Raw genomic sequence first — 52,430 nt, 5'->3', positions numbered from 1 at the left:
AGGTTAATCCCTATAAAAAATAACTCATATAATATTTAATTTTTAACATTTTACAAAAAACTACATAAATAGCTACTAATTACTAAAACAGCTAATTTTACCGAATATACCATCCATCTTTTTTATTTTTTTAGTATAGAATATGCAGATAGAAATGGAAAGATTGGTAACAGTTTATGTTTAGTTTTTTATTAGAACTTATTCATGAAATCATTCTTTAGAAAACATTCATAATTAGCAACTTAGTTCCAATTAGTGTAAATTAGCAACTTCTTCAAGTAACTGATGCATCAGTATATCTAAAATCTTGACAGGTTAGATTTATCCAAAGATAGTCATATTTAGCTAAAAATTACAGCAAAGGAGTTTCATTCTACGACAAAACTCCACTCTTTGGTATTAATTCAGAGGGCAAAATATATATCGCTACTACTGGCAGGAATTTGTCTTCTAGTTCTAGTTACATGGTAAGAATATAAGTAATCAATCTAAGTGGAGAATGTTAAATTAGCTTCTATCTCAAAAAAAAAAAAAAAAAAAAGACAAATAATGTAGAAGCTAAACTATTATACAGCTCAAAAAGAATGGGAATCGCTCAATGGATTACCAAAAAAAGTGGAAATTCAGCAACTGGAGGAATCTCCAGAATCACCAAAACCAGGCATGGCGGCTGTCAACAGCTTTGACAGATGTCGATACCAGGGGCATTCGCCCAAACTCCGCAACAAATCTGTTAACACATTGTGTTCTTTTTTCGTTATGACCTCCCAAGCTACTAATTCCAGTCGAACCAATCTCAAATATCCTACCTATAATGGCAACATCAGAGAAATAATGTCAAATATATGTAAGTCTGAAATGATAGGAGAAAAATTTATTCATTAAGATCATGATATGCTCCATACAAACATAATCTGGTAACTTTGCTACAACCAGAGAAATTTATCCAAGTTTTTCAGGAGGAATTAACTGAAATTGCAGTACTCCTAGGATACTAGTACTATTACTGACCTAAATCTAGGACTCTTAATCCTGATGCAATCTAGGTCTCTTACTCCTGTTGGCATCAGGTCCCATGAAAAAGTTCTTGTCCATAGAAACATTATGGTATGTAATAGAAATTTAATCGAGGATATGATGAATCACAGCAGTCCATCTCACACCTAGTACGTATTTAACAAGAAACATATTTGTACCGACAAATAACCAAGATGGTGGTGTTTTCATGTTCTTGAGGCGAAGGTTACAGGAAGAGAGAGAACAACTATCGTAAAATTCTGAAGATTTAATACATGAATAGCTATGGAAGAGTTTCAATCTTTTCTATAGCGAGTTCCCTAGACAAGGCACCTGTACACCATATGCGCTGTCATCCACATTTTTTGCAAATCAAATGACACATTTAGAATTTAATCTAATAGTAATAGTACTAAAAAAAAATAAATAAATAAAACTTATGTTACACTATTCAATAGCTCACCGGCCTATATTCCATTCTGTTTTTATTTTCTTTATTTTTTTCTTTTAGATGTCTGAATAGCCAATTTAAAAAAACAAAAAAAATGAATGAAGGGATCAGGCTCAAGTTCTATATTCTGAAACATACACTCAAAACATGCACAAAGAGACAGGGCAGGGTGGTGCATTTAAGAAGAAAATGATAAGGTTCAAATAATACTCCAAAAAATCAATTGCTCGTGCCAAGATTTTTTTCCTAAACTATTTATTTATTACATAATGTTAAAGGTTTTTCTCCACGCGCCACAACCCAGCCACGGTCACTCTGTGCCCAGCCCCATTGCCATAAATATTCATTAGTCCCTCTTTTATAAACCTATAGGGCTCTGCCAGACCAATAAACCATTTTCTGGTGATAAAATTTTAAATATTTTAAGGAATAGTGATATATCCATCTGTTCACAATCCTATATTCATGTACGATAAATATGACATTGAATGAATGTGGATAAACTCTCCCCAACTATTGAAGTCGTTCTCTTCTATTGTTTCACGAAACTTTCTATGCTTAAACAATGAATCAATTATCCAGGATTTAATGAAGCAAATCAGACATTGATCCTATTTCCGGAGAACATTTCAAGACGCATAACATTTATACAGGCAGTTCTTGGTCATTTAATACTTATGCCTGTCAACCTCCAGCCAAAGGTCCTGAATCTCAAGAGAGAAGAGAAAAGGTAGAATGCGTTCCACAGACAGCATGAAAGCAATAGTCTAAATGATTTCCCAAAATAGGTCACTTAGATAAGGACTTTGCACCAGTAAATCATGTATTGCCACCCCAAGTTTTCAAATCAAAAGGCAAACAAACTTTATCCACCTTATACTAGACCCCGGGCTCCACAATTTGTCTTAGTCAGGTTTTGCTCATTGCCTAACATCTCATTCTGTTATCCTTACTCTCATTATCAAATGACCTTGTTATTCCTCTTACTACTACATTTAAACAGTTAGCTTATTCTACACATAAGCAAACAAATAAATAGTGTTTTCCAGAAGAGATCTGTAAAATAGCTAAAAAGTGCTACAAGGATGAGGATCAAGTTGACCATGACAATGTGAGGCATAGTTACCAATGTACTGAGTATGAACGTAACCTCACAAGATATGATAACCAAACGATTGGAGCAACCACCACAGGGTGGCCCTCAAGGACTTGAAACCTAAGCACTTAAGTACGCGCAAGTTTTTTCTTCTTAACTTTTGCTGCATATATTTTATTATATCATATAGCATCAGAATTTCCACCTTTGTATTCAATTACCAATTAGATTGTTAATGGTCAGGCAGATAGCGCAACATTAAACACCACTAAAATAAAATAATTAAATAAAAAGTTATTAAGACAGTGAGATTTTGGGAACATCCACCTTTAACCCAGATAGGTGGAGCACCAGTTGCATTTGCAACGAGAAAGGACATTGCAATATCTTCACAGTTCCTGGTGAATCCATTCCAAGATAAAAGAATGGTTAAGCGTAAAAACAATACAACAGAAAACAGCAAGAAAGGACAAGAAAAAATAGTATAAAAAGAAGAACCTGTTCTTTCTTGTGTATTCTCTGATTGATGTTGGCATCTCATTCGTGTATAAGCTTAGATACTTTTTGTGGAAAAAAGCTGCCTTTGAGAGTATCATACTGTATGTACCTGTCCACCAAACAGACCACCATCCACCATATATGTAGTAGTCCTTTTTCCCTTGCTGCATAAAATGTACAAATTGAAAATATTTAGTCAAACTCAAATATGCTCCATGAAGGTAAATGTTTGGTTCCTAAAAATAAATGATGGCAGATAGGAAACACCTAATGCCATTGGCATATTCACATTCCAAGCAGCATTGCATAATTTCCTTAAAACACCTTCAGTCAACTACTAGCTACTATTATATTTCCAAGTATAAATGTACAAGAATACCCTGAGGTAAACAGTACCATTGTACCAAGTCTTGCACCAATTAATGCTTTCATCAGGTTGATCTATGATGTTTGCACTGCTTGATGCTATTTTCTGTAATGTGTCTACATGAGTAGACAAAGACCTCAAAAGTTTTATTTAATTGAGATAGTCATGCATAATTTAGAACATGGCCTAGCATAACGTATGACCCCATCACTTTAGCAGGTCAAAAGTTTACTTTGAGTAGCACTAGCAGTCACAAGTTTTGCATCTTTTGATACGGATATTATCAAATGAAGAGATGTATGAAGCAAAAAGGAATCCAAATCAAGCAATTTATGTGACTTGATGACACAAACTTGAAAAGTATAAACAAGAAACTATACTGAAGCAAGAAATAAATTAAAGCCAATACCGATCGATCAACCCAATGGGCACGGGGCACGAAGCCCACCATTGTATCTGGAGCACTTTGCCAAACATTGAAAGCAAATTCCACAGAAGAGCAAGGAAATATAACATCATCATCAATTGAGAAAACAGCATCAGCCTTTAGATCCTTAATTTCTTTGAATCTGTTATTCAAACTGTCTTCCTTGTTGATGTCAAATTTCAATTCAACCTGCCTCACACCTTTTGAGTTCGATTGTACGACATGGTTTAGATACTTAACTAGAGATTCTGATGGAGGACTAGGCTCACTCCACACAATATGTATAGAATCCAGTCCAGCACATGATGAATAGTGAGAAATTGACTGCTTCAACAAATCATATCTCTTCCAAGTGTTAATTAAAATAGCATAACCTTTCCTGTACAAAAATTTCCAATTCAAAACAATATCATAAGACTTAACATGTCTGCCATAATGCAAGGCATTGAGAGTGGGAATAGGACAGTTCCACACAAATAATATTCTATGCTTATAAAGGTAGATTCCAGACTTGATCACAAATGCTTATTCCTCAAAATGCAACAGAATATTTAGAAATACAGAATCACATTCTATTTTATCCATGCACAAATCATCTCAAGGTATGTAAATATCAACTGACAATCACCATAAACACAAAACAGGACATGGTAAAAGAAAATTTGTAAAAACCTGGCTTCATTGTTCAGCCAAAAGAAATAACATCACTCCTAATTTCCACAAACTTGCTCATTCTCGACATCAATTATTTAAATTTGACTCTTTTGCCAGGAAATCTGTTTCGTCAAGAATAATTTCAATAAGCATGAACATCAACAAGTACTCTCTTCTGAAATCCAACATTTGTATATGGAACGAAATAAAATCTAAGTAATGCTGAAACGTGAGTTTAATAAATCAGTGAACTTTATGATTTTTTTTTCCCCTATTAACTGATGTTCAAGCTGCTCTAATTTGGGAACAGACTACTTCTGCAGCTACAATTCCCAAGCAATAGTTCTGCTAAATCTAAATTAACATAATCATCCGCCAAGTAAATCTGTCCACATATTGCTTACTAAATAAATCTGTATCAAATAAAAGTAACAAACTTTGCGGTGTCCAATTCATTGAAAAAGAAAAGCAAATTGATTTACCTAATCGGAATCTAACAACATTCAAGGTAAGTTAAAATATACCAAAAATAGAACCAATATATTTATAGGAATACGTACCCCGTAGCAGAGAACTGCTGAGTAGGAACACTATGTTTGGTCCACTTTATGAAATCTGACGCTCGACCAGCAAGCACTAGCATCGTAAAAGCTATACAACAACACAATAAGATCTTGATTTTCACCGATCCAGTAACAGCAATCGCGAGTTGCCGAAATCTCTGCAACCCACGACGGTTATTCAACAGGCTCCCTCTCATCACCGCCAGTGTTGCTTCTTTTTTCTTAGAATTAACAATCAACTCAGACTCAGTGACTCGCCAGCCAAGCCGATCCAGGACGACTAGAGTACAAGCCCACTCAGCGGGCTCTGCAAGTAAAGCAAGAAAGTATAAAATCAGACAGTGCTTTTCGCGGTGTTCTTCAACGGTGAACGGCGCGGAGAGGTTTTTGAAGAGGATGGACTGAGAGGAGGGAGGGAAAGGGAAGAATGCGAAGCAGAAAGAATTGGGTGCACCAAAATGGAAAACAAAGACACGTGTCGATAGTTAATTGGTGATTAGAGATGCAGTATGGCCCGTCGTTACATCGGTTTGTTTTTATTTTTTACTATTTGTAGCCTTTCTCTGTTCATGCAACGAATGGGGACTGTTTGGATTTCAGGCTCTGATATCCTAGTTTAGTGCACCAAAACCGACAGTGACCATTTTGGTGTTCGTTCCACGTGGCGAACGTTTAGTAGTTTTTGTTTTGACTGTTGCGATGGGCATTTAATGTTGTGAGTTATTGTGCACGACTCTACTCTCCCTTATTATTCTTTGTAATAAATATAAATATAATAAAAATATGATTAGTAATTTAGTAATAATATCAATATTTGAATTATATGTTAATATATTGCTTAATGTAATGATTAAGTAAAGAATTAAATGGTTGAATCATTAAGATGAGATTGAAGAATTAAATAAAATATATTATTTAATTTCATTACAAAAGTAAAAATTGCAAATTATTTTTTCGTATTTATAAAATATATGAATCGTTGAATATCAGACTAAATTGCATTTATAAATCATCACGAACAAGTCAAATTGAATCATGAATATCCTACTTTAAACATATTCAATAAAAAGAAAAATAAAATGGATTGTGTTATAAAATAAAAAAATATTTTATATGTTCTTAAAAATTTGTATAAGTACCAAAAAAATATGAGAAATTTTAGTAAGTTTAATTAACAAATAATCCTATTAATTAATTAAGCATAATTGCTAAATCATAACCCTCTAATTTAAAAGTCAAGGTATTTATGTTTAAACTATAAATTGACCATCAAACTAAAATATATAAGGGGTGTCACCATACCAACACTAATTCACCAGAGTAATAAAATGACTGATCTCTTGAGAAGTCCTCGTATTGCACCCCTCTTTTTAAATCTTTCAAAAAAAAAAAGAAAAAAAAAACTTATAAACTAAATAATTTTAAAAATTAAAATATTAGGAATGGAATAATTTGATTTTCAAAATAAAGGTTCTAACTTGCAAATTAAGTTAAATATTGAGGACTAAATCATTAAAATTAATCCTTTTTTTTAAATGAATTATAGATAATTAAAAATAATAGGTTTAAAAAAAAATAAAAGGAAATATGAAGATAATTATGTCTTTCTTCCTTATATATGAAGATAACTATCAATTCAAAAGTTAAAATCAACAACAAGATGATAAAATATACTATAAATTGCTAAATTTAGGTACACAATAATTTTGAAATGATGTGAAGAAAATCAATCAGAATAAATCTGGCTAGCAAATAAATAGCTAAATAAAATTTTAATAGTCCTTTTCAAATTGGATATTTGAAGATTGATAACTTAAAATGGCAGGCTTAAAAGAATAAGCCCATTCTAAATTTTCTTTAGGTAGCCCATTTAAATATCATAGTTGGATTTGATAGCTGTGTTTTCAGTCTGGTGCTCCATCTACTTGGGATTCAATAGATGTCTCATATTTTAACATTAAATAAAAAATGAAGTAAGTGGGAAAAAAATGAAACAGATGATTCCCTCAAAAGAACCAAAAAAAAAAAAAAAAAAAGTCAAATAAAAAGATTGCATGATCACATCACACTATGAAGATCTGTTGCCGTAAGGTTCACTCATTTGTTCATTGATTGCAACCAGAAAATAGGAACAGGTTTAGTCAAAAGTTTGGAATGTTAGAGAGCAAAAATAAAAACATTGGACCAGCTATATATCATATGCTACCCACCGGCAAATTTATATTGGCCAGTAATCAAAGCTTTGGCTCGAAGAATATGAGCACTTGGTGTTCGTGAATCTCATTGTCACACCATAGTTATCCAAACATCAATCATCAAAAACACTAGAGAAATTTTTACCTTCTTTGCAGGTGATAGTCCAATGTACCGAACGCTCGTACCGGGTTTAATAATTTACCATAAAATGAGTCGATCACTTATGTAATTAAAAAATAAAAGGCGTTGAGTTTGAATCATCTTAATCATAATAGTTTTTATTAATTTAGTGATATAAAGAGAGGACTACTCCTATTTCAGTCATCGAAAAAAAGCATATTTCTGTATTTTTGATATTGTAGATTAATAATTAAATAATAATAAACAAGGGCAATTTCAGAAGCAAACCATGTAGATTAAATTTGAACTCCTAATAAACTATTTAGGTCTGGTTGAATATGTCCTAATCAAAAACCTTAACTAGGAATCATACTTGATAAAAAAAATATTTTCTCAAAAAAAAATGATAAAAATATAATTATTAAAGTAAATGGCCTTAATGCAATGGGCGGTTGCTTGACACACTGTTGCCACCTATTTTAACCACCTATTCTTGACATTATTGTATATAGTAATTAATTTTCTGAATTGCATCTCTTTTTGTTTTTTTTTTTTTTTTGTATAAGTTAAAAAAGACAAGCGGTACCCACTTACCAATTAATAATTATATAATAAAAAAAATACCATAGTCCCTATTTGCTTCTTGGATAAATTAAATTGGAAAATGACACATTGAAAATTATTAATTAGAAAAGTATAGGGGTCCAATCCAATATATGTAGAAATAAGGGAGCAGACTTTGTATATAATTCTGTTTTTTATCCTTGTCACTACCTACCCACTACCCATATTCATATAATATTTTAATATAGTTTACTCAAATTTTATTATTAAATTACTCTTAAAAGTCCATTTTAGAGACTAAATTAGACATTTAGTGAAATTTTAAAAGCCAACTTCAATATTTACCCTTTTAATTTTTCATTTTTTGCTTCGTTTGTAACCGAATGATTTTATTCAATTTTTATTACCGACTGCTAATTTTTTGAATACAACAGAGAAGATTAGACCGAAAAAAAATCAATCTCAATAAGTTCAAATAACATTAACCAAATTAGTATTTAATAACTCTCGAATCTTTTGAGTAGAAGTCTTTTATTATCTGTAAGCATCAAGATCCCAAAATTTCCATTTTTAACTATAAAATCCGCAATAAAGTTTGCTTCACGGAATACATGAATAATTTCAACCTACCACCATACAAACGAGCTTTTCTTTTTTTTTTTTTTTGGTAAAGAAAAGAGAATAGCTCTAATAAGATAAAGACTGCCTAGAACAAACAAGCTATTTTTTAATTACTGCATTCAAAGATTATTTTTTAAATGATGATTTAATAATCAAATATAAATATAACATTATAATATATGCTATAGGCTAGACAGGCAAAATTATATGATTGTAACCTAAAATATTCTTTTACCACAACAAGATGATTTCTTCTTTATTTTTTTACGCTATGTAATGCAAAATGTTCGTAAAGATGGCACATACAACGTGTAATTTTATTTTAAAGAAAAAAGATTTTTTTTTTTTTTTAAATATTATCTGCACAACTCACTACAACTAAACTGTTGGTATAAAAATTATTGGGTAATAATTTTAATTATCAGTTGAAATGACAGAAGAATTATTCTGTATTTATTAATTAGAAACCTAATTTTAGAATCAAAGAGGAAATATTTTATTTCCTTACATCCAGCATAAGAAGATGAAGTTAATATATTTATAAGGAGAGTGGATTCTAATATCATATATCGCAATAATTTAGATAGTCAGATTCGAAATTTATAATTATCAGTAGTGAAGAAGATTTATTTTGAAAACCATCGTTCATCGGAATACTAACACCGCACGATTCAAAAAAGTATTTTATATTAAATAAGTTTCGTTTATATAAATACGTGGGAACATCATGTTAAAAATAAATAATAAAAAATTCATGTATATATCAGTACAGATGTAAATAATCATTAACCGAACCGCAATCGATAAATTTCAAATTTAGTCTATAAGCTTGCTCAAGAGAAATTTAAATTTTATTAAATTAATTGGTTTGAATTGAAAGTATTCTTGCTTCGGATAGATTAGATTTAAAACCAAATTGATATGTTAAAAACCAATGGAAATCGACTAAATCAATTGATTTGAAGCCTGGAAAGTGGAAGAAAAATATTTTTCATCTTGATTCGGTTCAATTTAAACCAAACCAATAATTTGCTAACCCCTAATTATTTTATTAAAGCATCTCCAATGCAAATATTAATTATGTTAATTTATTTGCCATGTCTAAAAGATTGAAAGTTAAAAAAAAAAAAAAATTCAACGTTATCGTCTAAATAGACGTGAGTCTGATGTGTCAAAAATAAAAAGAGACATCGTCTATCACGCTTCTCTATGTTTAGAGGGGTGACTCAGTTTTTTATTTTTTTTCCTATTTTTCATTTTTTTTCTTATTTTTTATTTTTCTTTATGCCTTCTCCTTTATTTGCGTTCAAATTTCTTCTCAAGCTGAAACTTACTTCTTCTTTGTGCATTGGAGACCATTTTAAAAATCTAACGCTTAGAAATGTACATTCAGTTACATCATCATCCGCAATTTCATTATTATCCACAATTTCTATTTATTAAAACACATCATTAACGATATATGGTTGGATAGGAAATGCTCTCAGACTCTCAGTTCCTACTAAGCCACCATTTCATTATCATCCAATCCCAACATGCCAGCTCAGCAAATGCTGCGGCCCTTTTGTAAAGGGTGGAATTATCATTGGCTTCTAACACAGACAAAAATTAAACAACAGAAAGGATAAACTATTGATGTCATGCCATTCCCATTTCATTTTTAATTTATTTTTTCGTTTGAAAGAAAGAATTTTAAAAACAACAAAATGATTAGTTGTAAACTCTGCACTTCTTTTTTTTTTTTTTAAAGTAAATTATGTACTGCTTAATGATGCATATATATTAATTAGTTAAGATTCCTAATTAAGCAAACACGATTAATTAATTAATTGTTTTATGCATCATTAAAAGCTAAAAACCCGTTTAAAAAGGATAATAAAAATTTATTATCAATGTCACAATTTGCCAGAACAAATAGGAAGTTGCAAGCGGTTAATTACATCCCATTTATTTTTCATCTATTATTTTATTTCCTTTCTCTCTTTTAATTAAAAAATTTATAAAATCAATAAAAGGGCAATTTTTACCAATTATAATTATTTGTCAAAAATTTAAATTGTTTAATAATTTCGTTAATTTTTTATATAATTAATTTAAATTACACCTATAATACCAAATTACTTAGACTATATTTTATTAACTAACAATAAAATTTGGAACCAAGATGACCAACAATAATACAATATTACAAAATGATAATAGCTAGAATTATAAATAAGTTTAGCACGTCAATTATTATTGAATTTAAATTTAATTTAAGTTTAAAAATCAAGTTCAAACTCGAGATTTACTCATTTATAATTCACAATTATATATATTCACCTTTTTAGGATCAAATTCATAAATAAGTTTTAGCTTTGACTTGTTAAATTTTTCAAAAAAAAAAAAAAAATTTATGTCTCAAAATATAAATCGTTTAAAATTTTTGCATAAGACTTAAAAGAAGCAATTAATTCTTCTAAATTATAATAAAACTAAAGATAGTTTGACCAAATTATATTTATCACAAAATCAATAGTTATTTATTACTCTATCTATTTCAAAATATAAGACTTTTAAAGTTTTTGCACAAGAATTAAGGAAGTAATTAATTCTTTTAATTATAATAAACTCAAGAGTAATTGATCAAACGATCATTTTATCTCAAAACTAATAGTTGTTTATGAAGTATTTCTTATATTTAGTGTAAACAAGGGTAATATTGAAAAAACATCATTTATTATTTTTTGAAATATACAAAACGATTTATATTTTGAGACAAAATAACAAACAAAAAATCACTTATATTTTGGGACAAAGGGAGTAAAATATTTATTGTATCTAATATCAACAATGGTAACATTGGAAAATATTATTTATTACTCCTTAAAATACTTAAAATGACTTATATTTTAAGACAAAATAATCACTAAAAAAACTATTTATATTTTAAGACAGATGGAACGTTATTTATAAAAAATAAAATTAACTTTTGAGTAGTAGCTAGTATCGGCTCAATATGAAAATTCATTATTGTAGTTTCACAATGAATTTTATAATAATTTCAACCTTTACTCTTATATATTAAATAATTTAACTTATAAAACTAGATATTATATATTTATTTGACACTTTAATTTATAAAATTTGATCTATTAAATATGTGTTGAATAATTAAGAATTATTAATTTAAAAATTATTAACCATATACTAAATTAATATGTTGCATAAAAAAATTAAAAAATTTGAAAATTATTATTTTTAATGTAAAAAGGTGTAAAAGGTAAAATTAGGGTGAAAGAATTTTTTTGGGGTTAAAATTGAAGAGTTAAATTACTGCTCAAATTCATAAGGACAGCTCAACCAGCAAATATTTTTGGGAAAACGTTTCACAAGATTGTGAAGCCCAATGTTGTCAGCATAAAAGCACTAACGTGGCAGTGAATTTGTGGTTTTAAGTGTAACGCAATTTTCTGTTAGCCACATGTCCCAAAATAAGCACGCGGCACATGTGACAAGCTGTAGTAGATTGTACAGCCGAAAAAAAGGTCGGCAGCCATGGACCCAGGACAGGACGAACCAACTCCTAGTGTAAGTCAATTTGGAAATTGGTATTCTTCTTTTGGAAAATTGTCACTTGTAATAAAATTGCTATTTACTCTTTACCTTGAGTCATATTTATGCTGATAACTTTATCTTAGCATTGGGGCTGCGTAAATCCGGATTACCAAGTTAGAGTGACAAAATACATGTTTAAGATTACCTAATTTCTATTAAATGCGTAATTTCTATCTTTATTAAGCTGAATTGCCCGTAAACGGATCCCCAATGCAACATTATGCAACATATAATGTGTATAAAAATTGTAATTAAAATCCGTAACAGGATTGTAATAAAAAGTACTGAATTTAATAGATAAATATGATAATTTTAGAGATATTAAGATGATTTTTATAAAATATTGTTCTCACACTTTATAAAAATTGAAAATAAATCGTATTAAAATTTAAAATTCTATAAGTTTCTTTAATTTACATTTTGATCCCGTTTGTTTTAGTTGTTTATATTAACGAATAGCTAATGACGATAGCTAATAGCTGGTGTCTAATGGCTGGTGTGACTAATAAATGTTGGTGATAAAATTTTGATATCGGTTATTGTTAAAATGTAAACGACTATTAAATAAAATTATTTTTTTATACATTATTATGTATAATGTATATTTTTAAATTAAATATATTATTATTTTTATTCTATTGTATTATATAAATAAAAATTAATTAAATTTTAAATAATATATTATAAAAATTATTACTTTTAAATAACTATAAATAAAGTAATTATAAAATTTTAATTTTAAAATTTTATTAATTATTATTTTTCTAAGATTAATGGAGTTCAAATAATATAATAATCACATTAGCAGCTATTAATTGTAGATTAAAAAGCTTACCAAACACCTACAAAATTACCTATTCGGTATGAATCAGTCATCAATTGTACGAATAAGTTGAACATTATTTTTTCTATTTACAAATACCTTTAATCTAATAATTAAGCATTATAAAAATAATTAACATGGTCAATGTTATGCAACACTAGTCGTTCAAGAGAAAAAAAACATAGTAATGGTATTGTCAATCTGTGAGACTCCTAGGAAAAAGGGAGATTTTGACCGAAACGTTCAAAATCGGCTAGAATCGACGGAAAATCGGTTGGAGAACCGGCCAAAACCGTCGATTTTGAAACCATTGAGGAAACGAAACTGGAACAGCTCGGTTTCAAACCGTAATCAAAACCGTTAATTTTTGGTTCGATTCTGGAACCGTGGCCACCCCTATATTTATGCTGATAACTTTATCTTAGCATTGGGGCTGTGTAAATCCGGATTACCAAGTTAGAGTGACAAAATACATGTTTAAGATTACCCAATTTCTATTAAATGCGTAATTTCTATCCTTGTTAAGCTGAATTGCCCATAAACGGATCCCTAATGCAACATATAATGTGTATAAAAATTGTAATTAAAATCTTCTTGAGCTGTAACAGGATTATAAAATATCACAAATTCTACAATTTTAGCCAATCATATGGAAAGAAATTGGTCCAAAATTTCCAAAATTAAACTTTCAAAACTACTCTTTTTCTTCTCTTCTCCTCTCTTCTGTTCAATTCACTTGTTGTCTTTAGCCCACCACTACATTATTGAGAGATGGACGGTGGTTTAATCAAACATCACCAATTCAATTATACTAACATGTGGCCACCCTTGCGCCAACTATGAATTACACTATACAATCCTATGTCGTTTTCACCAAACATTTCTCAGGGTAGTATCGTCATTTCATTTAAAATAATAAAATACCAATTAGAGACTACCGGAAAATGATTGGTCGGCCACAAGATAACTTACAATTTTCAATTAAATACAGTCATTAGGCCCCACCACTTTTACTATATAATGAATCACCGTAGACTCACTCTCCACTGCCACAGATCAAACGGTCACTCACAAGAAATCTCTCTCTCTATAATTTGCCATTTTTTGGGCTAAGCAGAAAGTACACAGCTATTAGCTATGGAGGGCAAGGAAGAAGATGTTAGATTGGGAGCTAACAAGTTCAGAGAGACACAACCCATTGGCACGGCTGCTCAGAGCCAAGATGACAAAGATTACACTGAACCACCACCGGCGCCACTTTTCGAGCCGACTGAGCTTACTTCATGGTCTTTTTACAGAGCTGGTATTGCAGAGTTTATAGCCACTTTCTTGTTCTTGTACATATCAGTTTTGACAGTTATGGGCGTGGTTAAAGCTCCTACCAAGTGTTCAACTGTGGGTATTCAAGGAATTGCTTGGGCTTTTGGTGGAATGATTTTCGCTCTTGTATACTGTACTGCTGGTATTTCAGGTTCGTCCACTTTTGCCGTTTGGTCAACGTTTTTGCTTACAGAAAACAAAATTTGGTAATAACTCTTTTTTTTCTGTTTGTGCAGGAGGACACATAAATCCGGCGGTGACCTTCGGGCTGTTCTTGGCAAGAAAATTGTCCTTGACAAGGGCTATATACTACATGGTTATGCAGTGCCTTGGAGCTATCTGCGGTGCTGGAGTTGTGAAAGGATTTGAAGGGCGTAAACAATATACTTTGTTGGGTGGTGGTGCTAACAGTGTTGCTCCTGGTTACACCAAAGGTGATGGCCTTGGCGCTGAGATTGTCGGTACCTTCGTCCTTGTCTACACTGTCTTCTCTGCTACTGATGCCAAACGTAATGCCAGAGACTCCCATGTTCCTGTAAGTCCCTTATGTTTAACCTTATGTTTAACTTCTTCCACATCAATTCCTATGTTTTTAATACATGTATTGATGATTATGTAAATTGTGGTCAGATTTTGGCACCATTGCCAATTGGGTTCGCCGTGTTCTTGGTGCACTTGGCTACAATCCCAATCACAGGAACTGGTATCAACCCAGCTCGTAGTCTTGGTGCAGCAATCATCTTCAACAAGGACCAGGGCTGGGATGACCATGTAAGTCTTTCTGTTTAAACCCTAGTAATTACAGAGCCCATTGTTGAGTTCTATTAATATTGTTAATTATTAATATGCTTGTTGATCGAGTGATCGATGGATTTGTTTGATTTTGCAGTGGATTTTCTGGGTGGGTCCATTCATCGGAGCAGCACTTGCCGCTCTGTATCACCAAGTTGTGATCAGAGCCATTCCTTTCAAAAAGTGATCATGATTGATGCATATATGTTTGTGGCCGTTTTATATTTTCAAGATAAAGATCAAGCTCAGTTTATGTCATTTTCTATGTTTGATTATCTACTTATCTAAGCACATGTAATAATAGTATTATGCATACTTTTTCTTTAAGGATCCTTTTATTTACCTTCTTCTTTTTTATTTGAGGAAGGGAAGTTGGGTTCGTGAGTGATGGGGTCCATCTTAAGAAGGTGGACTATATGTATCATATGTGTATGGTTGTGAATTGTGGAATGTCATTTTCTTGTTACCGACCAAAAACCTACTCCCTCTTAGCTCATGCTCTAAAATTATAATAATTGACCATTTGGGAATTTTTATTTTTCTTCTTTTATGTTATAATTTAAACCTTTTGTCATGTGTGATGCGGGATTAGGTAGCTCTTGATGATAAGGCTTTGCTTCTTTCCATTGTCCTTTTCTTTATCATCACAAGATTAGAGATAAGGTTAATTATTGAAGCTAATGCTAGATGAAGATGATAATAATACTTAATACTTTCTTTTAATTATAGTCTTTTGTTATTTCCTGTGCCAGATAGGGTTAGATAAAATTATACTCAAAAGTATATAATATAGTAATGATTGGTATCAAAGTTAGGTTACAGGTCCTGATCGAAAGAATAGCTAGATATTAAAAGCAAAATTAATTGTTTTGATAGTTATTAACTGTTTTAACAGTGTTTAGCATATAAGTTTTTAATTAGTTAATTATATATATAAAAAAACTAGAGATTCAAAAGGTGTTTTCGGCAAATTTAATTATTTTAATAATTATTAGCTGATAGCTGTTTGATTAGTTTTTTATAAAATGTTAAAATATAAACTTTATAAGGTTAATTTTTTATAAAATGTTATTTTAATATCTAAAAATTAGTTCAAACGCTATGATATTAAAGACTATAAAAAACTATGTTCGGTGTTTTGACCATCAATTTAAAAAAGTTATTGAGCTAATTTCTACATCTCATATTGAACTTTTGTTTTTTGGTGAAAAGTTTAATAAATAACTTCAGCTTCCGAGAGGTAAACTCAATCTTTATAAGGATAATAATATAAATTTGATATCGAGAAACACACCTTTATGCTGTACGATTCGAGAGAAATTACACCTACACTAAAAAAAATTAATGAACAACTAGTCCCATTAACCATGATAATTCCCTGAGCAATTGTATTAACTATTGGATTTTATTATTTATAAATGGATCCTATAAATTAAATTCATTTAAACCAAATAAGGTTCATGCTTAAAAGACTATAAGTTGGCTACTAGGAAATGAAAGGAAGTATGTTATATATACATTAATCTCTTCTAAGATAGGATCTGAAATAGAATATCAGAAAGTTCTAATATTCTAATATATTAGAAAGTTATATATATATATATATATATATATATATATATATATATATATATATATATATATATATTACACAAATCAGATGAACAAATTACATCAAAGATCTTATTATATTATATGTACATTATTGATGGATGATGATTGAAAACTCACTCCAATAACAATAATAATTTTTAGTATTGATGGAAAGGATCTAGAATTTAATTTACAGCATATTCCAAATATGCAGTCAGTGTCATATTACATCATTATTCTGAAATTATATATATAAATTGCAGTAGGTAGATATACAGTTCAACAGAGATTCTCAAATTGCAGACGGGGGTCTATTTTTGGCTCAAAACTAATCATGCATTATCATTAAAATAATTAAATTAAAACATATGGATTGTGGCTCAGTTGGCAACAAGGCTAGATATGTGGGAAGAGCTTTTGGTTTCAACCTCGCTAAACACATTTGTAAAGAAGGACGAAAAACCTTAACTGTAATTAAACTCTAAGCCGTATTAGGTAATCACCGGTTAAAAGATAAAATAATTGGATTTGGAGAGTATTTTTATAATAAAATTAAGTGATAAGTTTCATTATTTAATAAGAAATGATGGAATTGGAAAATTTCAACTTTGATTTTAAATTTCTTTCCCTTTCAAAATGGTAAAAATTATGCTATAATGAAATTTATCAATTTCCTAGATTGTAACATATTCTTTCCACAACAATAAATAAAACAAAATCTAAAAAATCGAAGCAAAGTTTTCATCACTCAAATTTCATCGATCCAGATCATCTTTTTGTTGCACAAGTTTTAAAATTTAACTTTGAAATAAGTATAATAATTCATAATGTATGCAAGTGTGAGGAAATTGTGCTTAATTAATAATCTTGAAACAAAACTAGTCATTTAACAAGATATTAGATATTAATTGCTTAAGAGTGTGCATACGTGAGACATATGGATTAATATGTTTTTATTAAATTTGTTATGGCTTTAATAAAAGTTGGGTCATGTCTTTATCTTACACGTGTAATCTCTTTTAATGTTTAGCTACTTTGTAAAATTAGTCAAATAAAAATATTTTTCTAGTCAAATAGAAAACTAATTTATTTTTTAAATATTGACACATATATTATAAACTTATAAATACATTTTTTTTAATATGCTCGTCATTAATATTATGGATCACCTCTAATAATCACTAGTCATTGCTTTCCATTGGCCATCAATGACTACCACCACAGGTATCGGCATATCGCATACCAACCACAATATATAATTTCTGCATTTTTCTCATATTTAATAATAAAATTTAAAATATAAATTTTCTATAATTTTAAATAATTTTATATTCTCATAAATTGAAAACTTTAATATCTTTGATCAATTTTTAATGTTGTAACCAAATAAAAATAATGAATTATTTTAAAACATTTATTTTGAAAAATATTTTTAAAAGTAAATTATTTTCTGAAAATAAATATGTTCTAAATATTCTGCAAATATTATAAAATCGTAGTTAATGTGAAATGAAATTTTAGCAGAAACTTAAACCGTAATGCTCCCTCTTATAGCAAAAAAATTGTTTTTTTTTTTTTTTTTAACATGAGAGAAAAATATTTATATAGATTTATATTTTTATATTTTTTTATTAATTATAGAGGTTAATTAATATTTTAAACTTTATGTTATGTGACTTAAGATTATGAATCACTAAATAAAAAATTAGATAATCATCGAGTTATATTGTTTGAACAAATCCCAGAAAGGCTCTAATTGGGCCCATGTTTCTTTATAAGCGAGTAGCGGCCCAATAACACTTACTATCAAACAAAAACAAAAACAACAGAATCTCTCCCATTCCCTCTCCTCGAAAACCCTAGAGCGCTCTCTCGCTATTTCGCGGCTCGATTGAGATCGGAGAATGGCGGCGAGCGAGCATACCGTCCTACAACCATCGTCGATGAGCCTGTCGGCGAAAGTTCACCCTTTGGTGATCTTCAACATCTGCGATTGCTATGTTAGGCGGCCTGACCAAGCTGAGCGGGTTATTGGCACGCTTCTCGGCTCCGTCCTACCTGATGGTACCGTCGACATCCGTAACTCTTATGCCGTTCCTCATAATGAATCCTCCGATCAGGTTTCCGATCTCCCTTCGCGACTTTTTATTTTAATTTTTGTGGAATTTGCGCTTATTTTATGGTCCTTATAAATTATTGAGTCGGACTACTTACAGTAAGGAACCAGTATTATTATAGCTAAAGTAGTTCTAGTTTGTCTTTTGGGGATTCTGCCTATTGCGTATGGTGTTCAATGCTAGTTTAGATTATGAGAGTAAAGGTTGAAACCACATATTTAAACGTTGCATGCTTAGCAGATAACTAGGTGAGTTCATAGTTTATTGAGCAATGCAAAAATTTGCAGTGCGTGGAAGTTTATAAAATAAGTTTTATCCACTGCTGAAAGATACTTGGTATTTTAGCACTGTGGAAATCTTGAAATTATATGATGTCTAGTTTTGAACCTTTGGATTGTGAAAAAAATAAAAACGACAGAAAAAAACAATTTTGGAACTGCTGACTAATCACTTGGGTACGGAATGAAAAAAGTTCAGCTAATATTATCACCAATGAAAAAAAGATCGAGCTAATATGAACTTGAGCTTCTCTCAACCCTTTTTTCTTTCAGTTCCCTTTCTATTTTCTTTATAGTTAAATTTTATCTTCCCGTTTGTAATTGCTGCAGGTTGCTCTGGATATTGATTATCATCATAATATGTTGTTGTCTCACCAAAAAGTAAATCCAAAAGAAGTTATTGTTGGATGGTAAATCTCATTTATTAATTTCTTTTTTGTTTTCATATATTTAAGATAAATACATTAATAAACTGCAGTAGGAGGGCCATATTTCCTGTAGACTGTTAGCGATGAAATATCTATTATGTGATATGTTTTGTTTCAACCTTTGGCCTTGATGATGTTACGATACTCTGTGAACCCATAAATATGTCCATGCATTTTCATGAAGTATTAAATTTATTGTATGGGATTTGATGTTTTTAAGAATTGGTCTGTTCTTATGCTTCAGTATCTGTGTTCAGGTATTCAACTGGGTTTGGAGTCACCGGTGGAAGTGCCTTGATCCATGAATTCTATTCTAGAGAAGTTCCCAACCCTATTCATCTTACGGTGGATACAGGATTCAGCAATGGAGAGGGCACCATTAAGGCATATGTTTCTGTTAATTTATCTCTTGGAGATCGTCAACTTGCTGCACAGTTTCAAGAAATTCCTGTTGATCTTCGCATGGTGGAAGCCGAGCGAGTTGGATGTATGTATATTTTCTGAAAATTTCTTTGTTTATAGGAAAAACTTTGCCCATCTGTTATGTTACTGTTTGATTGTTGTCTATAGATGCTTTGCAAGTGAATTAACTTTTACTGATTGTCGGTCTTCAAATTTTGAAAGCATTGATACCATAACAACATCTTTACATTGAGTTGGTAATGGCGTCTATGAAATTCAAATTTTTTGCAACTGTTTTCTCTTATACGGCTTTTACCTTGGATGCAGCTTCTTTTGTTGGTTTAAAAAAGAAAACAAAAAGATCAATAGTTAATCATTGTCCTGATTTATTTGCTTTTCACTGAGAATCAATTATCTCTCTGGATGTTACTGAACTTGCAACTGATGGAAAACTTGAAACTCAAGGAAATGAATTATGAGTTATTAGGTCAAATTATGCCCAAAAAAAGGGATATACATATGTAGAGAAAAACATTGATCAACCTAATTTTCCGAAAAGGATACCCTTCTTTATAGGCATTTCAGACTGATTTTGAAACTAGTTTCCATGACTTCAACCAACCAAACCTCAGTGAAACAAATTAAAAAACAAAATCGTTATGCTAGTAGTTCAAGGTAATCAATATGTCTAAATTAGATTTTCTTAGCTACATGTTCTTATCATTTTATTTTCATTCATGTCAGAAACTGTTTTCACATCCTTGTCACATATTCAGAGTCTTTCTCTTGATGTTGGTTATGTCCAAGCTTTTTATTTGCTGTGTATAAGATGGTATTTGGGTGTCTAATGCGGTTTGACTGGGACCTTAATAATTGTAGTTGATATCCTAAAGACTCCAATGGTTGACAAAATCCCTAGTGATTTGGAAGGAATGGAAGCCTCAATGCAGCGGCTACTAGCTCTTATAGATGATGTTCACAAATATGTTGATGATGTGGTGGTGAGTAAGATGCTGCTGTTGACACGTTTGGTTTATACCTTTCTTTTCTTTTAAATGTGGGATAATGCAAATTTTCTTCTCAGGAAGGGCGTGCAGCTCCAGATAGTAGCATAGGTCGACTTATATCAGAGACTGTAGCCTCCCTTCCAAAATTTCCACCATCAGCTTTTGATAAGCTGGTGAATGACAGTCTTCAGGTAATGATTATGTTGCTATAAAACATCCGGAAATGAAGTTTATGAACTTAATTATATAAAGATGGACTTGCACCATTTATTTATCTGCTTAGATGAAAAGGGATTTCTTCTGTGTGTAAAAATTTGTTGGTTAACTATACGATCTTTGTTGTTGGATCTTATTTAGTCGTGTTTTAACTTTGATCAACAATATCTTATTGGCTTTTTTTGTTTTTTTGACACCTTCCCCTGCTCTGCTTTCTCTATGTTCTTACAGGATCATTTACTCTTGCTATATTTGTCAAGCATCACAAGGACACAGTTAAGCTTAGCAGAAAAGTTGAACACAGCTGCTCAGATCCTCTAATTTATATCGACTGGTTGAATTCACGGTCAATTTTATTGGGGGTTTTTTTTGCCTGTTTAACGCATCATTAAGCTTGAGGAGTTGGCCATAAGTTTGTATTGATTTTGAATAGGTAGGTTGCGCACAATTTTATCTGAGGTTGCCGTTGTAATGGTTAACTCTTTCATTATCATTCACTTGGGGAAGTTAATGTTAAATCATCCATTTTTGCACATTATTGTGAGAATGCCATTTCGTTATCTATTTTAATTTCTATCTTTCCCTTCGCTGAGAAGTGTTCTCAGAAAGTTCTGTGATGGTATTTGTATGCATCGTGTTGCAAGAAATCTGTCAATTCTTGTCACCAACTTTTGATTTTAATGCATTGGGGACGGGCACTGCAAATGCAAAATTGTTAAATTTTGCTGTTATAGGCTTCTCATAGCATAGCTTTGTGACTGAAGTAGAGTTTAAAATGTTTATCAAAGACGATAGTATTTGCAGGATGATGCTATTTCTAAGATACAATTTGTTGATTTCGTTGTCACTTTCCAACCCAATTTTGTGATGACTTGTCTGCCAGCAATAACTGATAGTATACGAAATGGTTTTATTAAGACCGACTCATAAGCAATTAATATTTTGAACTATCATCTTATATTATTACTTTAAAAACAGTATATAAAGTTATGGAGGTATTAGCCGTATGAAAAATTATGTATTTACTACAGTACACAGTACATACGTAACAAAACATTCGCAGTAAAAGATTATAAAAATTAAAAAATATCTATAAACAAAATGTTATTTATATGTTAATCAACTTAACAAAAATATCTTTTAATTTGATTCTAATTTTTTAATGCTAATTTTATATTTAATTATTGTACAATAAAAAATTGTTTATTACTAAAAGGATTTATCAAAGTGTCTTAAACATGTTCAACGCACAAAAATTTATTTTTCTATTTGGTTATAATTACACGAATGAACAAGTGTCATATGCATCAAATAGTTAAGTGCCAAACACAGCATAAGAGGACTGTAACATGCACAGTAAAGCTGAGCCCCTCAATGATCTCCACTAGAGAAACAGGTCCCATAATTTGTTGCAGAGATTGCAAAGTGACTGTTTGGCAATTGGCATATCTTAATCTTCCATTCCATGATTGGAATCCTGCAATGAGTGTTTTAATCTGTTTATGTTCCTTTTCTTTTTCCATCATGTCCGGGAGCTCTGTTTTTACTCATCTTCCACTACATTTATTTATTTATATTAGTTAAAAAATGAGAAAGTGGTGTGGAAGACAAGATTTAAGAAAAGGAGATGGATAGTAAAAGTGGGTCTGTAGATAATAGGTGGCCTAGATTTCACGCGTGCCTTATATTTCTCTTGCAGCCTCCACTGAATATCATTTTTCGGTTCATGTTTGTCGGAGCTTAGGCTCTCTCTCTCTTCTCACACTCAGAAATAGAAAGTGCCTCTTCTATTATTAATTATGCATATGTTAAATGATAACAAATGAATTTTTAGTTCAATATTTCTTTTTTTTTTCTTTGGAAATGTGTACACTATATGAAGAAGTATTATTATTTAGTAAATTTTAATTATAACTAGTTGAGATTTAAACAAAAAGTCTCTTCTTCTTCTTTCTTTTTTTTTTTTTTTTAAAAATTTTTTATATATCCCATACCTTTTGTGTAGGACATTATTCTTCTTTCGGGTTTTTTTTTGTTATTATTATCCCTTCCTATGAGTGCTATTCTTATAAATCGAACCTTAACTTTATAGATATCATCTATTAAAATCACTTGTGCTATACTATTTAAGCCACTCTTCATGGATAAATATCTTTCTTTTTTTATTTGCATTGGTAATAAGTATTTGTAAATTAATTAGCTAATGTGTCAGATTTTAGATTTCTACTTTGAATTAGTTTATTATTATGATTGTACCATCATGTAGTGCTATATTTTTTTAGTATTAAAATAAAGGAATTCGAGCATAAATTTATTGTCTAATTGAGAAATTTTAATTTAAGTCGATGGTCATATTTATAGGAATTTTCTAAACTTTTATTTGGATGAGAGTTTTTTTTTTTTTTTTTTCAAAGGAAGATAAATAATTATAAAAAATATTTAGGGTATAGATATTTTCCCTTATTTGAGAATGGAAAAGAAAATATTGAAAGGAAACAATATTTTATTTATTTTTCATCCAGGTACATATATTTTATTTCTCTCCAATTTGAGACAAAACAACGAAAGAAAGTAATAATTACACTTTTATTTTTAATAAATTACATAAATACCCAAACTAATTAATAAATTTTAAAAAAAAAAATTTAAAATTCCTCAATAGTTAAGTGTTTTTCAGTTGGACGAATAAGCTTGGAACTGAATTATTAGTAGTAATTCTAATCCTAATTGATGCTGAATATATATATATATATAATTCTAATAAAAAAACAAAAAGTCTAAAATGGTATTTATTTAAATATAAATAAAGGCATAATTATTAAATTTCTATTATAATATTTTTATTCTTTCAAAAAAGGTAAAAAATAACTATAGCAAAGAAAATTAATAAGTACTTATCATTTTTTTTCAATTATTTGCTTCCGCTCGTTTGTAAACAGAGCATAATACTTTGATAATAAACAAGAAGACAAGAGAGATAAAATAAATAAAGACATGAAGCAAACATACCTAGGAGTTAGAACACCGCAGCCTGTAATGACAAAGTGCTAACAGACAAAGTTTTATACTATAAAATAAAATATCCTCGGGAATTGAAGAAACCCTAAGCTCGAACTCCACCTAAATTTTACACTAGTTAACAGAAAACGAATGAAAACAAGAAAGTGGAAACACTATACATATATTTCCAATTTAGAAAAAATATATATTTCAAGAAAAAAAGTAATTAAGTGTGCCAATTTGAACTTATTTAAGTCTAACGAGCTTCATGGAAATTTCATTTTTTTTTTTTTTTGATTTAATCATGGTTTTATAGATTGATGATTAGTACTTTAATATCCTAAGAAAGCTTTGTAGAAAAACAAAAGATAAAAGAAAAATCCATAAAATCAATAATTAAACTCATTTGGGTTAAGTCATTTATTGAAACACGAAGAGTTAGGGTGATTGATATATATTTATATATATTTTTCTTAATAACAGAGAAAGTGTTCTCGATGAGTATTTACTTTATAAACTCTCGATCTTTATTAATGAAAAAAAGTATCAAAATATTTATTCTAAAACCTGTATTATTTTGAAACATCTGTAGCTATTTTAATTTATTTATGTTTACTATTAAATGTTAACTTGATCCATATATGGGAGATGCCCTAGTGAGATTTTGCATTCCATAATATATATTTAACTTTTGAAATTTTTTCAGTTGAAAGACGAGTCCTAAACTACAAAATCTCACTTACTTTTCAAATATAAACTATAAGTGACTACCTTTTTAGTTAAGAACCCTAATTTTGAAAATTGAAGGAGAACCCATATATCTATATAAGAAGAAGACATTAGTTGGCTAAGACAGGAGCCACATGACATTAGAAAATACAAATACAAGCTGCTGCTTCCCTTTTTGCTGGTCATGAGTTGTCTCTCCCAAATCTCAATTTGGTGGCTTTGTTGTCTTCTTGTTTATGTTCCCATTGTCCTTAAAAGCACCCATAATTCAACATTATTTGACTGAGCTGTTTCTATAGTCAACTAACTCAGTATCTTTGTCAGTACTTTAGATCACAACCATCCAATCCAAATCAGACAATTTCAACTTTGACTTTTCACTTGCATCAATCTTCTTTACCACCATCCAAGCAATTTGAACTATTCTTGTGTTCTTTTGTATGTATCTTCTATAGTTTAAAAAACAAAACTTGGATTATTCACTGTGTCTTAATTGTGTTGGACTTATTATAGGTAATTAAGATGTTTGTCTACTTAATTAATTAGCATGATCGCAAAGGTTATATCATTAATTGCACCATTTAAAATTATATATTTTTTAAATTTGCTTAAAATTAATTAATTACTATGATCTAAATCTAATCTAATCTTGAAAGCAAAGTTTGGATTACTCACATGTCCTCTTGAGGTTGGAACTATTTGATTATTTATTTAATATTATAGCAATTGATGAGAAAAGTAGAGCTACAAAGCATTTTGTTAGGGAAGGTTATTTATTAAAAAAATTGTTTTTAGAATGATTACAATATATTTTTAGATTTATGATTATAAAGATTAAAAAAAAAAAAACAATTAAACAACATTTCAAATTTAATTTCTTCAACAATATTTAAAAGATTTTTGAAACAATAATAAATAGACTCTTATTAGTTTTTGGACTACAGTTTGATCATGTCTTAATTATTCTTAACTAAATTTTATCTCAATTAATATATAATTTTCATAATTTGCACTCTTTTTAGTTTAGAGTTCATTTTCAAATTCTATCAATTTTTCTCTAATTTGATCCAAATATAATCAATTCCTTAAAATTAAAAATGAATGTCCCTTTGTATCAAATATAAAATTTTAAATTGTTAAGTAAATTCCACAAAATTTTATGAATTGGTATGCACCAAACAATCTCTTTTAACCCACTAAAATACTAATTCAATTGCTACCCTAATTCTATAATACTACATGTAACAACATAAGACCATATGGGAAACCATGCATATAATAGGAATTATAGTAAGTGCACACTTTACAGAAAAACACAAACAAACCCTATATCTAATTATCTATATGCATACCTATGCATATAATCCAACTCCAAGAAATAAAAATTTAAAAGCCAAGATTGGAGTAATTATATTAATCTAAGTAGTGAAACTAAATTACTTATTGTCTGCTCGCCGACCCATACGTTGAACGAACAATGGCAGCTTTTGTGTTTGTCTTTCACTCTCAGTGCACAAAAATCCGGGCACGATCAAATGCTAACAATTAATTAATATTCAATCTCTTCATAATCCCTAAAATCAAAGCAGATTATAATAAACTTAATTCTATAATAATCCTTTGATCACCAATTTAATATAACAAAAGATAAGTGCAAAAAGAATATAAAAATTTCTTGTTTTCTTTTTTTTCTTTTCCTTAAATTAAACATATGTATTTGTATTGTATTATATATGCACACGAGGTCTTATCTTTTGAGTTCAGAAAGCTCAGAAAGAAAGTTTAGAGACTTCTAAAAAGCAAAGACAAAAAAGATTCAGTGAGCAAGTAAGAAGATAACAACATGGAAGATAGAATGTCAATGTCAGGCTTTTGTTTTACAAACAAAGTCCGCGGTGGGGGCGGTCGCGGCGGTGGTGGCAGTGGTAATAATTGTAGCACTGGAACTAAGTGCGGGCGTTGGAATCCAACTTCTGAACAAGTTAAAGTTTTGACTGACTTGTTCAGGTCTGGACTCCGAACCCCAAGCACTGATCAGATTCAGAAGATTTCTTCTCAGCTTAGTTTTTATGGCAAGATTGAAAGCAAGAATGTATTTTATTGGTTTCAAAACCATAAAGCTAGAGAAAGGCAGAAACGTCGAAGAGTTTCTGTTGATGAAAATAAAGATACTATTCGTCGCGAAGATAATCCTTCTTCTTCTGCAAGATGTAAGGACCTAGGCTTGAACCTTTTTTTTTCTCTCCTGATGCACTGAATAGCCCTTTTCTTTAACTATTTAGGTTACAACTAGAGTTTTGTAGTTTGAACTTTACAGTTCTGGAAATGATTAATTTTCTTATTTTTATCTTTATTTGCAGATTTTACAGAAATAAGTCAAGTTACTGAGCCGGAACGAGTTCTTGAAACTCTTCAACTATTCCCATTAAACTCCTTTAGTGAAGGGCAACCAGAGAAGCTTAGATTTCAAGGAAATGATCAATATAAGGAACCAACTTCTTTTTCCTACACATTTGGTACAGAAATGGATCATCCACCTTTGGATCTTCGATTAAGTTTCCTGTAATGTTTAGGGTTTATTAGCAAGAAGGGTAAAATGTTCAAAAATGTTGGTTAATTAAAAATCTTAGATGTATTTTTTTTTCTTATTAAATTTTAGAAATGCTTCAACATTCTCCTCTGCATGCTCATAAAGACATTGTTTTATCTCTCTGTGTTTACTCTGTTGGATTTTTGCTTTCCTATGAGTGCTTGGAAATTGGAATTCACTTTCTCTCATGAGAAATGTCTTCTTGAAATGCATAAATTATAAAAATAAAAGCATATTATTAATAGTTTGATTTGCCTAGGGTCTGCTTCCATCTTTGAAATCCATGTACAGATCCACTTCAGAGTCCTTTAACAAGTCAAGAAAGGAAATGATACCGTTTGAATATATGGTATTATTTAAAGGAAGAAACGAGTTGATTTATGAATATATAATACTCCTCTCATTTTTTACATTTCTTTCTTCTTGGTTTATCATTTCTTAATTAATATAGGATTAAACTAGATTTGATGCCAAGAGATTATATATATATATATATATATATATATATATATATATATATATATAATCAAAAAAATGTTTTTTTTAAAACATTCTTCACCCATTAATTGAGTATTTACAAAAGAGAATGAACATAGGAACTGAGTGAATATTTATGATAAACCATGTTTTGAAAGTTTAATTATAAAACTTTTGAAAGTGTAATCATAAAGTGAAAATGGGAAGACAAAAAAAAAAAAAAATACAAATTAAAAAAATCATAAGATTTTGTTTTTTTTAAAAAAGACAATCATAAATTTATTGTGAGTAATATAAATGATTTATTTTAAAGAATCAAGTTAAGTAGAACCCACTTAATTATTGGCACAAACATGATTTATTTTAAAGAATCAATATGCATGTTACTATGTTAAGATAGAAAAACACAATAACTAGAGATAGAAGATGTTAATTTTGTCTAGAAGACTTAAAACTGAAAAGGCTAGAACTTTCCGTCTCACTCTACCTTAAACCTTAAAAAAAATGTGAATCCAACAAATAATGGAGGCATGCCTAACAGATCTAAAAATCCTTCTGTAATCAAGAACCTTGTCTTTTCCTTCATAAACATGTTAGGTTATCTATCTTCTTCATTTTTAGTAGGACCATTGAATTAAAAACATATACGGTGCTGGAAGGTAAAAAACTTTTATGCTCTATTACTCTTGTTTAGCACTAAAACTAATTAGAAGGACAGAAAGTTCAACAATGGTGGCTGAAAAGTTGAATTGCAGCATTTATTAATATTATCATTTGGGCAAAAGAAAAGGAAAGTCATAGAAACATTCGAAAAGGGGTTAATATAGTTTTTTTTTGCTAAATGTACAACTCTTTGAAGCCCAAAATATATTGTTATTGATGCTCCTTTTTGTTGTAATTTCTTTCTCAATTTTTGTTTGTTTAGATGCTGATATACCTAACCCATTCTTGTCATGAGAAAGCTACAAAAGATCGCTTGCTCTTGTTCCAAAAGATTTAGAAATGCACCTTCTCTGACAAGGGAAACTTTTCCTGTCATCTTCACAAAACTTGTCGGTGAAATGTTGAGAAAGTTTTCCTTTTCTAATTTATTGGAATTGTGTCCTATTTTTAACTTTTTGACAAAGGGAGATTAGGAAAAAAAATTAATTAATAAATAAATAAAATAATTTCTCTCAACTATAAAATTTTTTTTATTAATTTGGTGAGAAAGGAAGGATTACTCATATTGACCTGTAATTTTATTCCGTCCATTTGGTTTTTACAAAATAAAAATATAAATAAGAAACAATTACCGAAAATTCAAGAAATTAAGCTCAAACTTGATACAACATATAGGCCCAATTGCTTTGGACAAATTCCGAATTTGAACTGGGCAGGATAAACAAAAGGCCCAGCTCATGAAATCTTCGACCCAAACAATCATAAACGAAAAACTACTGAATCATTGAAGAGAAGCAAAGGAAAAGCAAAAGACAAAAGTTAAAAAAGAAGACAAAGAAACAAGATTTCCTGAGGAAGAAGCAACCGAATTTAAAATCAAACGAACTTGAAGCGAAAAGAGAGAGGTACAGAATTTGGCAATTGTGAAGTTGAATCAGAGATCGAGAAATCGGAATGGATGTGATAAAGACGCAGCAAATATCGGCTAGACCGATAGAGAAGGTGATAGTACACCCACTTGTTCTCTTAAGCATCGTTGACAACTACAACAGAGTCGCCAAGGACACTCGCAAACGTGTTGTTGGTGTCTTGCTTGGTTCTTCTTTCAAAGGCACCGTTGACGTTACCAATAGCTATGCAGGTCCTATTCTTGCCTGGCTCTGTTTAATTTCTAGATCTCTTTTGCTGTTGACCTATCAATTTATGTTTTTCTTTCTCGTGTTTGAACTTTTTTTTTAGTGGGATATAATTTTGCATTGAGTTACAGATCAGCATATGTGAAAAGCGGAATTGGGTATATTTGTATTATACTGTGTATTGCAGATAGTTTATATGAATTAATTATTTTAGTAGAACTAAGTTTCCTGGTAAGAATGTTGAGACTCGAGAACCAAGAGAGTGTTTCAATGAGTTTTGGAGATGGTGAATTTTTGCATTGGGACTCTTAAGTTATGTTACTTTATTCAATATATTTATCCATGTATATAGGAAGTCTGACATACGTAGAATTTGAACTGCAGATAAGCGTAATATTAGATAGTTTGTAATCGCATAGTTGTATACTGGATGGTAAGTACTCATTTCATTTTTCCATTCAACATATTTCAGAGTTCTACCTGTGAAAGGAATTGATATGCATTGAAAATGAAGAATTTTTTGAGGAGGATGTAGTGGGGCGGATGTATGAAATCATTTGAAGTTGTCTTGGCTAGTAAACTCAAAAGATAAAGATGCCACATTTAGTATGAAAATTATAGTAAATCTAGCTTTGGGAATTTTGGCATATTGTGGATTGCTATTGCCATTGTTGTAATCCATCAGATGTTAATGTGCACAATGCCTATTGATATTGCCATATCGGACATGTTTCGTGCTATTCAAACTAGGATGTGCTTTGTGTCATACCCATAGATTTTGGTGTCGAAACGTATTTTTCCAGGTGTTCATATATTTTTGCAATTGGTGTTGAAATTAATGCTGCATAAGAAGTGGTTCCATGTTAACTACCTTTGAATGATCATTAGGCCATCGCTACAACCATTTTCTTGTTTTGGTTATTTTATCTTCATATTCTCATGTTTGTAGACCAAGTGCTTTGTTTGGAATCTCAACAAAAATTGAATTTTAACTTTTCAGTGCCATTTGAAGAAGATGACAAGGACCCAAGCATCTGGTTTCTTGACCACAATTATCATGAGTCAATGTTTTCAATGTTCAAAAGGATAAATGGTATCGTCTGGTATAATTTTGCCTATGTTGCATTTCTTTTTTTGGAGATTCTGACCAATAGACTACCAAATTACCTTTTCAGCCAAGGAGCATGTTGTGGGTTGGTACAGCACAGGTCCAAAACTGAGGGAAAATGACCTGGATATTCATGGATTATTTACCGAGTAAGATTATCACATTATTCATTCCTCCTGTTATTCTTTAAGTTCTTTGTTATTTTGCTGATGGTAATAGACTGTCTAACTTGGAATATCTATTCTCTTGGAAAAATAAATTTCATCTTTGTTTAATATTTTCCCCCTCAGATTTGCATTAATATTTGTTTTTCTTCTTTTTGTTCTGCTATTGCAGTTATGTGCCAAATCCTGTCTTGGTCATAATTGATGTCGAACCAGTAGAGCTGGGAATACCCACAAAAGCTTACTGTGCTGTTGAAGAGGTAAAAGAGGTAAGGACATCTGTTCTCAAATTAAGTACAAATGTTTCCTTTATATGTAGAACATGAGGCAGTTAAGGGTATTTTGTAGCTAGTCTTTCCTTGTAACACTGCCTCCATGTAGCTTGGAGATTAGCTGATGGCATGTATTCATGGATGTCAACTGATAGTTGTGTATGATTACAGAACGCCACGCAGAAAAGCCAGAAGGTGTTTGTGCATGTGCCTTCAGAAATTGCTGCTCATGAGGTTGAGGAAATTGGTATGCTGCTTGAAATCCCACATTTGCTTATTTATTGAATAGAGTTATTCAAAATAGCCTTCAATTGCATGCATTTTTTTTTTTTTTTTTGTTGGGGGAGGGGGGATACACATAATAATGTCTCTTCTATCCACTTTAACAGGTGTAGAACACTTGCTAAGGGATGTGAAGGACACCACTATTAGCACCCTTGCAACTGAGGTCTTCCTTCTGCATGTTCTCAGTTTTATCTCCTCATTTCTCATTTTTAAGCTATTTCTGTGCAAAGGTTTCTGAGTTCTATTTCTATCAGTGTGTAAGGAAACTGAATTTTTAATTTGTCTATGCAGGTGACTGGGAAACTAACTGCTTTGAAAGGTTTGGACGCTCGACTTCGAGAAATACGTGGTTACCTTGACCTTGTTATTGATGGAAAGCTCCCACTAAACCACGAGATTTTGTACCATTTACAGGTTTTGTTATTTTGTGCCCCTTCTTGTGTCTTGATGTCACATATGTATTTTGCATGGAGTTATCAGTTTAATCTCTACAAGATGAAAAAAAATAAGGGAAAGAAGCAAAATTCAAGTAATTCATTTTAATATTAGTAAAGAATCTAACTCATTGAAATAAATTGTTTTTATTGTTTCATTGGATTTGGTATAGTTTTTCTGAATGCAGGCTTTTATTGTACTCCTTCAAATAGGGTCTTAAGATGAGAGTGTTGCTATGTTGAGGACTCTCTATATGCTCTTGGAAGTTGATTTACATAAACTCTTAGGAGTTATCTCTGGCCTTGAATTTTTCTATACATATGTTCTGCTTGCATCTACCTAGATTTGAATTTAGAATTGCTGGAGGCCTTAACAGCTTTTCAGTGGAACGACCATTTTTCAGCAAGAAGTAAAAGGCCATTCATGCCTCAATTTTCTTATGTTTGATTCTTTTTAACTTGCTAATCTTAGTGAAGTAAATGACCAATGTGTTTTAGAGAAAATTGTTTTTCAATTGAAGTACCATCTTCCAGTCCTTTACAAAAGATCAAAGAAAATTCTTCATGAGTCAGGGCCCATTTTCAATACCAACATCTACCCTTCATTTTTGTCACCTTCATGCTATCTTACTTTGATGCCTTCATTAATAATGACAAAATTATTATCTTGCTTTAATTCTGTTGTCTGCATTTTGTAGGATGTGTTCAATCTACTTCCAAACCTCAATGTTGCTGATCTAATCAAGTCATTTGCAGGTATTTTGGGGAATGAGGCAGGGGACTCTTCCCTTATTATTATTATTTTTTTTTCTTCTGATTTGGTCTTTTATATATTTCCAACCTGTGCAGTGAAAACCAATGATATGATGTTGGTTATCTATCTTTCCTCCCTCATCCGAAGTGTAATTGCTCTTCACAACTTGATCAACAACAAGGTGAGGATGCTATTATTAATTTTCAGAAAAAAGTTGCTTGTTCAAGTTTTATTGAGCTTTTAAAGCATCTACCTCACGGTCCAATGAGCTGATTATGGTCCAAAATGTTGCTTTCAAAAGTTTCTGTATTCCTCATTTCTTGGAAGTAGCCTGACTTCTCATTGGGGCATGATGTCATAATTGTTTTGTTCCATAAAACACATTGGTGGAGAGGGTAATTGCTTAAATGATATTATCCAAAGTGCTAGCACATCCTATTTTTTATTCTGGAGGAATTCATAATCGACCAGCAACCACATCTTGATTTTTTTTTTCCCTTCATAAATTTGATTATCTTTGACAGTACTGCTTCATGCCTATGGCTGCTGCTGCTGCTTATCTCTGCCCCTCTTCTGTCTCTCTAGTCTCATTGATATACTTCATATTTTTCTTTTGCCAACAACACTCTGTAAATTGTAGTTCAGACATGAATGCCTCGTCTAAAAGCATCTGTTCTTCACTTTGGAAAGGCTTCTCTGTAGGCCAAGAAGACCATAACCTGTTACTGTTGTCATATTAGATGTTATTCTTGCAAACTGAATATGCTCCTTTATTTTTCCTTTCAAATTGAATTTATTCTGTCTGATTGGTTATGCATTTTCATTCTTCTCATGCACTCTGTATTATGTTTGGATCTGATTTCAGATACTCAACAAAGAACACGAAAAAGCAGAAGACTCAAAGTCAGTTGCCGTTCCTGCTGCTGCTGGTAGCTAGACATAGGGATTTGACCTGTCTGAATTTCCCGCATGATAGCTCCCCTCTTGAAGTTAATTTCTGACTTTGGCGGTTGTCTTTCTCACAAGAGTTTCCCAGCTTTGGAAATCCTTATGTTTCTCTTAGAGGAGGGAGGGGTTTGGGGAGGTGGATGGAGTTTGGAAAACATTCCTCCAAATTTGTGTTTCTTGTGATTGATTACGATAGTTGCCCTTAAGAATATTTGGAAGGAAGCTAAAAGTTCGTTCTTTAGCATAAGAATCTCTCCTAATGATATTTCCCTTTCGAGAAGGGCTGGCATTATGCCATTCAAATCGAATTTTCAATGAATTAGCGTGAATGTTTCATCAGTATTTACAATCTTACAAGTCAAGATATTATCCATTTGCAAACTTTTGAAGGTTTGTTGTTTTGCAAAGTATCTAGCATTCTAAACAGAGCAAAAGTGCAGAACAACCCGAAAAAGTGAATGCATTACACTTGCAATTTCTTTCATACAATTTTCAAACACAATAATTGAATGCTATGCGTGAGCAGAGCAGCTAAATCCCCATGCTTCAGTCTTGCATAAGAGTATAATGCTCGAATCAATCTTCTTCAGCATAATCAGGCTGAACTGACTGTTCAAACTCGGCATCCATAATTACCCCATCCATGATATGAACAATTATCTCCCTTCTCCTAATATCTACTCTTTCTGATCGAATTCTATTTACTATTAACATTCCATCTACATCCTTCGTAATGTATAGCGTAAACCCAGATATTGAATCATATGAGACGTCCTTATTGGAGGATACCATAGCTGCAGAAAGAGTTCGAGGAATAGCTGAAAAACCCAAAATCCTAGAAACTATAGCATAAGTATCATTTCTCTTATCAGCTACCAGACTATCATTCACCCGCAGCTTCAGATCACGCTCAAAAGCTCTCTCCGAAGGTATAAAGACAGTAAATGCAAGATCTTCAGGCAACATTTCTATCATCATCTCACCAAACCTCCCTATCCCTTCATCCTTTGAAACCTTCCTGCTTTTAATGGTCCTGTAAGATCCCATTAGTTTGTTTCCTACCGAAATCTCAGGAAGTCGAAGAACTGAAATCATAATAACAATAAGGCAACAAACAGAGACCACCATACCTACAAAAGCAATTGAGTAATTCAAAAGGTAGCCCCTCCTCATTTTCTTGAACAATTACATTGCTCGCGATTAATCCATTATTTCAAGTTTTAGAATCTTCCCAGACTAGCTATATACCCATTATTATCCATTCATTACAAACAAAACCACCATACCAAAACATAAAGAAAGTTGCCTTTCAAACTTTATGAAGCCTTCAATAACGCAACCCAAAGAGAAAACCAGTACCCAATAATTGTTGCAAGAACTCAGAATTTAAGCCTCCATGTGTAGTTAAATAAAAGTTCACTCCTTTTCTCACAGGTAACAAGAACATAAAAATATCACCAAAAGCTCTCCGAGTCTCCAAATTGCAGAAAATAATGACAACAAACACTAATGATAATCGCAGAAAAAAAACAGAGTCCAACTTAAGCAGTAATCTTCCAATCTCACCACTAACATCATTTATAAACCCACATTTCTTCAATCTCAACAAAGAGCCGAAAAAAAAAAAAAATCTTTTGACGAAATTAGTTACAGATTCCCAATTTGTGAAACTAACAAGATCATCAGAATAAACGTTTTCAAGAATTCTGAAGAACGCCCTTTTGACTGGGATAAGGTTAGTGTACCTGCAAAACGACAATAGGGAGCTTGTAAAGGGCGGAACCGTCGGATTCAATTTCCAAGACGAGTCTGGCTCTTGCTTCTGATTCAAATTTGCACAAATTTCGAAAGTTTCATCTTTTAGCGGAGAACTGCATTATGAGATTTTTACGATTATTGAAGAATTAGGGTTAGGGTTTCAATTTCAATGAACCAGATCTAGAATGATGCACATGGCAGTATAATGTTGGACTTGCTCATAACATAAACATTTGGGCCTATCCCCAAGAGGCACTTCCATGTCTAGATGTCAAATCTGCCACTAACTGGGGGCTGCTCCAATTAGATTAAGCCCAAGTGCCATCCAATCCAAGTTTTCTTTTTTTCATGTGTTTTTCAGAAAGAGACCAACACTGAAATCACATTTGTATTTTAGCCCATTAGAGATAGTATAATTCATTACAAAACCTATTTGGACAAGACAACTGACAACGATAGGAATAGGAATGAATTGAATGTTACGATATCAGGGAATTCAACCTGAAATATCTTAGTACCAAGACATCACCTGGAATTCAACCTGAAATATCTTAGTACCAAGGCATCACCCTAATCACTAGGTTAGGGATCACTTGCTGTAAGTCATGTATTTTGATAAAGAATGATACAGTGTACGAAATATTTTATTTTTGACAACTCTATAAAGAGTTGATATAAGTCTTCTTTTCCTTGCTTTTTATTTGAAAAGCTATTTTCTTGGCCCGAATATATTATCTCGAATTTATATACAACAAAGTAGCCTTCAAGTGATATTATTTTCATAAATTTAAAAAAAAATTTATCATTTCTTTTTTTTCTTAAAATAATTGAAGAAAGAGATTCTCAAGAGTGAATTTTGAACCCGAAATAATATTCTCTATTAAATAATTTCATAATTAGATTAAGACAATAATCTACTATTTTTATTCTCATTTTTAAGTATATCGTGGTTCTAAGTTCAATATTCTAACTTTTCAAAAACAACATAACCTCAAATATAAAATGATAATAAGTGTAGATTCTTTCGTTTACAGTTAAAACGCAACAACCATATGTTGTGAAATGGTTCCTGCCACCTTGTGGAGAATTTAAATGTAATTTTGACGTATCTCTTGCTAATAATCAATTTGATCTTGATATGATTTTTCGAGATCACAAGGGTTTTTTTTAAGGGGAAAATCAATGTCTATCGTAGCAATTCAAGATGTGAAGTTGGGGGTTTTTTTGCTTTAGGGAAACTCTTAGTTGGTTGAAGGGACTTTTACAATGTTTGCATTCAAACATATTGTCTACTTCTAATCCAAGCTATGAAGGTAGATAATCTGGATTTTTCTTGTTTTGATTCGATTGTTATGGAGTGTAAAGCTGTTTTGAGTGAGCTTTCATCCTTTTTCTATTGTTTCGTAAAAAAATCTGCGAATCAAACTGCTCATATGATAATTAGGGCAGCTGGTTCCCATACTGAATTGGAATTGGAGGTTTGCCCTTCTTTATTTTTTAGGATGTTTTGGCTTTTGATTCGAATAATATAAGCTAGCTAGCTCATTTCTTACAAAAAAAAAAAAAAAAAAAAGATAAATAATTTGATTTCATAAGACTTATATCTCCTTCATATATGTTTTATTTATTAGTCGAGATTTCATAATTTAAAATAATTTTCATAGAATATCATCAAATAGTAATCTAAATTATTAGGTAGGACATTATTTTTCTTTAAAAAAGAGAGAATTTCCATTAGGGCCATTTTCTAATCCAAATGATAAGACATCAATTAGGAACGTACTAATCCAAATGAGCTTACTTATAGTGGATAAGTTTGAGCTATCTCTCTCTCTCTATATATATATATATATGTATAAATGACAATGAATTTGTCTCCATACTCAAATAATATTTTACAAAGGGAGACTTTGTACATATGTGTGTCCACAATCTAATATTATTACATTACTTTAGTCACTTTCACAAGTGGAAATAATTAGTTGGTCCATGCCAAAATTGAGTTTGTTGGGTTCAATTTTATTACTAATATCTTATGCAAGTGGGTTCAATTAATATAAATTCATTGCCCATAGGCATTATTTGATTTAAATACGTGGGTGAGCCTGCCATAGAAAGGCTAACGATAAGACGGTATTATGTATATATGGTCAATGGTCTTCTTGATTGTGATTGCAATTTTAATTGATGTTTATGCTTTTAAATTGTTAATTTGGTATTCAAAAAGCATCAACTCCTCTTTATTTATATATATATATATATAATGCGAATAAAATGTGGTCTGATTGGCCTTTCAACCTTTTGTAAAAGCTGCAATGAGTGAAAAGTTTTGAATTCTCTTCGCTATAAAAATTACTATTAATTTGATGATTGTTATTCAAAGGGAAAGGCTATTTTATGTTGTTTAGCCTACCACAATATTATCTCAGTCCATTAGACCTTTCATATATGATAAAAAACAACCCTTTAATCACTCTTTTTTTTTTTTTTTTTTTAAAAGTATTAATTTCCTTCATTTTCATATTCTATTCCATACATAAAATATACTAGTTTACATGTTGGCTGTTTAATTATCTTTTTATTGACTTGAATTTGAATATTGAACCAATTAAAAATAAAAAAAATATTTTTTTTTATATCTCTAAAAGGTTTAATTGTGAGAGTGATTTTTATTTAACCCAGTATTGAATAATTAAATTGAGTTATGATATTTTAAAAAATTCACATATTGCAATACAAAAAAAATCTTTTAGTAATTAAGTATTGAAATAGTCAACATTGAGGGATAAAAAATTAAAAATGAAATGAATCAACATTTTAAATGTTTATTAGTCAAAATGTGACACTCGTGCAACCAATAAAATGAATAGCGACTTTGTCACTTGTCATAGCCGGTGGACGGAACAAAGAATTGGTACAAACCGTATCCAAAATGATAATAGGCAGTGTTTGGTTTACAATATTTGTCAATTTGCTACTCTAACTCAAAAATTCAAGATTTTTATTGAAATTTGTTTTTGATTTTATGTTGTTACAATAGCTTCTTGACAAATTATCACCCATCCATTTGACCAAATTAATTGTTACAATAGCTTGTTGACTATTTTAATAATTATCAGCTATCTTACTAATATGTCACAATAAATAGTAAGTATAGTCAAATACTAAATATTATATAAAAAGCTATGGTCTGTTGATAGGCCTTTAGATGTATGTAATTTCAGACTCCATCTAATATATTTTCTACTCAAACTTCTTTTTGAGTATTAAGGAAGAAATTTGAATTTTTTAAGTATTAAGGAAGAAATTTGAATTTGAATCTATTACTAGGTTGATTTATATTATTATTTTAGTATATTTAAATTTAGAGAGAAAAACAATTGTTTGCAAGGTTTATTGAATTTTAAAAATACGATTTGAATTTTTTTTAAATAGAAAATAAATATTTGATGATTAGTATTATTGTTAGAGAAATGTGTTGTAAAATACCAACTCGTCAAATCTTAGCAGAAAAATAAAATTTACTAGAAAAATATGTCACAAAATTACAAACAATAAAACATCCCTTCACAGTTCGAACCCGCAAAAAGGAAAATCATCAACAACAAAAATAAACATCATCAATTCATCACCACCGTTCAATACTAAGCTAATCCACTTCACTTAGATACATATTGCAAAAACTCAAAATCAGATTCAATCCCAGCCATTGTTTCAGGGGACAAAACGACCTCCAGATCTACACTGCCACCACCTTCCCGCCCAGGAAAGGCTGAGATCTTCCCATCAAACTTGTTGGCCCTACCACTCCTAATGGCCAAAGGACGGCCCCACCCAAAATCATTATCATACATTGGAAATCTAGCTGAGCTACCCATCGTCAATGATGCACCGTCAAAGTTCCCCAACGGGAAACACCGTGGATTCTCCTCCCAAGTCTCTATGAAACGACGCACCGTTCCGTCGTTATGTGCCTGCACGTTCTTATTTAATTGCTCCGCGCACCATCGCAGATCGCGAGACAGTACGTCACCGGCTGATGCGTAAGTGGGTGAGCTTTGGATAGCGTTCCCGAAATATAGAGGATCCAGTTTTGGATTCAATCGATGGCGGCAATTCACCGCCATTCTAAATGTCGTCGTTTTGTTAGGATTCAACTTCCTCGCCCTCGTCACCGCACGCCACAGCAACGCGCATAAAGATTGGAATGAAGAAATCTCCACCGCCGCAACCGCAGAACCGTTGCTCTCCGTTTCTTGCGGTTTCGAAACGGCGTTCTTGTAAAAACTTTCAAGAATTTTAGTCATCATCTTCCCATTAATTTGATGATGAAACGGATCGTTGCTTTGTTTACCCATTAATTCAACAGCATCAATGCCCGAATTATCAATCCATTTCTTGTTATTAGCTCTTGCTTTAAGCTTCAAAAGTGCTTCTCTGCTGAAGCTAAAGATTCTTTCCCTTAACGGCGCATTTTCATCAAACGTTACTTTAGGGCCACCTTCAGGTACTTGAAGGACCGCCGGCGATACCAAAACCGAATTTCTTGAAAAATCGGGCTGGCGCGAGATTTTCTTTATTCCTCTTGAAAATTCGGCAAAAGTATTAAAGAAATTCCAAAACGAAGTTCCATCAGTAACTGAATGGTTCAAAGCACAGCCAATGAAAACTCCATCAGCTAACTCGGTCACCTGAACTGCCAAGAATGGCTTATAGTGCCCATCGTAACTGACAGTCCGATCAAAAGCGAAAAAAGTCTTGACACAATCCGGCACGTAGTTTGGAGACAGAATATCATAAACAGAGATATGAGTTGCGGTAGCATGAAGGAAATCAACCCCGGCGTCATTGCAGGTTATGTAAACGTAACCGTTGGAGTCAGTTCTGAAGCGACCGGCAAGAGGAGGAAATTGAGTAAGAGTTCTGGATAAAGAACATTTGAGCGAAGAAATCAGGGATTCGATAGAAATAGGAGGGCGAGTGAAAAGACCACCCTTTTGAATATAGTGGCAAGAAAGCATAGGAAGATCAGAAACTGAAAGCTTAAGGTCTCCCATGGTGGATTTCTGGTCAGGAAAGACAGTACATTTGGAGACCAGAGTTAAAGATGGAGCTAAAGGCATTTTGTTTGTATTATATATGCTTCTGTTTCTGTTTCTCTACCTCTCCCGCTTTGGCTTAATGAATTTTGCGAGTGAGGAGTGAGGATGGAAGGGAAGCTGAAATGGGTATATATAGGAGAGGGTGTGAGCTTGGGTTCATGCACTTGGCGGGGGGATGGGAATTTCATTTTGGCTATTGTCATTAACAATAAGCAATATTTATTTAGTGAGGTCATATAGAGAGGTTTTGTTAGTTAATTAATTATATGGTGTTAAGTGTGATTTATATTGGGGATTTTATTTCCTACATCCACATTTACAAATATCTTTCTCTTTCAAGGATGTGGTTGCCAACCACGTGTGCATGTTACTTTCTATTTTTTTATGAGTTTTACATGTCAAATAATAAATAATTACAATTATTTTCAAAAAAAAAAAAAAAAAATAGAATTAGTAATTTAGTATAGTGGCAATTGCATATTAAGTTTCACAAATTAAATTTGGATAAGCTAACATGATTTTAGCAAAAAGGGCAGTCCTCTTCTTTGAATAAAATTCAAAGAAATTCATTAATAAATTCTTGCCATATAAAACCATTTGGAAAGTCCCTAGGGGCAAGTTCATTTGAACGGTTTCTTTCTTTTCTATTCCAATTGGGGTATGAAAGGCTACATCTTCTACCGAGACATGAGAAGACAAATCGAGTCTCATTTGATTGTTTATTCTTGATATAATTAGATAACTAATCGATATTCAAATATGTATAAGATTGTTAATCATATGTGATTTAATTGGCGTTTTCATTTATGTGAGGAGTGAGAGTATTGAAATTCGAGACTTCTCAATTGTAAGAGTTTTTACCAATTTGGTAAGTAAAACCTCTTTATTGTCCATCCAAGTAAGATATGTTTAAATAACCGACAATCTCTATACTATCGACTATTCAATTTATAAAAAACTTGTGAAATAAAATTAGTTTCTCGCATCGAAAAAAGAAGTGAAAATACTTATCAGCAATTCAAAGAAATACATTTAGTTTAGAAAATCATGATATCTTAGACCATATGGAAGAAAATCCTAATCCTATTTGCTCGATTAATTTATAGAATTGAAAGATATTAATCTTTGTGAAAAAAAAGAAAAGGACACTAGATTCTTGAATCTGATATGATTCTTGGTAAGAAGAAGAGATTTTCACGGATAAAATTTAGAAAAGAAAATCCTAAGAGATTTTCCTTCAAATCTCAGTAGTATCAACTAAGGTCTTCTTTGAATAACACAATACCCATATACGCGAGATATGCATACCTCACAAGCATCCAATTGGCAACCCTCAATAAATTTCAGATTTGGTGTCTCCTTTTCATGCACTTTAAATATTTATATATTTTTTCTCCATTTGCTGCAAAAAGCTAAGAAACAAACAATAAACTGCCATCCTACGTGGCATGCATGCAATGCCCATAAAATCCACCGTGGCAAACATGCAAGAGTGTCTAAGACAAGTAAGCTATTTTTGTTTTCAGACAGTTACATTAATTTCTAGTTCTCATCAACACTTGTTGGGTTTTCTTTGCTTTTGGAACTTGTAATTCAGTGTCAGCATCTACATATTAAATTTTGTTTCACTCAAAATGAGACATGCTTTTATATGACACACTGTTTTTTCTTTTTCTTAATTAAAATTCCTTTTTCCAAAAAATAAAAAAAAAAAGAAAAATTATTTTTTCTTTATGTCAATTTCAATAATGAATTCTCCGTTGAAAATATTTGCTTTATATTTTATTTAGTCTCTAAGTTCAATTATTGATAGTTGAAAAATGACATGAGTATTCAAGTTTCCTATCCCATACCCTAAAAATAAATTTATAAAAAATCTAAATGTTTACATGATAAGGACATTTGATGATGAAAATTTATCATAGAGAAATAATTTATTTTTGTTAATTTGAAATTTTAGTTTAATTTAATTATTATTATAACTTCTAATAAAATTTTGCCTTTTCCTTTTTCCTTTTGGAAGATTCTAATTAAAAGGAGTTCTACTAATTTTAATTTCTAATATTTCTAATATGAGAGAAAAATCATTTACATAAATAAAAAAGAATCGTAATTGAATTGTACAAGTAATGTATAATTATAGTTAAATCAATTCCTAAATAGGAAACCTTTTGTTCTAATTGGACAAGTAAGAGATTATAATTTAAAGTAGATGAATAGACGCGCATATAATTCTCTCATTCCGAGTGAATATTGTTCGATATAATTCAATACTTTATAGTTCTATCCTATAAGAGAGCGAACTAAACTATAATTTATATGTATAATTATTATCAATAAATAAAGATTATTATCAATAAATATATGTATAACTGTAATTTACTTCATTGCAACTAGCAAAAAAAAAAAAAAAAAAAAAATAGTAGAAGACCTTATAATTAAGCATTTTTTTATTATCATTCCCTTAATTAGCAAGCTGGTTATTACAATGCTATATATCATAATTAATGTTGCTTAAATAGCTATATATCAGAATATTTGATGAAAAATTGAAAATTATTGCATGGAAAATGTTTACAATACTAATTAAGCTCTGTATGTTGGCTGTCATTCTTCTGATCCCAAGAAAAGTCGGTTTATAGAATCTAAACTGTTTAGCTAATCCTGAACTGTCTTATTATGCAAATTAATTATGATTAAGGGCTACTAGAGATTAATTATTATTATAATTAATTAATTAATTAATTATTGTGTCTGAGATTACATATTTTGAAGGTCGGTTTAATTATAAGAATCTCCTTACAAGTTACAACCGCCATTTCTGATTTGTCGGCGTCTAAGAATTAAAAAATAATAATAATTAGAATTTTTTTTATATGTAAGAAATGGAGGATTAATTAAATTAATGTTATATAGTCTAGTTTAAATATAGCACATTTGGTTTGAGTTCTAATGTATGTGTAATAGTTAATTATTTGACTTGATTAATTGGTTCTTTTGCTTGTTTTTTAAATTAATTAATTAATTGTGGGGAAAATATTAATTAATTAATATTGATGAGTCATGCAAATGTCTAAGTACTAGGACCCAATTGGAAGTTATTGGTTGAAGGGAAACTTGACAGTTGCCACGTGTGTGACAGTTCAACAACAACTGTTTAGGAAGCATTTAATAATTTTATTTTTTAATAATAATAATAATTATTATTATATAGTAATTAATAATTTTGTTGGTATGAAATGGATGGGCTAATTAAGACATGTATAGTGTTGTCTGAGTGAGTAGTGTTGCAGTGAACCTAGCTAAGCTTTTTTATATATGAGGATGACAGTTCAAGAACAACTATGAAAAGACTCCAAAAGGACTTCATTTTGTCTAGATTAATATGCATCAATTCTTGATTTGGGTTAATTAAGTTTATAGGACTTTTAGTTTGATCCATGCAAATAAGGTTTAGAAGGGAAAAAAATGATACATTTTTTTTTATTAATTTGACTTTTTTGTGTTTGTATAAATGTTTTTATGCTCGGGTCTGAAATAATGTTTAAATCGAGTGTTTTAACGGTAATGACTTCAAATTTCAATATCGGCTTTGCACATAAAAATTTGTCACTTTGACTGAGAGTTCAAACTCAATCGTATTCTTTCGCTTCTATAGATCACTCTAATAAAAAAATTACAATCTCAAACAAAATTTGATAAAGTTGAGAGTATTGAGCAAATGTTTTTGGCTCAACTTGGGATGACACAAATTTAATAGGGAAAGTTGAAAGGACAATATTGACCCTCTTAGTTACCAGAGAATAGTTTAATAAGGAGGGGAGAGAGTGAAAATGTGTAGGATTACATTAGTAATTTCCTTTATTGAATTTGAATTTGTACCGGGCAGGTACAAATTGTGCCATTTAGAAGGACCTTTTTGAATTAATCTTGAGATGCACTATCTATTCTCTTATGAATTGGAAAAATGAATTATACAAAAATAAATAAATAAATAAATAAATTCCATCTTAATATTAAAAAAAGCAATCAAGTATTATGTTAGTGATCTGTTAATAAAAAGTCAAATATAGGTTGAATGAATTATGTGTACAAAAACAATAATTAAGACAATAACAACGTTATCATCAAAGACGATAACAATGATGATTAAATCACTTAATTTTGTTATTACATACTGTATTAAGGCAACGATTAATATTATTTTACTCATCAACTTTTGAGGAGGTGAAATGGGTAAAAATTAGTTTAACAGGTCAATCTATCATCTTCATATTGACTAATGCTGCTTGAAAGTCAATTATTTTAAAGTTAGAAGTGCACCCAGTCCAAGTGAATGTGTATTGAAAATGTCACTTCATAGCAAATCACATATCTACATTTCATAGTAACATTTTGTTTTTGAAAAATAAAATTTATTAATGTACAGAAATTAACAGTAAAAAAAAAAAAAGAAAATATCGAAAGGCAAACTACAGAGATCGTAATCAAAGACAAACAATATCTTAATATTAATTAATTGTCTTTATTACAATGAGTTGTCCAAAAACGGTATGAAGAATATGCATAAAACACCCATCATTTTCCGTCACTCTTTGTATAGATAGTGAAAGAAACAATTGATTAAAAGAATTTCTTTCCAAATGCTGAAAACTTCTTATCTTATTTAAATTTTGGCCACTCATTTTTGCTTTCACAAATTAAAAATTAAGAACAAAAATAATATAAAAAAAAATAATATTTATCTTAACCGGCCAACAACTATTGAGAGTTACTTTGGTGATTTCATTACAAAAGGGTTAAATATTGTCAATGTGGCATGTATTAAGCACATACCATTGAACCTTTTATCAAAAAACAAAAATTTTAGTGCATTCATGGTACCTAATGTGCTTATGTCCTTTTATGGGTCAATTTTATTCCCAATTATTAATAATAGAGTAACAATAATTATATATTAGTGGTTTTCCTAGTTGACTATAGAAGTCAAAGGTTTGACATAATACTAAAGTATAATTGTGTTTTGCTTTTTAATATGGAGAACTAGTTTGTTCATGCACCTTTGAGCAGGGGTGATCAACACTCGGGTCTGAATCGAAAATCGAAACCGGTTCATTTTAATTTCTAATGATATTGTATCATAAAAAAAAAAATTCAATTATTGATTTCTGAATTATGATAAACACATTTTTTTTTCCTTTCGAATTTGAATGATTAAAATAAATATTTTGTTTTCTTACTCTTTTGTACTTCCAATATAAATAATTAGATTCGAAAACCGATACTTAATGAGTAATTGAATCTGTAACATCTCATGCTTAGCAAGATATTGTTGCTTTGGCCCACCCCTCACAGATTTATTCTGGGTTAAACCACTTCATAGTCCAAAACGCGTTTTGCTAGTTCAAAGCTTGTTCATCCTTATGTCTATCAATCATTTCCATCTTGTGCTTAGTCGATTTGAGATTTGCATAGGGTGTCAAAGAATTGTAAAGATTTGAATACATATCTCAGATGTAAGGACAAATCCTTTATAGATAGAGAGAATGAATCATAATTAGAGTTTTACAAATATAGTTGATTCAATTCTTACTTGTCCTAATAGGACAAGAGATTATGATTTGAGGTAGACGATAAATCCACAAATAATACTCTCATTCTGAGTTAGCATTGTTCGGCATACTTTGTTATTTTATAATTCTATCCTATAAGAAAGTGAATTAAACTATAGTTTATCCCTATAACTATAGCAATAAAAAAAATAGAACACCTTACAACTAAGGATTTTTAATAATATCTTCTGGTTCAATTAGATAACCACCATAAGAATCAAATGTCATCGACCGAAAGAAAAGAAGAAAAAAGAAGGAAAGAACGGAAAAGAAAAGAAAATAAAAAGAAGACAACTTATCTCTAAAGCATTAGTTAGTGTACATGTCGTTTTGGCCGTATTTTGAAATTGTTTTATAACGAGCAAAAACAGTTGTTTGCCTGTACTGAAAGAGAAATTGATTTTGTCTTTAAAAAGGGCAATTTAGGGTTCTTATAATTAATAATAATATGTAAAATAAATACCACACTCACACGTTGCATGTATTATTTATTTTTCTTTCAATTTTATCGTGTCAATTTCATTGTGCCACTTTTGACCAATCTCAAATTTCGTAGTGTACGTTTTTGTTTGTTTCTTGAAAGTACTTCAACGTGTTAAAACTACTTGGTTAAATTGGATTTGATGTTTATTTAGCCTTATAATGGGATTATGCTGTACAAACTGCACCTTTAGTTATAATTACAACTTCATCCTCTCATTTTGTTCTTGAAATTTAGCTTTTTTCCGTGATGCAAGGAGACTAAACGAAAATTCTTTTCTTAATAGAATCGTTCGGTATATGAAATTTATTGTTTGATCAATTTAAATTTATTCCAGATAGATTTTTGAAGAGATAAAGTGTTTCATATTAAATTTTAAAAGTGCTTTATATTCAAAATTAAATAATAATTATTCAGAAGGAAATGTGAAAAACTAAATAGTAACATTATATTAAATGAACAAATTAAAATCTTTGCTATAACGGGGACTTCAAATTTTTATTTATAATTCGCCTAAAGGAAACAATATTTAATTAAATTCCAAAAATAAAGATCCACAAATTATAAAAATTAAATATAATTTAAGCAACAAAGGATAAGAAGGTGGTAGCTTGGACAACAAAAGATGTATGGATTGATCCATGTACATTAATTTGGATTTGAAATTAATTTAATAGAAAGATTAAAATTAATAATTATGATTTAAGATTCCAAAATTCCAATTAAGGAATAAAGAGTAGGAATAGGTGGCCTGTTTTATTATAGATAGGTGATTAAAATGTCTCTATCGCCGCCAATGATGATATGAACATGGCTGTTTCCTGTCACCTTTTTTCTTTTTTTTTATTTTTATTTTTTTTATTTATTATTAACTACTAAAACCGTCTCATTAAACATTGTAAAATACAAAATATTATATTGTAAGAATTGGCTATTTATTTTATTTATCTTTTCTTGTCCTAATCTAAACGACAAAACACTTATGGCCTAGCGACAAGCTCGACAAAGGAAGAGACATCTTAATAGCTAATTTTTAATTGCGTAATTCATTTTAATAGCTACTTATGAAAAAAAAAAAGTTTATAACATAATGTTGAATCACATCTTTTAAATTAATTTGATTAGAGATAAAATGTCCATGTTACTGGTAGAAACTTCACAGAAAACAAAAGAAAATATTTCCTTTATAATCTAATCAGGATTCCATAGTGGTCAATAATAAAAAATTGTCATCTTTTTTTTTTTTTTTTGGTTAAATAAATAAGAGGGTAAAATCCAAGAACAAATAAGAAGATGGATGATTATTTCCTAAAAAAAAAAAAAAGAAGTCTTTGTTTTAATTTAAAGATGTTGTGCAATTTAGAGAATTGGTAAAAGAAGTTGATCCTCGCTTTGTTAATTAGGGAGTTTACTGAAAGGATGATTGTTCAAATCTTATATTTTGAATAAAGACTTTATCTTAAATTAATATTAGACAACATTAATTCAAGTTTTTATCGGGTAAGCCCATAAAAGAGGATGAAATTGTACATTTCGAGTATTTTAAAAAAACTTTTTAGTCTAAAATTCGAATTTGAGAATTTTATTTAAAAAAAGAATGAATTTTTATTATTCCATCTCACCTTTCGGGATTTAAACTATTAGATTAATAAGTAACATTTTATGTCTTTTCAATTGATGCGAGTAGTGAATATTAATCCGGGTTTTTATCTGGCAGGTCCATAAAGGAGGATAAAATTATCCTTTTTTAGTATTTTAAAAAGATTTCACATTCAAAATTCGAATTTGAGACCTCTATTTAAAAAGAACGAATTCTTATCGCTTCATCTTTATCTTTCGGGTTTTAAACTATTAAATTAATAAGTAACATTTTGTGTCTTTTCAATTGATGCGAGTAGTGAATAAGCAACTAGAATAATTAAGGGTTGTTGATGTAAAATGAAATTGTGATGTGAATCGGTACAATAATAATGTAGGCGATATTTTTCTTGGTTTTTAGGTTCTCACCTGCTGATTGCTCCCATTCTATCCTACCATCATAGCTTAGTCAATAAACAAGCGTCAAGCATTCCTTCGTCACACACACATACATACATACGTAAAGTAAACAACAATATCATTACATATCCAACATAAATTGCATATAACTATTCTTCTTCCTTTAGCAAATCTTATCGAATCTTTGGCATATCTATGTGAGCCCTATACCTTAAAGTTGGAAAATATGTAGCAAAAATATAATAAATTACAGTGTCCGTTTCGAGTACATGAATCATTTATATCTATTTCATGTTGATTATCGTTAAGTCCATATTAATGTCAAGAAGTAATAAATCTTTTGAGACAATTTTCTTTCACGTGATTTCAGCTTTACCTCTTTCAAGTTAGCATTTACTATCATGAATATATTACACTTAAGAATTGAAACACAAGTGAATCTATGTAGGACATGATCAAACCATTTCAGATGTCCTTCTCTCATTAATTTTATCTCCAATTTCTATTGTTTTCATCTTTTGTTGAATGTTTAACTTCTCAAATTTAAGAAAAAAAATAGAATTTTTCTTGTGCTTTCTCAAATTTATGATTGATGAAAGATGAATATAGGTGAAGAACGTGAAAAATGAAAGAAGGGGAAAAGTGACGAGTGGGAATGGGCAAGCTCTCTAGCTATGCAGCTATTACTATACGTGTTCAACTTGTGTAATAATGAGAAGATGATGAATGTTTTTGTTGTTAAGTTGACCAAGTTCATGCATATATCTTCCAATAACTGATGCCTGATGGTGATGGCCATTACTACCTATAGGCTATATGTATAAATATATAGTGATGGACATTGATATATATATATAGTCTTCCAAATTAATAACCCGTTGGATCTCCATCTTCCGTTTTGACTCTTTCTTTGAATAGCCTATGGAATACCATATAAGGGTTGTTCTCACAGGATAGTAATGTTCAATTATTAAGAATCTATATGGTGTGTTTTTTTTTCTATCTTGCATGTTGTGTTCTCTTAAAAAAAAGAATAATCCAATTATAATTGAATTTCACCGATATACTTTGTATTTTACAGAAATTTTTGGTTTGAATCTCAATAATTTATATTGTATGTATAAATTTTTTTATCTTCTCACCTACATGAGAAGTTCGATGTATCGAATTTGAGGGCTCTTAACTACAAAAATTTTTATCAATTTAGTAAGTCAAGAAGAGGATTGTTTTCTGTTGTATAACTTGTAATTACCCATTAGACCAATTACCCATTAGTACATATATATTAATTGTAAATAAAATTAGTAAAATTAAACCTAATTCAGTAAAATTAATTGTTTTAATAGCAATTAATTGTCATAATAGTTATTTTACTAGTGTTACATCAAAATGTTGAAGAGTGTAACTTTTTATACGAACGTTATGTTATCGAACACTCTAAATTATAAGAATAATATTTTGACTCAAACAAAATGCTAAACATTATATAAAAAGCTATTGCAAATACGTGCTAAATTTATGAATTTATATATTAATTTTTTGAATTTTCCATGGATTCATGTACATCAAATAACCTAAGGTACAAGAAACTTATAGTGTTGATTTTTGGTTTTATTATTTTAGTACAAAATGGAGGTAAAACCAAGAAAAGGAAAGAAAAACTTTTGCAAAAACGTGTAGGCTTGAGATTGGAGAAGATAAGTCAGCTCATCTTTAAATCGATTGCAGGAAAGAATGTGTTAAGAACCATTCATTTGCACTTCCAAATATTAATATATAAACAAAAACATTTGGTCTCCGTCACTCTTTTTCTTTGCACTATGTATTCTAATTCTCCACTAAAAATATCAGAAAGGGTACATACATATATCTCCACCAAAAGAGTTGGGAGCAGAAAACCTCATCACTAAGAAAAAGTGAGAAAGTGGGTGGCACCATCATAATCTCTATTTGATTTCTGAATCATTTTTCATAAATTTTCTTGCGTAGTTTCTTGTGCTCTTTTTTATATGAGACTAACCTTGGTTAGGTGTTCGTGATTATTTCTTTCTTCAAATGTTATTTGAATCAAATCTTTCGCGTCTTAATTTTATAGAAATCATTTATTGAATTCAAATGTGCCTTGTTATTTCAAAAATTTCTTATAAATATAATTATTGACATGTTTAATGATAAAAAAAAATCAAAACTTTAATTTTCATTTCATTATATCATTTTTGAATCATTTATTTCGACTTAATCTTAATATACTCTGGAAGAACTCCAGAAATTAATTATAAGTATTTCATACCAAGAAATTTCTTGATAAGAAGGTTTAGATTTTAAATTTATATATCTTTTCTTAATCATTTATTTAATTAAATTAATTCTTTTATCCAAACAAATTTTCACATGAGAAAATATGTTGGAGATAAAGAATTATTGGTTGCATTTTACCTAACTAACTCCATTAACCTTAAAAGAAAATAAAATGTAGGTTTCATGATTATAAATCTCTCAATTGCATAATCATATTTTTGTCTGAAAATATTTTGAAAGGATAATATTAAATTAAAACACCAATTTCCATTTCAAGTTTAGTTTTTTCAAGTTGAGTTAAACGTTGTAACAGCCCAGCCCATGGTAGATATTGTCCGCTTTGGGCCACACAAGCTCGCACGGTTTTGTTTCTGGGCCAGAGAAACCTCCACTCTGCCAGCCCAAAACGCGTCTACCATGTTCAAGGTTGCCACCCTTTATGTATAGGACTTCCACCTTGTGTGTAGCCGATGTGGGATTCGCCTAAAGTGTTGTGCCCCAAACCTGGGATGTCACATACATCCCCCCTTAGGGACTCAGCGTCCTCGCTGAGGTTTGCCCCACCACCGGCCAGAGGGACAAGGCTTGGCTCTGATACGAAATTGTAACAGCCCAGCCCATGGTAGATATTGTCCGCTTTGGGCCACACAAGCCAGCACGGTTTTGTTTTTGGGCCAGGGAAACCTCCACTCTGCCAGCCCAAAACGCGTCTACCATATTCAAGGTTGCCACCCTTTATGTATAGGACTTCCACCTTGTGCGTAGCCGATGTGGAATTCGCCTAAGGTGTTGTGCCCCAAACCTGGGATGTCACAAACGTACCCTAAGTTTGCATATTAAAAGAGGAGAAAAGTTTGCAAAGAATTAGTATTACGACTTGGGTCATGGAATCCTAGCCAGCATACCACTTTCTTGTGTATTGTATGTGCTTTTCACTCTACAACTTGCACTTTGTTAATGAGTTTGATGAAATTACTAATTACCTAACACGTGAATAAAATGAGCTAGCATACAAATTTCGTTTTGATAAATAAGTTATATAGTTTAAAAAAAAATCATATGTCAATCATGTAAAGTTTGATTGATTTTTTCATTAATACGAAGAGTTGAAGGTTTTGAGTTCGAATCCTCTCGAAAAGAGGTTTTATCAATTTGGTGAACCAAGTGAAAGATTATCCTATTGTGGTGTAGCCCATCTTGTCTATATCTCTCTATGTTTCTAATTTTAAGTTATCTATGGCTAAACAAGGAGGGATAACTCTATAATTTTAGTTTTATTAGTTTGTTTATGACTTGCATTGTACGTTGAGTGGTTAAATTATATTACCTAACAAGTGAATAAAATGAGCTAGCATACAAATTTCGTTTACTATGTTCGTTATATGTTCATTCTTTATACTCATTTAATTTTTTATTTATATAATGTTAAAGTAAATTCTCATTTAGATTGAGTGGTTAAATTATGTTATATTTT

At 30.7% G+C, this 52,430-nt stretch overlaps 7 protein-coding genes across 8 annotated transcripts; 4 read left to right on the top strand and 3 right to left on the bottom strand.

Annotated features, from left to right (window-relative positions):
• Positions 1-340: 340 nt before the first annotated feature.
• EPC1 (Nucleotide-diphospho-sugar transferases superfamily protein) lies at positions 341-5,616 on the bottom strand. The gene is made up of 5 exons (XM_012232394.4): positions 5,071-5,616; positions 3,839-4,235; positions 3,063-3,226; positions 2,892-2,962; positions 341-809 (listed from the first exon to the last, which is right to left on the bottom strand). The coding sequence occupies exons 1-5, from the start codon at positions 5,268-5,270 to the stop codon at positions 649-651; spliced, it is 993 nt and encodes a 330-aa protein (XP_012087784.1). The 5' UTR covers positions 5,271-5,616; the 3' UTR covers positions 341-648.
• An 8,407-nt stretch (positions 5,617-14,023) lies between these two features.
• Positions 14,024-15,583, top strand: PIP1 (probable aquaporin PIP-type 7a). 2 transcript variants are annotated; one of them, XM_012232406.3, is made up of 4 exons: positions 14,024-14,465; positions 14,551-14,849; positions 14,945-15,085; positions 15,204-15,583. In XM_012232406.3, the coding sequence occupies exons 1-4, from the start codon at positions 14,132-14,134 to the stop codon at positions 15,291-15,293; spliced, it is 864 nt and encodes a 287-aa protein (XP_012087796.1). In that variant the 5' UTR covers positions 14,024-14,131; the 3' UTR covers positions 15,294-15,583.
• Positions 15,584-18,505: 2,922 nt separating this feature from the next.
• Positions 18,506-21,680, top strand: EIF2 (eukaryotic translation initiation factor 2). Its single transcript, XM_012232415.4, has 6 exons — positions 18,506-18,819; positions 19,425-19,504; positions 19,780-20,009; positions 20,804-20,925; positions 21,009-21,122; positions 21,379-21,680. The coding sequence occupies exons 1-6, from the start codon at positions 18,604-18,606 to the stop codon at positions 21,466-21,468; spliced, it is 852 nt and encodes a 283-aa protein (XP_012087805.1). The 5' UTR covers positions 18,506-18,603; the 3' UTR covers positions 21,469-21,680.
• Positions 21,681-26,667: 4,987 nt separating this feature from the next.
• On the top strand, positions 26,668-27,523 carry LOC105646557 (WUSCHEL-related homeobox 5). The gene is made up of 2 exons (XM_012232425.4): positions 26,668-27,086; positions 27,237-27,523. The coding sequence occupies exons 1-2, from the start codon at positions 26,720-26,722 to the stop codon at positions 27,440-27,442; spliced, it is 573 nt and encodes a 190-aa protein (XP_012087815.1). The 5' UTR covers positions 26,668-26,719; the 3' UTR covers positions 27,443-27,523.
• Positions 27,524-29,388: 1,865 nt separating this feature from the next.
• On the top strand, positions 29,389-34,049 carry LOC105646565 (26S proteasome non-ATPase regulatory subunit 7 homolog A). Its single transcript, XM_012232432.4, has 10 exons — positions 29,389-29,747; positions 30,743-30,835; positions 30,918-30,999; positions 31,187-31,283; positions 31,458-31,533; positions 31,676-31,734; positions 31,863-31,985; positions 32,704-32,761; positions 32,855-32,940; positions 33,625-34,049. Exons 1-10 carry the CDS (start codon positions 29,561-29,563, stop codon positions 33,694-33,696), a joined length of 933 nt encoding a protein of 310 aa, XP_012087822.1. The 5' UTR covers positions 29,389-29,560; the 3' UTR covers positions 33,697-34,049.
• A 93-nt stretch (positions 34,050-34,142) lies between these two features.
• On the bottom strand, positions 34,143-35,691 carry LOC105646572 (Fasciclin-like arabinogalactan family protein). Its single transcript, XM_012232443.4, has one exon. The coding sequence runs from the start codon at positions 34,878-34,880 to the stop codon at positions 34,284-34,286; it is 597 nt and encodes a 198-aa protein (XP_012087833.1). The 5' UTR covers positions 34,881-35,691; the 3' UTR covers positions 34,143-34,283.
• Positions 35,692-38,968: 3,277 nt separating this feature from the next.
• Positions 38,969-40,679, bottom strand: LOC105646589 (HXXXD-type acyl-transferase family protein). Its single transcript, XM_012232462.4, has one exon. The coding sequence runs from the start codon at positions 40,586-40,588 to the stop codon at positions 39,125-39,127; it is 1,464 nt and encodes a 487-aa protein (XP_012087852.1). The 5' UTR covers positions 40,589-40,679; the 3' UTR covers positions 38,969-39,124.
• Between the last annotated feature and the right edge of the window lie 11,751 nt (positions 40,680-52,430).

Source organism: Jatropha curcas, chromosome 6 (assembly GCF_041381405.1).
Source record: "Jatropha curcas cultivar XTBG-Jc1 chromosome 6, XTBG_Jcur_1.0, whole genome shotgun sequence".
Lineage (NCBI taxonomy): Eukaryota > Viridiplantae > Streptophyta > Magnoliopsida > Malpighiales > Euphorbiaceae > Jatropha > Jatropha curcas.
Note: the sequence above shows the minus strand (reverse complement) of the source record. Positions and strands in the feature narration are given on the sequence as shown.

Bases quoted from the DNA above. Each gene is read 5' to 3' on its own strand.
- EPC1 (XM_012232394.4), bottom strand. From the start codon at position 5,270: ATGAGAGGGAGCCTGTTGAATAACCGTCGTGGGTTGCAGAGATTTCGG. The intron at 4,236-5,070 runs GTACGTATTCCT...ATTTTTGTACAG, and splicing joins CAGCAGTTCTCTGCTACGGG to GAAAGGTTATGCTATTTTAA. The intron at 810-2,891 runs GTGGATGTTCCC...TTGCCATTATAG, and splicing joins TCCACCTATCTGGGTTAAAG to GTAGGATATTTGAGATTGGT.
- PIP1 (XM_012232406.3), top strand. From the start codon at position 14,132: ATGGAGGGCAAGGAAGAAGATGTTAGATTGGGAGCTAACAAGTTCAGA. The intron at 14,466-14,550 runs GTTCGTCCACTT...CTGTTTGTGCAG, and splicing joins CTGTACTGCTGGTATTTCAG to GAGGACACATAAATCCGGCG. The intron at 15,086-15,203 runs GTAAGTCTTTCT...TTGATTTTGCAG, and splicing joins ACCAGGGCTGGGATGACCAT to TGGATTTTCTGGGTGGGTCC.
- EIF2 (XM_012232415.4), top strand. From the start codon at position 18,604: ATGGCGGCGAGCGAGCATACCGTCCTACAACCATCGTCGATGAGCCTG. The intron at 20,926-21,008 runs GTGAGTAAGATG...TTTTCTTCTCAG, and splicing joins AATATGTTGATGATGTGGTG to GAAGGGCGTGCAGCTCCAGA. The intron at 21,123-21,378 runs GTAATGATTATG...ATGTTCTTACAG, and splicing joins TGGTGAATGACAGTCTTCAG to GATCATTTACTCTTGCTATA.
- LOC105646557 (XM_012232425.4), top strand. From the start codon at position 26,720: ATGGAAGATAGAATGTCAATGTCAGGCTTTTGTTTTACAAACAAAGTC. The intron at 27,087-27,236 runs GTAAGGACCTAG...CTTTATTTGCAG, and splicing joins TCCTTCTTCTTCTGCAAGAT to ATTTTACAGAAATAAGTCAA.
- LOC105646565 (XM_012232432.4), top strand. From the start codon at position 29,561: ATGGATGTGATAAAGACGCAGCAAATATCGGCTAGACCGATAGAGAAG. The intron at 30,836-30,917 runs GTATCGTCTGGT...TTACCTTTTCAG, and splicing joins AATGTTCAAAAGGATAAATG to CCAAGGAGCATGTTGTGGGT. The intron at 31,986-32,703 runs GTTTTGTTATTT...TGCATTTTGTAG, and splicing joins AGATTTTGTACCATTTACAG to GATGTGTTCAATCTACTTCC.
- LOC105646572 (XM_012232443.4), bottom strand. From the start codon at position 34,880: ATGAGGAGGGGCTACCTTTTGAATTACTCAATTGCTTTTGTAGGTATG.
- LOC105646589 (XM_012232462.4), bottom strand. From the start codon at position 40,588: ATGCCTTTAGCTCCATCTTTAACTCTGGTCTCCAAATGTACTGTCTTT.